The 64,660-nt window shown below is 43.4% G+C and overlaps 1 protein-coding gene and 1 long non-coding RNA gene across 10 annotated transcripts; both read right to left on the reverse strand.

The window, feature by feature from the left end:
- Nucleotides 1-797: 797 nt before the first annotated feature.
- Nucleotides 798-1,445, reverse strand: LOC309353932. Of its 2 annotated transcripts, none has more exons than XR_014162137.1 (2): nucleotides 1,291-1,445; nucleotides 798-1,141 (listed from the first exon to the last, which is right to left on the reverse strand). It is a non-coding gene; the product is annotated as an uncharacterized lncRNA (long non-coding RNA). The 2 variants fall into 2 exon arrangements; XR_014162138.1 differs by having other exon boundaries at nucleotides 1,245-1,445.
- Nucleotides 1,446-21,778: 20,333 nt separating this feature from the next.
- On the reverse strand, nucleotides 21,779-60,514 carry TTLL6 (tubulin tyrosine ligase like 6). 8 transcript variants are annotated; one of them, XM_081883869.1, is made up of 17 exons: nucleotides 60,285-60,514; nucleotides 55,733-55,831; nucleotides 52,160-52,396; nucleotides 49,669-49,706; nucleotides 48,477-48,595; nucleotides 48,226-48,356; nucleotides 45,805-45,961; nucleotides 43,972-44,115; nucleotides 42,590-42,675; nucleotides 40,881-41,106; nucleotides 38,857-39,038; nucleotides 36,782-36,970; nucleotides 33,220-33,376; nucleotides 31,096-31,395; nucleotides 28,172-28,538; nucleotides 25,724-25,925; nucleotides 21,779-24,063 (listed from the first exon to the last, which is right to left on the reverse strand). In XM_081883869.1, exons 1-17 carry the CDS (start codon nucleotides 60,329-60,331, stop codon nucleotides 24,057-24,059), a joined length of 2,688 nt encoding a protein of 895 aa, XP_081739995.1. In that variant the 5' UTR covers nucleotides 60,332-60,514; the 3' UTR covers nucleotides 21,779-24,056. The 8 variants fall into 8 exon arrangements, with proteins under 8 accessions (XP_081739995.1, XP_081739997.1, XP_081739996.1 ...); XM_081883871.1 differs by lacking the exon at nucleotides 60,285-60,514 and adding an exon at nucleotides 59,938-60,201; XM_081883870.1 differs by lacking the exon at nucleotides 60,285-60,514 and adding an exon at nucleotides 59,911-60,201.
- Nucleotides 60,515-64,660: the final 4,146 nt, after the last annotated feature.

Below are 64,660 nucleotides of genomic sequence, written 5' to 3' on the forward strand. Positions count from 1 at the left end.
AATAGGGGCATCCCATTCCATAATGATAATTTTACTATTTATACCCCACACATCTTACTGGGTCACCCCAGCCACTCTGGGCAGCTTCCAACATATATAAAAAACATAATAAAACATTAAACAAACTTCCCTATACAGGATTGCTTTCAGACAGCTTGGGGGTTGGGTAACTCCATACCCTCCAACATTTCTCCAGTGAAAATAGGGACATCCTAGGGAAAAGTGGGAAATTCTGGGGTCAAATCAGAAATAGGGATAGCTTCTCTAAATCAGGAAAATAGGGACACTTGGAGGGTCTGGAATTACATTTTGAGTGCTTGCATATGTAAGAAAACAAAAACAAACAAACTTCCTGCCAAAAAAAAACAACCTGGAACAAAGCAACTTAGTACTTTTGAAGAGAATATTTTAGACCCATCAACTTCCTGCTGCCCTAGTTTTCTACTTGCAGGGAATGTGGCGTGTTTTTTTTTATTTTAGAGGAACATTCAAAATTATGATTCCTCTCTCCACACTATGAAACAGTACAGTCCATTTGACTATCCCCTTTTGTTCATGTGGAGATCAGACTGCCCTCCACCTTCTTTACTGGCGTTCTTTTTCCACCTGATTTTATCCTCACCCTCCATTCAATATAGTTCACAGTTAATTAACCAAACTGCCCCAGTTGCACAAAATGATCATAACTTTGCCTGGATGCCTGAATGCCCTTTATGATGTGTGCACAAATCATGCTATTATAAAAGTGGCTTTATAAAAGTCTTCTTGACGGAGGAGACAGAAGAAGTGAACAGAAATGGTGTCGGCTGTTGTTTTTAATTAGTCACCTTGCAAGCATTTTTATTTTTTTTAAGCAACAGCAGGTAATTTAAACCCCAATGACTTAAACCCCAATGCTCTGAAAGTGCCTTTTCAACAGCTTTAACAAAAGTTTCACCCTCATTGTACTTTGCTTCCTAGGTAAATGGATCCTTAAACCTTGTATGGCAGATGTCATGTGCATTCTAATGAAGGAATCAAAAGGCTAGAGATGTAATCTATCTATTCTCCAGAACAGCATGTCCTTCAGGTGGGTGCAGATGCCCTTGAGCTGTCCACAGTGCCTTGGTGAGAAGCAGAAAATCAGCTAGTAGAGACTCTTCTGGTAGTGAGATAGAACAAAGAGGATTTTTGCTGTTAGATTTGTGTCTAACCTTATATTCTGTGGAGACTGCTCTATTAGGGCAAGTGGGGCAGGGCTCCACCATGTTCCATTGTCAGTCAATCCCACTTGCCTGCCTCCTTACATACAACCAGTCCAGGGGTTGGAACGGCCTGTCAGCTTCCTCCAGCTTAAGTTTCAGTGTTGCCTTTGTAGAACTCAGAAAGGAGAGGGTCAAAACCAGGATTAGTTGGCTCTAATCTCTCATTGGCTCTGGCTCCCCCTACTGTTGGGCTCCCTGCATTCCACCCTACCAGTAACAATGGGCAACAGTCAACAATCCTTAGTCCATCCATGTTAGTATTGTCTCCCTCAGCACCCCCCAGTTTGGTGCCTTCCAGATATTTTGGACCACAATTCCCAATAACCCCAGTCAGCAGGAAAAGATGGGAATGGTATACCTGAAGGAGTGTCTCCATTCCCGTCGTTCAGCCCAGACACTGAGGTCCAGCTCTGAGGGCCTTCTGGCGGTTTCCTCACTGTGAGAAGTGAGGTTATAGGGAACCAGGCAGAGGGCCTTCTTGGTAATGGCCCCGACCTTGTGGAATGCCCTCCCGTCAGATGTCAAGGAGATAAACATCCATCTGACTTTTAGAAAACATCTGAAGGTAGCCCTGTACAGAAAAGTTTTTCATGTTTATCATGTTTTTAATAATTTGTTGGGAGCCGCCTAGAGTGGGTGAGGCAACCCAGTCAGATGGGCGGCATATAAATAATAATAATATATTATTATTAGTCTAAGTAGGAAAAGCTGGTCTACAATGGCTGGCAGCTGCAGGATTTCAGACAGGAGTGCATCCTTGAATTTAGGTCCTTCTGTATGCCTGTAGGCCTGAACCATGGCCTTTCCCCACATACAAGAGTGTAGGAAGGTGCTTTATACTGATTCCGGGCAGTGGTCTCTCTCGCTCAGTATTGGCTACATCACATGTGGGGAACTTTTGACCCTCCAGAGCCTGCTGAACTATATCTCCCATCATCCCTGGCTGGTGGCCATGCTTTCTGGGGCTGATGGGAGTTTTTGTCCAGCAACATCTGGAGGCTGAATGGCTCCTCACACTTGATCTACACAGGCTGGTAGTGACTCTCCAGCACCAGGAGGTCTTTACCAGCCTGGCCAGGAATTGAATCTGCCATTGAACAGAGACCCTGTTAACCCTTACAACACCCTATTTTTATTTCATTATAAGGATCGCTGATTGAGTGCCTCCATACTCCTACCTACTACTACTAATGTTATTTTTTTATATACCACCCATCTGGGTGGGTTACCCCAGCCAGTCTGGGTGGCTTCAACAAATTAAAACACAGTACGGCATCGAACATTTTTCAAAAAATAATAATTTCTACAGTGATACCTTGGATCAGGCTATAAACCAAAACAGGTTGTAACCCAAGGCACGCGTTCGCCAATGGGGTCTCCAAGAAAAAAATGGGTTGTAATCCAAAAAAAAATGGGTTGTAATCCAAAATAAATGGGCTGTAATCCAAAAAAAGGGACACACACTTCAGGGTTTGACGTGGTTGTAATCCAAAACAGTTGCAAACCAAGGTACCACTGTATTCGTTTTCAATTACAATCCAATAATAGCCTCATTATAACAATACCGATTTATAATACAATTATTAATACCAATCGTTCAAATACTGAATTATATAATTTAGATAAACTGCCCGCCTCCCGCACGCTAGAATTGATGATTTGATTTATTTCTGTGTTCCAAAATCCTATTAATTTCCATTACATTCCAGTCATAATATACAACATCTGCAGTATTAATAACTTCTATTTGTGTTGACACGTTAAACAATTTATAAAACTACAAGTGAGAAACTCAAACGATATCCTTGTTCTTCCTGTGTTGGCAATTATTCTGTCTGTGGTGTTTCTTCATGTCCTTGTAAGATGCTATGTCTTTCCCCCTGGTTGTTGCTGTTATCCATCATGCCTTGGGCGGAGCTGATATCTCATTGTTGTCAAACATTAAAAACTTCCCTATACAGGGCTGCCTTCAAATTTCCTCCAAAGGTTGTATAGTTACTTATCTCATTGACATCTGATGGGAAGGTGTTCCACAAGGCGGACACCACTCAGCGGTGGAGCAAGCCGATTGGGCGTCTGGGATGGCGTGTGTGCCTTGCACCCAGGGGCAGGGCCAGCCACCTGTGGGGCGGTGCAAGCCAGGGCAAGACACTCTGTGGGGCCTCAGAGGAGTCTGCCTGCCTCCTCCCACTCAGCCACCCTACAGCTGAGGGGGAGGCAGCGGGTGGACTGTTTGGGGCAGCGTGGAGCCTGCTAGCGCCCAAGCCACCACGTCACTCCCAGGAGAAAGGCGTGGCTCGGATGCACTACAGGCCCTGCAGTGAGTGGTGCCCAGCATTTTGTCATCCCCCCCAGTAGTGACACCCGGGGCGGCCGACACCCACCTTATCCCTCTTCCTCCGCCCCGGCACCACTACTAAGAAGGTCCTCTGCCAGCTTCCCTGTAACCTCAGTGTGCCAGTGTGGTGTAGTGGTTAAATGTGGTAGACGTAATCTGGTGAACCGGGTTCGCGTCTCCGCTTCTCCACATGCAGCTGCTGGGTGACCTTGGGCCAGTCACCCTTCTCTGAAGTCTCTCAGCCTCACTCACCTCACAGAGTGTTTGTTGTGGGGGAGGAAGGGAAAGGAGAACGTTAGCCGCTTTGAGACTCCTTCAGGTAATGATAAAGCGGGATATCAAATCCAAACTCTTCTTCTTCTTCTCCTTGCAATGAGGGAACTGTCAGAAGGCCCTCAGAGCACCTGCTTTTCCTGCTGTAGCCATTGACTTCGCAATAGTCCCTGTTTTCTGGTACCTGTCAATGGTAAACAGCTGTCTCTATTTTTTTCCCTTTTAGGGATGCCTTTACATTTTTTTGCTACAGATACTCCAGGTGTCATTCTCTAGGATGTTTCAGCTGCCTCCCCAGGTTACTTAGAACCGAGTAGGTGGAGTGGACTCATCTGATCTCTAGGGCATAAATAATCTCAAGCAGCTGCACAATTAGGATGCTTCAGGTAGAAGGTTTTTGATATCTATAGAATTGCTGATGCTCATGGTCAAAGATTTTTCACATCGTCCACATGATGTCATCATCAAAATGCCAGATTGCACTTTTTCTTCATTTAATTCCGATTTCCCCATTCATCAGAAAATCCAATAGGCAATAAATACCCATTATGCATCCTGTTGTTGGCACCTTCTGTCATATGTGGCGGAAATGTACGGTAGGAATTTTGGGAAATGAGAGCCAGTGTGGTGTAGTGGCTAAGAGCGGTAGACTTGTAATCTGGGGAACCAGGTTCGTGTCTCCTCTCTTCCGCATGCAGCTGTTGGGTGACCTTGGGCTAGTTACGCTTCTCTGAAGTCTCTCAGCCCCACTCACCTTACAGGGTGTTTGTTGTGGGGGAGGAAGGGAAAGGAGAATGTTAGCCGCTTTGAGACTCCTTCAGGTAGTGATAAAGCGGGATATCAAATCCAAACACTTCTAATGAGTTGAAAAATATGTTTAAAATAAGCTTTTCTAAAAAAAACAAAACCCGAAGCTATCCTTTTAGTAATTCTAGGTGCCAAAATCCCAAGGGAGCAGAAAAGACTATTTATGTATGCAACCACAGCTGTCTGGATGTTATTGGCCCAGAGATGGAAAGAAGATAAAATCCCTATCAGAGAAGAATGGCAGATCAAGTTGATGGATTATGCCAAAATGGCTAAAATAACCAGAAGAATCAGAAATCAGGAAGACCAAAATTTTAATAAGGATTGGGGAAAATTTATAACATATCTTAAAGACAGTTAAAATCATTAGTAGGATTGGACTATCACTTGTAGTTTAATTGTGAATTTTGGACACAGTGGAGAGGTAAAAGATTTGGATTATCATAAAAGATGCAGGAGGAAATGATTAACAACAGAACCCACAAAGGGGAGGAGAGAAGTCCAGGAGATTATTTGGAAACTTATTTTTATGTTGTGTGTTGGATACCTGACTGTATAATTTTAATCTGAAAATCCAAATAAATAAATTTTATAAAAAACATTATGCATCCTGTTGCTACTGGCGAGGAGGCTCATCAGCATGGGGTGGGTTGTTGTTATGTGGCATTTTAGTGGATGACCTCTGTTGCCACACCCCTAGTTCTCTATGCTCCTCACCTGAGCACCACCTACACATTTTGTTTCTGGCAGCCCAAACAATGCAAGCATGTCTATTCCCACCAGTTGCTGGATGCTGAAGGCACACCTGAATCTCAGTAACCTGGCTCAGAGGACCTGCTCTCTCGGCAGACAGTGTGGGATTGCCTTGGGAACTGTGGGGACTTTCAGAGTGTCTCAATATATGGGTGAGATGCAAACACAAACCAGCAAATTCAGGTGGCTCAGTTATGGTTGATTGGAAGGTTACCATTGTTCACCATTGTGCAACGGTTCCACTTCCTCAAAATATCAGATGTTTTGCAATGAAGAAGAAGAGTTTGGATTTGATATCCTGCTTTATCACTACCCTAAGGAGTCTCAAAGCAGCTAACAACATCCTTTACCTTCCTCCCCCACAACAAACACTCTGTGAGGTGAGTGGGGCTGAGAGACTTCAGAGAAGTGTGACTAGCCCAAGGTCACCCAGCAGCTGCATGTGGAGGAGCCGGGAAGCGAACCTGGTTCACCAGATTACGAGTCCACCACTCTGAACCACTACACCACGCTGGCTCACTCAATGAGGTAAATGACCAGGGAAATGCACTGGAAACCATGGGATAAAACTCGCTTTGACACAACAGCATGTAACCTCCCTGCAAACAACTTAGGAGCAATGCTCAATAAACAGGTCCTCTGGATACACCCTCTCCAGACTGCTCTTTCATTGCGGGTATACTCTGCAACCAGTTCTTGACCCAATAATATTGCATTTGTGGTGGCTTTATATTGTTTTAATTAGTTCCGTGATGCTCTCTCAATGCTTGAACCCTACTGCTGCCTGGAGGGGCTGCAGCACAACAAAAGCGGAACAAAATAAACCAGAACATTTGCGGTATTAAAAGTTAAGCAGAATTTTAGCGGGAAGTTATGGAAACGAAGTCATGTGACCACCCTAGAACTTTCGCAGGTACAAATAGTATTGAAAGTGGAATCATGTGTGATCACCGCAATAGCATTGTGAGTACAACTCATCGTGAACACACAATAAAGTATGATGTATGGAGGAGCACCCTGGAGAGAGAGAGAGAGAGAGAGAGAGAGAGAGAGAGAGAGAGAGAGAGAAAGAGAAAGAGAGAAGAGAGATTTTGCGCAAGACCTCTTGATCAAAATTCCAGTATATCATTGCATACCAGTATATCATTGCTGCTGTGTTCTTTAGGGCAGGTGAAGGGAAGCAGCAGACTGGTATAGCTAAATATCACTCTTGTGCAAAACTAGTTTTTAATAAAGAAAGAAATGGCTATCCCCCACCTGCAAAGCACAAGCCTTCATGTTGCCTATTGTGACACGTGATCTAAACAAAGGATGGTAGAACGTGCTATTTGTGCACTTCTGATAGCTCAGTTGGTTAGAGCATAGTGCTTGCAGGTTCGATCGGCCACACATTTCTGCATTGCAGGAGTTGGACTGGGTGACTCTCAGGGTCCCTTCTGACTCTATGATTCTGTGATAGGGGAGGGAAAGTTTTGTGCAGAAATACCTGTGGGCATGTCCTGAACAGAAAAAGGCTGGTGGAAGATGGTGGTGGTACGGGGGAGTGATTGAGGGGCTGTGACAAAACACTGCAGCACCGACACATCATTCCATCAAGCTCTGTCTCCTGGTGTGGATGGCAAATGTCTGCACAGCAATGAATGTGGAATGCATGGAACCTTGTGGGCCAGACTGGCATGCACAAAAAGCAGAACTAAGAGACCCATTTCCATTGCTGTATAAATAGCCCCATCTGGAAGCACCCTAAGGTGCCATGATAACAACAACAACAACAATACCTACAGTACATTGTCTCCCAGTACGTTTCCGAGCACAATTCAAAGTGTTGGTGCTGACTTTTAAAGCCCTAAATAGCCTCGGCCCAGTATACCTGAAGGAGTGTCTCCACTCCCATTGCTGAGCCCGGACACGGAGGTCCAGCACCAAGGGCCTTCTGGCGGTTCCCTCACTGCAAGAAGTGAGGTTACAGGGAACCAGGCAGAGGGCCTTCTCGGTAGTAGCACCCGCCCTGTGGAACGCCCTCCCATCAGATGTCAAGGAAATAAACAACTCTCTGACTTTTAGAAGACATCTGAAGGCAGCCCTGTATAGGGAAGTTCTTAATGTTTGATGTTTTACTGTTTCATTATTATTATTATCATCAATAATTATGCTGGGAGCCACCCAGAGTGGCTGGGGAAACCCAGCCAGATGGGCGGGGTATAAATAATACATTATTAGTAGTAGTAGTAGTAGTAGTAGTAGTAGTAGTAGTATTTGTACTCTGCCCATCTGACTGGGCTGTCCTTGCCACTCTGGGTGGCTTCCAACACACATAAAAACATGGTAGTGACAGCCTGCCCCCCCCCCCCGTCTGCCTGGAGAGCTATGTTTCAGAGGTATACTGCACTCTGCAGAACACACTGAGAGCACGATGGCGCGTCCCCCGCCCCCAGGATCTCTTTAACCCAGAGAGCAAACTCCATCTTGCCTTTTAAACCAGTGGGAAGGGCCACTGCAGAGTCGCTCAGCCCTGGCCCAGCAAGCTGTATTAATAGGAAGGGAGTGGTGCGCGTCTCAGCTGCAGCGATGCTGGTCAGCGAAATCATATGGGTGCCACAAACGCCGCCCCCGCCCCTGTTTTCCCGGGTGAAGTGTGGGCGGACAGGCGATGCCTTTGGCCCGCACAAAGTTTGGGGCTGGCAAGGAGCAGCGATGGGCTTCAGAGCGTTTCCTGTTACTGTAGTTGTCGAAGGCTGACCCTGAAACAAGCTTAGCTTTTTGGACAGCCGTAATCCCCCCAGGACAGCATTCTTTTCACGAATTTATAGAGTTTTCCTAAGATTTTGAAACGGGTTGCTTTTTCCGGAAAGATCATTCTCATTCTCTCTCTCTTCCTCCTCCTTTCCCCCCTGTAGCAAATTTCCCAACCCGTGGAATTTTCTAGGCTGAGAAATAGGTGGCGGGGGGCATATTTTTCAGAGCAGTTCCCAGGAATCTGTGCAAAAGGCACAGGGAAAGAGAGGGGGACGTTCTCCTGCGCAAGCAGTACACGAGCCCTGAGGTTACTGTTTAAAGAGCTCTTGCGCAGTTCCCATCAATTCTGCAATGGGGTTTGCGCAGGAGAATTCCCCTCTAGATTCCGAACACAGCTTGCTAATTATATCGATAAATGAGAAGGGAGAAAACAGTTATTATTTAGGCAAAATGCTGGGGAGGAGGAGAGTAATTAATTTTAATTTTCCCGAACAGAGAAAAGAACCTTCCCACTTACTAGAGCAGAAAATCCCAAAAATAGCTGTTGAAAACATTTATTTTAAATAAAGAGAAAAACCAAAACCACACCTAGGAGCTTCCTCATAGATGCATTTAATTTAACGTCTATTATTTTCTTACGTTGCAACATGGCTCTTCCTCTTCAGGGAGCAGAGGCCGGCTTTTCTTGGTGGAGAAAAAAACCCATTTTAGGGTGTTGGCGTGGTGTTCCACTTAACCCAGCCAGATGACCAAGATAATGTCCCAAAATACTCACCTCTGAAAAATGAATCTGTAAAGTAAACCGTTGGTTGTAAAGAGGTTTAATGTAGGCGAGGGAGATAACCCTGTTATATTTAAAGATGCTGACGTTCTTAGAAATCGTGTCAGTCTCTTATTGCAAGCTGCATATTATATAGCAAATAAATAAAGCTTCGGCCCTTATTTTTTAAACAACAACGACGATCGTTGCTGTCTACTACAACGCATTCCCCTTGCTTCTCTAGACGAGCGTATTAAACAGCTTAGCAACAATTAACTTCATTTTGTCCTAATCGCGACTTCAAATAACAGGAACGGTCAATAAACAAATAAAAATCCACATTTTAAATTGCTGCTAATCTTGCAGTCAATTCCTGCCACGGACGCTTCCAACCCTACGCGAAGGCTCTTTCTTTCTTTCTTTCTTTCTTTCTTTCTTTCTTTCTTTCTTTCTTTCTTTCTTTCTTTCTTTCTTTCTTTCTTTCTTTCTTTCTTTCTTTCTTTCTCTCTCTCTCTTTAAACGAATTGTTAACCAAGAAAGCAAACTTCTTGATCTCCATTTTTGTTTCCTTTTATTAAATGAACGCGAGGTTCTCTTTTAGATGCCTTCCCGTCTCTCTGCGTTTTTACAATGCACAGTTTTCAGCCGGAGGGAGAGAAAAATGAAGACAAGTCGAGCGGAATCTTTCCCTGCGACAGCGTTGCTGACCTTTAAAAAAAGTTCGCATAAGATTTTCCTGATTTATTTTTGTTTAATGTAGCGCAGGTCTGTCCTGGAGGTCCACATTTCCTTCCGGAACACAGCCGGTACCTTTTCCTCCCCTGACATAAGGTGTTTTATTTATTAAAGAAACACCCCCCCAAAAAAAACACCCCTGGTTACAACTATTTCATCGCAACTGAAATGATTGCTACTGAGTTGCAATCATTTAATTCTAACTGGCCTTAATTATGGGCTGCATATCTCCCATAATAATATCCTCTAACATGGTATTCCCCCCAACACATCTTAATTCTCAAGCTTTGAGTTACTGTGTTGTCGGTTTAAACGTCCCTTATGTCGCTTGCTACGCACTAGCGCCTATTACTTATTAAAACTTTTAGCACTCTCTGTTTTCCGTTCTTGGGGCAAGTTATTTTCCTACGTCCCAAAAGATGATGATGATGATAATGATGTTGATAATGATAATAACTATCTCGAAGATCTATTAGGTAAGCCACCTTGAAATGAACCAGAGATGCGCAAGAACCCTCTTGCAAAAGCTTTATATTAAACACGTGATTGCCTCTCTTTTATGTTTAATCCAGTTTTTTTTAATTCCGCTTCCACCTCTCTCTCCCACCAAAACCAAGTATTTTCTTTTACACTTGCCTGTATTGTCTGCAAATTTTTTTCAGGCCGGTACAGAAACAACCCGACCTGGAACTTACTTCAGTAAACTTACTTAACTGCAAGCGATTCTTAGAAATGAATAAGGGAGCTATTTTCTTTCTAATGCCGCCTTATGCAACCGCATCTACCTATAACTAATTTGTATCTATACCCACAGCTACTGTATCATTTTGTTTACAGGCGTTTATTCCTTGTATACTGTGTCACCCGGACCTGCTGTGGGGCCAATCCATCCATTTCCACTGTATCTCCGTGGGGTGTTCAGGATCAGGGCTTAACACTCATAATTATTGACTCAGCCCAGCTTGGCCTCAGTAGAGGTGCATAATTTTTTGAATGGAAAGTCGTGTGTTAATTAAATTGTTGATTTTGAAACGCAGGCATGCAAAACTCGCAATGGGAAGCGACGAGGGGCGTGTTTCATTCAGAAACAACTACGGACTGATTGTGTCCATTGTTTGCACTCCTTTATTTATTCATTCGTTTTTGAAACTGCCGTAAGCCGCCTCGACCGCTGCTTCTAGGGCGGAATACAGTAATCCTCTGAAATAAAGACATAAGTAAAATCGGCGTTGTAAATGGCAGTCGTTCCGCAGCTCTTTCAAAACCTTCGATCATCAAAGGCGACGTGCGAGTTGTGGCCCTTGCAGTCTGGGTCCTTCTCGCTTAAAATATCCCCCAGATATTTTATAACAGGGCAGGCTTCAGAGGGACGCCAACTCTTGCACGCGTTTATTTAACAAAAAACATAGAAGTAAAATACAAATACCTGGGAATTCAGGCTGCTGTTCTGTGCGCACTTACTTGGGACTGAGGAAGCCCAATTGAATTCAGTGGAGCGTCTCCACCCCCATCCTTCTGCCCGGACACTGAGGTCCAGCTCCGAAGGCCTTCTGGCAGTTCCCTTGCTGCGAGAAGCCAAGTTACAGGGAACCAGGCAGAGGGCCTTCTCGGTAGTGGTGCCCGCCCTGTGGAACGCTCTCCCACCAGATTTCAAAGAGAAGAATAACTACCAAACTTTTAGAAGACATCTGAAGGCAGCCCTGTTTAGAGAAGCTTTTAATGTTTAATAGGTTATTGTATTTTAGTGTTTTGTTGGAAGCCGCCCAGAGTGGCTGGGGGGGACCCAGCCAGATGGGCGGGGTATTAATAATAATAATAATAATAATAATAATAATAATAATAATAATAATAATAATCAATGGGCTTCTTTCCAAGGAAACATGGGATCAAAGTGGCCTGCTGTTGCAAGATCTCATCCTCCTTCCTTTATTTGACATTATCCGACCTTGGACTGTGTAAAAACCAGGAACGATCAACAGGAGTCCTATCGAAAAAGAGAGAGATAGGTGCTGGGGCTCAGAGTTGCCATTCCACGCATGGAAAGTGTCCACACACACCCCACCTGATTCCAGATGTGTGAAAAGGAACTAAGTGTATGTAGCTAACTCCGCGGGGAGAGGAAAGCACTCTGCACATGCTTAGAGTCATTTCTTCCTTTTGATAAGAGTTTCTTACATTCTCAGTGGTGCCCTCCTTAGGGGGGCAGAGATCCAGGGTCCCCAACTCGGTAGAATGAACAGGAGGAGCCCCCCCAAAAAACGCACCCTGCAAGGCTAGCTTAATTCATTTTGAAGGAAGTGAGCACATTCCCATCTAAACGGAGCATGTGGGAGAGATCCCTTACCTAACTAAGCCGCTGTACAATCGGGGGCAAAACTTCAGCTCTGAAAGCCGGTTCCGGGGCTAACAGCTGATCTTCTATACAGGTCCCTCCAAGGTCCCGAAATAATATTAAAAGGAGATCCTAGTTTTAATATTTTAAATATTAAAAGGAGATATTCCTTTTTACCTCCTGTGCCGCCTCCACTTCTAACAACAGAATCCACCCTTTTCCATGTAAACTGCTGCCACCAATACAGTACAGTAATTCAAAATAATTTCAAGACTCGGGAAAGAAAGCATCCGGTGGGAGGTTTTTTTTTGGGGGGGGGGGAATTTGGCCGATTTTTTGTTTTGTCTTGGCTGCTTGCTGTAAGCAAACCTGCCTTTCGACGTGTAAACACTTGCACACGTTTTTCAAACGTGTACAAAGCGCGTTGCTCTCTCCCGATGCTGAATTTCTGTTGCTGTTGTGGAGAGATCCAGACACGCCTGGGCCCATAGTGGCCTATCTATCTTCATATTCCTGTTGTACATTTCATTTTCTCTCTCCCGCAATTGCCCTCTTCCGCTTTCGACCAGGGATTAAAGGGGGTGGGGTGATTGACACGCGTCGCTCAAAGGTCTACGTGCGAACTTTCCGGAGATGGAAGAGAAGCCAGTGTACATTGGAGACAAGGTAGGTTTTCAGACTCACATGGTAGGTTTTAGGCTAAACAGACCCAACTCCCAAGTGATGCATTGCAGGGGGTCTTAGGGTGCGGGGAATAAAACAAGAACCTGCTAAGGCGAGCAATAAACATTTGCACCTCTCTTTTCCTTTCTTTCTTTGCTCTACCGAATGCCATAATGAGGATCGCTGTTACAAATTCCTACCAATGGCCTGCTTTCTATAGGAACTAAAAGTGCACCACTGTGCATGTTTACTCAGAAGGAAATCGCGTTGCTTTTAAGGTGCTTGCTCCCATATATGCATGTATTATTATTATTAATAATAATAATAATTTATTTATCTCCCGCCCATCTGGCTGGGTTTCCCCAGCCATGTATGCATGCATTTATCTGGATAATTTAAAAAAACAGCCCTTTCTCAATAGGGACAAGTGGGTATAGGGCTGCAGCCTGTGAAAGACCACGTTATTCATAGGTCACCGAGGGTGGGCTGTGTTCTGCATCGTGGAGCCAGGAGCTCGCCTAAGTCAACTATCGATATTTATGCCAGACTGTATCCTCGCCTGCTGGGGAACCTCTCCCATTTTCTTGCAGTGGAGCTTTCCTCCGGGTAAACAGGCATCCGGGTCGAGTCTTAAGCAGCCCGCATTTGAAAGCATATTCTCCCCTCCCTTTCCTCTCCAAATAATTCTGGGCACTGTGGTTTATGAAGGGTTGCTGTGAACTGTAACTCCGCGAGGAGTAAACTACAATGCCCAGAATTCTTTGAGCGTGAGAATGCGCTTCAAATGTGCTCTATTTCTATTAGTTGAGATTCCAGCATCGCAGGGGGTTGGACTAGATGGGGGGGGGGTGTCCCCTGGGTTTTTGTTGTTGTTAATGGTATAGTGTGTAAGTAAACTAAGTTGGCTTCTTGCAACTGAAAGCAAGTTTCACTAAACTGAATGGGACTGATTTCAAAGTAATTACGTCTGATAATGCAGCCAGAGGAAATATATAAACCGGGTGAGTCGGTCACAACTGGACCTAATGGTCAGGGGTCCCTTTACATTTACCTTTACTGTGGGGCGCAGCAGGACACCTGCTGATACATTGCCCCAGATCTCAACTCCGAGGCAGATTGGGCCAACCTGAGGGCCTTCTCTGTAGTGGCACCCACCCTCCCATCAGATGTCAAATAAATAAACAACTATCTGGCGTTAAGAAGACATCTGAAGGCAGCCCTGTTTAGGGAAGTTTTTATTGTGTGATTTTTTAAATGTATTTTTAATTTCTTGTTGGAAGCCGCCCAGAGTGGCTAGGGAAACCCAGCCAGATGGGTGGGGTATAAGTAATAAATTGTTGTTGTTGTCACTGCAGATTGGCACAGGACTGCACTAAAGGAGTGTTAAATGCAAACCCCAAAGTCTGATATACCCTCAGAACCCCACCCAAAGGTATTTTTCCCTACAATAAATTGTTAATCATTTTATTTAACAAAAAACAATAAGTTGCAATCAAAGAAAGGATAATGCAAACCTATTGATCATATATCACAAAAGAGGGGGGGAAACCTAACTCACAAACTTAAAGAGTAGTCTATCTTCTTTGTTAAATTACTTGTATCAGGAGGAGATAAAAACCACCCATTTTTCTATACATTTGTTTTTGAAAAGAAAAGCACATTTTCTCTTAGCTGGACATAATATGTAAGTGTCTCTACTGTGGATACATCCTATATTCCATAAAGCAACTCAGAGAAGGAATCTTCTCCGATAGGCCAAAGTTTAGGGCTAGTTTTGAATTGCTTTGTGCAATAAATTATGAGTCTTGTGCTCCCATCGAAAAAAGTATGCCCCCCATGACCAGTCCCAAGCCCCCACCTTGCTGAAACAAGTCTGGGTCAGGACAGTGTCTGGTTGGGCAACTACCTAGGAACCACATGGATCCTGCCTTGGAGTCTATGATGGAAGAAAGTTGGAATACAAATGTAGGGAAATTAAAAAAATAAAACCTCGGTCAAAGTTTTGTGCTGCTTTGTGCCTCAAACCTTGAGGTCTGTGTTGCCATCCACACATGAGTTTCTGAGGTATCCAGTCAACAGTCTTATGCAATACCTCAAAGCAACATGGGCTATGTACACATTAGCCAGTGCCGGATTTATGTATAAGCTAAACAAGCTACAGCTTAGGGCCCCACTCTCTTGGGGGCCCCCAAAAAAATTAAAGGAAAAAACAACCTGGATGTACATTTCCAAAATATAAAATAAGAAACAAATAAAATAAAACCTACATACAGCAACAGTGTTCTGTGTTGTGTAGGCTCCTATGATGTAAGTAATGGGCCCCACCTGCTCCCTAAAATATCACTGGTTTGCTCCTTTCTGTATATAGGGTGCCTACATTCTGCATGGACTGGTTGAATGGCAACATGTGCAAATGGCTTTAGATACCTATTAGGTTCATAAATTACCATATAGCATATATTCAACACCAAAAAACAGCGACAATATGTTGTTGGCAAAAGGACAGCTGGACGTATAAAGGGCCCCATTACCTTCAGTAGCTTAGGGCTTCATCAAACCTAAATCGGGACCTGACATTAGCAGCTTAAAATAGAGCAAGGCTGTTCCTCACCTGCTGTGTTTCCACTCACATCCTTATGTTGCTGTACACCCCAGAGAAGGGTGGGTGGGTTTATCTTCACCCGATGCTCATTAACTGATTTGTTTTCCCACACCAAACCCCAAATTCACTAAAGCTGTTTGTCCACACATGTGCAATGGCTGGCTGAACTGTACACACACCAGCTTAGCTGTGGCTTCTGTTTTCTAATCAGCTGGTAACTGATTTGCAGGAAAGTGCATCAAGCAGAAGTCTATCTCAAGAAACTACAGGAGAGGTGTGGATTGTGGTTCATGCCATGTATACACATCTTCAGACTCCAGCTGTGCAAATGACAATGCGTACACAGCCTGACTGTGTGGAGACTTTGATGGAATAGCTTCTCTGAATCAGGATGCTGAAGTTCAGGCATGCCTTCAGCATGTAGCAAATGGCAGAAGTTGGTGTTGTTCTTCTCGTATTGGGATCCGCTGGAAGCAGAATGAATAGGCTGTGCTCAGAGGAGGAGCAAATTGAAGGAAGGGTGTGGCGATAGAGATCACCCACCCAAAAATCACTACACACGATAAACCACCCATTTAAAAAATGCACCAATGAGCTTCCACTCCAACAGTGAATGTATGTGGATGTGTTTTTACTTACTGAAATTTTCTGGGAAAGGGGAAATTCAGATCAAACATAAAATTAAAAAGAAAAAGAAGAGCTGGCTGGCATTTTGATTAAAACAACGTCATGTGGATGCTGTGAAAATTTGTGTGCATGAGCTCTGATGCCACAATAAACTCCTGCCTGGAAGCATCCCAGGGTAGTAAACTATCCCAAAACAAATCCATGTGTATCCTGTCAAAAGAAGGCCATTCATGTCTCCTCTGCATGATCAATTTTTGTTTGAAAAATCCCATAAGACTTTTTTATTTTTTATTTTTACCCTATTCCTTCCATTGGCTGAAATATAAAAATGTCATGTTCGATTTGGCCTCAGTGGCATGTGCCTCAGTTGCATCCAGTTTGGATTACTGTAACACGCACTACGTGGGGCTGGCTTTGGAAAGTGCTCAGAAACTTCGGCTGGCTCAAAAGGTAAAGATAAAGGGACCCCTGACCATTAGGTCCAGTCGTGGCCGACTCTGGGGTTGCAGCGCTCATCTCACTTTATTGGCCAAGGAAGCCGGCGTACAGCTTCCAGTCATGTGGCCAGCATGACTAAGCCGCTTCTGGCGAACCAGAGCAGCGCACGGAAACGCTGTTTACCTTCCCGCTGGAGCGGTACCTATTTATCTACTTGCACTTTGATGTGCTTTCAAACTGCTAGGTTGGCAGGATCAGGGACCGAGCAATGGGAGCTCAACCCATTGCGGGGATTCGAACTGCCTACCTTCTGATCGGCAAGTCCTAGGCTCTGTAGTTTAACCCACAGCGCCACAAGAGCTGCAGCCAAATTGCTGACCGGGATTGCTTCTAGGGAGCATACAACTCCCTTGCTAGAACATCTCCACTGGCTGTTTCTGGGCACAATTCAAAGTGTTGATTATGACCTACAAAGTGCTACACGGCTTAGCTTCAAGATATCCGATTGTATTCCCTTATATGAACCTTTCCGGGTTCTGGTATCTTGTGGGGAGTCTCCCTTCTCTCATGCCTGCCACCCTCACAGGTACACAGGAGAGAGCGTTCTTGGTGCCTTCTCCCAGACTCTGGAACTTCCTCCCTACAGAAGCTACTGTAGACTGGCTCCCTCTGGCAGGTGATGACCTTCTTGTTGCAAAAGGCTTAGGGAACCGACTGCTTTTTATCAAAGGGCTAGTGCTGTGCTGTTTATATTGTAATTATTTGCATGTTTTAAACAGTTTTTATATATGTACAGTGGTACCTCGGGTTAAGTACTTAATTCGTTCCGGAGGTCCGTTCTTAACCTGAAACTGTTCTTAACCTGAAGCACCACTTTAGCTAATGGGGCCTCCTGCTGCTGCTGCGCCGCTGGAGCATGATTTCTGTTCTCATCATGAAGCAAAGTTCTTAACCCGAGGTACTATTTCTGGGTTAGCAGAGTCTGTAACCTGAAGCGTATGTAACCTGAGGCGTATGTAACCCAAGGTACCACCGTATACCGTTTTAATGCTATCACTGTTTATTTTTAATTAACGTTTTCCCTATGTTTTTAGCAATTCTTTTTATCCATAAGCCACCTTGGGTCCTGTCAGGGGGAGAAGGCAGGGTATAAAGAAACAACAACAACAACAACACACCAAAGGCACCCCCCCCAAATATATTTCTTGGAATATATTATGTTCCAGGCTTTTTTGGATCTGCTTTTGTCTGAAAAATGTCATGTTACATCCCCTTGCCCTCATAGCCACTGGACAATTTTTTTCCATTGGCTAGGGGGAAAAACCTGCTGGAGAGCTCATTGTGGTGGTGGTGGTGTTGTTATATTTTATTTGTACCCCGCCCATTTACTGGGGTGCCTCAGCCACTCTGGGCAGCTGACAACATATATAAAAGTGCAATAAAACATTACAAATTAAAAGGCACCCCTATACAGGGCTGCCTTCAGACAGTGGCGGAGCTTCATTGCTCCGGCACTGGGGGTGGGGGGCGGAGAGCAGGTGGGGGCGGGGCTGGTGTGCTTCCTGGGGGCGGGGCATGTCGCCTGCAGGGGCGTGGCACCCAGTGTGGCCAGGGAGCAGCCGCACCCAACTGGGATTGTGCTGCCGGGGGCAGTACACTCCTCCCGCACTCCTCTTCCTTCACCAGTGCCTTCAGATATCTTCTAAAGATTATATAGTTACTCATCTCCTTCGCATCTGGTGGGAGGGCGTTCCACAAGGCGGGTGCCACTACTGAGAAGGCCCTGTGCCTGGTTCCCTGTAGCTTCACTTCTCACAGTGAGGGTACTGCCAGAAGGCTCTCAGAGCTGGATCTCATCCCATTGATCCTTTTCAGGGAGTGGCTTCATTCTTGGCCGAGATGGGGAACTTCAGGCCCTTAGGAGTTGTTGGACTTCAACTTCCATCAGCCCCAACTGGCATGGCCAATGAACAGAGACGATGGAAGCTGTACTCCCAACATCTGAAATGCCACAAGTTTCCCAACCTTGCTCTGAGTTAGGCTCATAAAACAGACACACGAAGTCTAACTTTTGTGATTTGACCACCATTATGCAATTTATAATTTGTGTGCAAAGAGGATTCAGGCGCCACATGGTTTGTGAGGCTCTTCAGGGAAAGTGTGTGTAAGGTTGAACAAGGAAAGACCTGCAGAGGTTTCTATAAAAAGCACACCGATCAATCCATTCGCTCTTCATAGCACCACACCCTCTGGATTGCTGTTCCTTCTCTCAGAACACCCACCACCTTGGTTGCAGCAACGCAGAAGGATAAAAAGAGACAGTTCGGATTGTGTTGCACCACAGTCTTTGGTTGTGTACACACTGCCAGCTTAAAAAACAGCTGAGGTTGTGTAAGCACTATACCTTTAAAGTACACTCCAAGCACATTTCCCCCGCAAAGAATTCTGGGCACTGCAGTTTGTTAAGGGTTGCCGGCAATTGTAATTCTGTGAGGGGTAAACTACGGCACCCAGAATTCTTGCAGGGAAAGAATGTGCCTTAAATGTATAGTGTGTACAAAGCCTAGTACATTATTTTCTTCCATTCAGATTGAAGCTGGTTGTGGGTGTGGGGGGGGAGAACAGCAAAATGCGGCATTTCCTAAGAAATGACAGGATACAGTACAGTGGTACCTTGGGTTACATACGCTTCAGGTTACAGACTCCACTAACCCAGAAATAGTACCTCAGGTTAAGAACTTTGCTTCAGGATAAGAACAGAAATCGTGCTCCGGCAGCGCAGCAGCAGCAGGAGGCCCCATTAGCTAAAGTGGTGCTTCAGGTTAAGAACAGTTACAGGTTAAGAACGGACCTCTGGAATGAATTAAGTACTTAACCCGAAGTACCACTGTATAGATACAGATTGTGGCTAACACAGAATGTGTATGTTTGCTTCCTAAATCAGCAGTGGAAGGGCACTGGGTGCAAAGAAAACAGGTGTGTAGAGAGATAATATCCAGCCAGTTGTTACTGTAGCAACTAAACCAGGTAGGAGTGTTGGTTTGGAAGGTTCTCTGGCTGGAGAAGAAGCATCCAAGGCCTACAGTTCTGTGATGGATTGCAGGGAGAAACATTCAGATGGCTCTATTCCCTCCTTCGGCATACAGCTGATTTGCCCCAGGTAAAAAAATATCCTACCAATGTGTTTGAAACAACGCCGAGCCCAAACGGCAAAAATAATGGGAATAAAGCCCAATAAAACCTTTATCTATAGGCAGGATGAGGCTGTGGTCATATGAGGTAAGCCTTCAGGGCAGAGAACTTTATAGGAAAGGTTTCTAAAATACACACATCAAAGACGGACGGACAATGGTTGTTCGGTTTATCTCAGCAGGGAGTCTCTTAAACAAGGAGGAGGAGGAGAAGAGCCCAAGACAATAATAATGCCTTCACAACATGGGAAGGTAGGCCCACCCTGGCCATTCAGCGCTGCCTCCATCTTGTGGCTCAGCGGCGCCAGAGGAAGAACACAGAAGTCGCTGGCCTTTAAAAGATGCAACAGCAGCCTTCTTTTTCCTGGAACACACTCTTCCTCGGCGCGTCGCTTGTTATTGGTCTCCCAGCCCCCACCATCTTTGCTGACTCAGAGCTTGCTGGAGATTATTCAGACTGGAAGTCGCATCATTTTTCTCCCGGCTCCGTCATTAAACGTTAATCACTGGAAAGGGGAATTAACTCTTTTGTTCGCCCTTGGGGATGCATAGGAAGCAAGTGGCCCGACAGTCTGGCCCTCAAACAGGGTTGCTGTTGCAGCAGCCGATAAAACTGATGAAAATAGGGACATCCTATTCCACATTAGGAAACTTCTCCTGCACTGTGTCTCCTGCACACACAGACGTCATATAAACATCTACATGGTCACACTGAACCAATTGCAGCCTCTCCGCCTAACCTACCTCACAGGATCGTTGTAAAGAAAAAAATGTGCAAGGGAAGGGATTGTGTACAACAGCTTTCACAGACAAATGGAATGAAATAGAATTTTAGCTGTAAGCTGCTTTGAGTCCCTGTCAGGGGAAAAGGTCGAAAAATAATAATAATAATAGAAACTGTGAGAAAGATCAGGAACATACTAGAGAGTAAATCCTATTGAACTCAGTGGGGCTTAATTCTGAATAAAACTGTTTAGGATTGCAATGTAAGGCTGCCCAGTCTTTACCCGGTTTCCTGGGAGTAAGCGCCATTGAATACAGTGCAACTTACTTTTGAAAACACAGTGTAAGGCTCCATTTACAATAAAGGAATTGACGCTCCACACATTTCCTTAAAAATTGCTGGCTGCTGATGCATTGCAATTAAATAATTTAAAGTAGATTGGTGACATTTTCCTTCAAAATTATAGGAAGGGCTTTGTATGTCAGATTCATCATTTCCTTTATTTAGTGCAGGTATTTTATTTTCAGTAGAAACAGGACTCTATTTTTGCACCTACACTTACCTACACACACCTAATTGTTCTCTGAGACGTTAAGGAGAGGAAAAAAGGAAAACCCGGGACATTCCGGGATCAAATCAGAAACTGTGACAGCTTCTTTAATTCCAGGACTGTCCCTGGACACTTGGAGGGTATGCCATTTATACAACATGTTACCCTAACTGCTCTTGTCGAACTCATTCCAGTCTCTTAACTAGAGGGCATTAAAAGACAGAGCCACAATTTCCTACACCTTTGGATATGGCCACCTCACCCTGTCTTCACTCTGGGATTGGGGATTAAGTAAATGACAGTGGTGGACATCTCTGCTACGCAAAGTAACATTCCCTAGCATGTTGCACGACTTGTGATTCCACAGAGCCAAGTGCAGCCCACGTATTGTGGCTTGCCAGCTGCTTGAAAATCCCCTCCTTCCATTTTGCAATCCCAGACAGGTAGCAGGAACAGCAGTGCTATTTTTCTAGAAAAAGAGGTGCCAGAACTCACCGTGAACTTCCCCTTCCTTGTTCTCTTACAATGGCAATGGCACCTACCTGAGATCCTGATCTTTTACTGTATCAGGATCAACTAAAATGTCACAACCGTTGCAGTACAGTCAAACCTTGGAAGTCGAACTGAATCCGTTCCGGAAGTCCGTTCAACTTCCAAAGCATTTGACTTCCAAATCACGGCTTCCAACAGGCTGCAGGAGCTTCCAAAAGAACTTGTTGGACATTCGGCTTCCAAAGAACATTCAGAAACTGGAACAGTCACTTCTGGGTTTTGATCATTCAGGAGCCAAAACGTCTGAGTTCCAGAGCGTTCAACAATCAAGGTACGTATGTAGTCCTTTCAACAATCTATAGAGCAATGGAGGCAAATTCTGCCCTTGACATTGGGTGGGTGACCTTGACTAAGGAAGATTTGCTCTGCCTGTAGGAACACCTTTTTAGTCACACATCACCCCATCAAGGTCACGATGATGGGTATTTTGCTAGTTAATAATAACGGAGGAGAAAGGGGACAAAGTCTTTTTATTTGCAAACACGGGGGTACAAACTTGCTTTTAAGATGAGGTTTTCAGGGTGCTACATCCAACAAGGATGTTCTGCATTTGGGTAGCTACCTCACAGATTGCTTGGTGAACTTGCAGCAGCACAGATATGGCCTAATGGAAAATATGGTCTGCCTCATTATGATTGCCAGGCTGGTAATTTCAGTGCCCCCTATTCTGTCTGCTGTTGGTAGAGCACCCGTACGATTTATGATATACTTTATTTTACCATATTCTGCCGAAGCAAATGCCAATGTATGATCCACAGAAGCCCAGAAGGCTAATTCTGCAACCAGAATAAACAATGTCTATCAAGCAGAAAGTGCAAATTTTGTTCCCGTTCTGGTACTGGATTAATTATTATTATTTATTAGGTAGGGCCTGGTCTGATAGACAGAGTGAGCATTATGGGGCACAGGACAAGTGCTAATAATCATCATCATACAGATGGTGGTTAGAGGTCAAATACTGTGGAACTGAACAGAATGCAGAAATCTCACATTCTGCATACAGAAATTAGTTGTCACTTTCTCCTGAGAATACACACATTCAACAGGTGATATTTGGCTTACATTTTTGTAAGCTTCACTGTAAGTGAAGCGGTTGCTACACTTGACGTGCAGTAGATATAGGCCGTCATTATTATATTATAAATACATTAGTATATTCAAAGTGCCCCGTCGACTTTGATATGGTTGGCAGCAGCGCCCACAAGATAAAGAGGTGGAATGTCCTGATTACTTCATGGAAAAGCACACATTCATTATTGCCATGTTTTCTTCTGCTCTGGGTGTTAATAGGTTTTATCACACTTTCTGCCACTACCAGGAAGTCTCAGTCCTGCCAGGAAGCCCCAGCCCCTCGCCTCCCAGTAATCATGACTATAAACTTTCATTTAAAGTAAGATAAACATGCAACTGCAGGGACTTTGTCCCAAAGAACGAAGTCTATGCTGTGCAGTCATCGCACTTCTTTCCGAGCAGGCCCATATTTCATGCCAAGAAGATGGCAGCCCAATTTGTGCCTTGCAAGTCATTTGGGGCCTGTGGAGACTTTAAGTGCAACTTCACTGTCCCTTCCTCCCGTCAAACAGTGCTGAGAGCATGGCTATGCAGCAGGGAAGCGAGGAAAGTAAATGAAATTGGGAGCAAAGATATACGACCCACAGCAAGGAAAACTGTGAGAAAAGCACAGGAGCCCTAGCAAATAATTTACAACTACAGACGTTGCAGACACCATCCACAGGTGTACAGGACTCAGTTTTATTCCAATGGGGGAAGCCAAACCCCTTTGAATGCAAATCTTTGCCATTTTTAAGCCTTTATTGAGATTGGTGAACAGTCTGTTCTTTGCAACTTTTCTCTAGGTTTACTAATGTAACACTGCTTTGGAAAATGCGAGGAATTTAGAGTTAAACTAGACAGGACATGTATATCTCCCTGAATTAATTTTTTAAAAATAATACGTCTTTGGGAGCTGCAATAGGGAACAGATGAAAGCAGGGGGGAGGACTGCTTAGACCTATTCCCCTCTGCTGTTTTTCTACTCAAAACTGTCCTTTCCAAGCAGCCTTTTCCCCATAAGGATAAAACATAGGATTTTGCAGATGCAAAATCAGCTGAAAGAAGATTTTTTTAAAGTGGGGGAAACGACTGGAATGAGAAGAATTAGGTATCTACTTTCCTCCCGTGTTTCTGCTTCCAGTTGTAGCCTCTGAAGCAGTTGCTCATTACAAAAAAAACCCCACAAAACATCAAGGGAAACAGACACAACGCCATGTGCCACCTCAAGCTCAGTCCTTAAGATTCAATCTGCAAAATGCACTGCAGGAGATACCATCCTTCTCTGTAGGACTCCACACACCTCTGTAGATCAAGATGAGGGTATGATTGGGAGCCATGCTAACCCTGTAGACACTTAACATAGCTCTCGTTTTAAAAGAAATTTTTGGAAGAGAATTTTCCAGTTGGCAAACAACCATCCACATACTTCCACAGGGAGCAGAAAGTCAGGAGCTTCCGCTATCTCAGAGCCACTTTTTTTTTTTTAAAAAAAAGACCCAATTATCTTTACAAGTCAAACTTCACAGGCTGCATGAAAGCTCTTGGAAAGGCTGGCTGCATAGGAATTCACTTGGAAAGGATATAGCTGAACAGTTTAAATGGTTCCGTATGCCCCTCAATAGAAAATAGCATCTTTTGGGCTCCAGGAACTATCCCATGTTCTCTGTGAAAGATCCACTCAGACCCTGGAATGAAGAATACAATGCTATGCTGAGGAAACAGAACTGGAAGATAAAGACAACAGCACCAAGTATTTTGCCCCAAAGACCACCAACAGCCTATTATAACAACTAATAATAATAATAATAATTGGATTTGATATCCCGCCTTTCACTCCCCTTAAGGAGTCTCCAAGTGGCTAACATTCTCCTTTCCCTTCCTCTCCCACAACAAACACTCTGTGAGGTGAGTGAGGCTGAGAGACTTCAGAGAAGTGTGACCCAGCAGCTCATGCGGAGGAGCGGGGAAGCGAACCCGGTTCACCAGATTACGAGTCCACCGCTCCTAACCACTACAGCACACTGGCTCTCCACAGTTGCAAATGCCCACTTATTGGACATTTTAATTAGTTACTTCCTGAAATGGTCCTGAAAGAGTCTATTTGGGGAGCTTTAGATTGCTGCCATCTTTTTCTTGTTGTTGTTGGGGGAAAAAAATGCTCATTGTTATTATTTTCATTCTAGAGAAAAATAAAAGAAACCAATATATGAGCAACAGAACAAAAATGGACTGATAAAGGCTCATTTCAGGATTGAATATTAAAGTGGCAGAATTTGAGAAGCTTATTTTTTAAAAGAAAGGGGCAAGGCAGAAAATTAAGGGGAGGATTTCTCTGGGTACTTTCAATAGCCCTTTGCCCACAGTCATTGAATGGCATTGAATGGCACATTGAATTTCTGCACCCAGGTCCAAATCTTGCACTTCAGGGGAAGTATAAAGTCCATCAGAACTTTGTATAAGCCAGGGGTGTAAATGTTGAAAACTGTTACTATAGTAGCTATTTCATACAAAATGCACATAATTCATAATGCAAAATGCACATAATTCAAATGCACATAAATGCATTTTAATTCAAAAATATCACCATAGATCAGGTCTCAGAAAAAAATGGGAGGAAAATATGGAAACTACTGCAATGCAACAGGCTGGCAGAAATGTCTGGATTACCTGTAAAATTGCACATATGAATTATGTGCATTTTGTATGCATTAGCTACCATAGTAACAGTTTTCAACATTTACACCCCTGGCTTATACAAGGTTCTGATGGACTTTATACTTCCCCTGAAGTGCAAGATTTGGACCTGGGTGCAGAAATTTAAACATTATGAGAACTTCAATGTCATTTTCAAAAAACAGTATGTTTTGAGCCCTAAAAATGCAAAAGCTTAGAATCGCAAAGGCCTGTTGAAACCCCTGAAACGAAAATTCAGAGCTGAGCAGAATTTTCAGGAAGAGGTTGGCCAAAACCCAATCCTTGCCTCTCTCCAAAGAAAGCAGAAACAAACGAAGAAGTGTACATACATTTGCCTAATGTGCATAGTTTTCAAATAGTTTACATATGAGAAAGCAGTTTTTCTTGTATTAGTGTAGAAGCTTGAATTCTACCCCCACCCCACACTCCAAGTACAGTATATGCACAGTCTTGGAAGATGATTGGAGTGCATTGACTGCATGGATCATTCATTCATTCATTCATTGAATTTATATACCGCCCTATACCCGGAGGTCTCAGGGCGGTTCAAAAAAATGAGCCACTTGCCTTAAAAGTTATGGTTCTCCCCAGCACCTTCAGAAATGTTAAACTTCTGCTAACCAAAACTTGGCAGCCACACTTGCTGGTTACCTGTTTATAGAACTCTCTTCCAGCACTGGGTCGCTGTTTTTTGGGGACTGGTTGTTCATCCGCGAGATCACCAGCAGGTCTTGCAAGCTGTGCTGCTGAACCATCGGCCTTTGCGTGACGAGGTGTGGGTTGTAGTATTTTGTTGGCTTCTTGTACGAAGCGCTCCTGCAGCTCAGGATTTCCCTTGGGAGTGAGGCACTTTCTGTGTAGCACAAAAACCAAGATTTATGTCCTGTGATTGAATATGCACAGCAGTATCACCAGACCATATTTTTTTGTTTTCTTTTACTGGATCTGACAGCAGGTAAGAAAATAAGATGAAAGGTGTAAGCACAATGGGGCTCCTAACCTGGGTGTTTCCTCAGTCAGCATCAGGCATATTCTCCAGCAAGTACAGGCAAAACCACATAAACTACCTGGCATCTGCCTATTACTTTTGTCTCACAATCATCTACCAGGTTTGTTCAGAGCTGGCACCCATTTTGTGGGTCACAGGTAAGAGATCACCTGTACTCACTCCCACCCATCTCATCATCACTACAAAGAAAAAGAGGGTATCTATCCAGTGGCGTAGCGTGGGTTGTCAGCACCCGGGGCAAGGCAAGTAATTTGCACCCCCTAACCCGTGGATTTGCGCCCCCTAACCCTAATCCCTAGATGTTGCGCCTGGTGCGGCGAGCCCCCCTGCACCCCCCACGCTACGCCACTGTATCTATCTGCACAGACAGCAGACCTAATACCGTATGAGTCTCCATAAGAGCAAAGATTCAGAGTCAGAATTGATCATATAGCCTCAATCGCCAGTTGCAGGCGGAGAGAAAAGTTACACAGATATTGCAGTGCTACTGAACTCCTTCTATTTCTGGGAGAAGAATGATGTAAGAAGGCATCCATTTTCTGTGCTGCCCTGTATCTGTCACAAGCAGCGTCCGGGCTGAATTTCTGAAAATCGTTTAAAATGTCTGGGCAACCCAGGTTAGGAATATGGCAATCCTAAATTATAGAACTTACACAAAATACATAATGAATTATGTAAATTGTGTTGTCATTATGTTATTCCACCCCATTCATGCAAAGGGATCAATGCAAAATATATAAGCAATTATGTATCATTCATGGACCGAAAGCAACAACAGTGAATTGCCGAACAGGTTTGCCCATTGCTATTTTCCTAGAAAAAGAGGTGCTGGAATTCACCACAATCGCCTCCTCTTATAATGGTGATGGTGCCCACCTGAGAGGTGCTGGAACTGAGTTCCAGTAAGTTCTGGCTGAAAAAAGCCATGGATTTGCCGGCCTGATTTCCATTCCAGACATGGGACAAATAAGCAAACACTGTCAATTTCTGTTTCCGTTTCTGTTTCCATTGGAATTCTCTCACATCCCTAGCTCCTGCGGCCAAGACCTGATTGCTCAATGCACTAGCTGTGTATGAACCACAGCTTGGCATTACAAAGAATGAGCTGCGGTGAGACTTGGGTTTGTCCTCCCCATCTGCCACAACCTACGCAGATCTTGTACCAGCTCTTCTCTGACATGTGGCCAGGGGGATAACACTATGGACACTGCGGTCCAGCTCCGAGGGCCTTCTGGCAGTTCCCTCACTGCAAGAAGTGAAGTTACAGGGAACCAGGCAGAGGGCCTTCTCAGTAGTGGCGCCCACCCTGTGGAACGCCCTCCCATCAGATGTCAAGGCAATAAGCAACTCTTACTTTTAAAAGACATCTGAATGCAGCCCTGTTTAGGGAAGTTTATAATGTTTGATGGTGTATTGTGTTTTTATTATTTGGTTGGGAGCTTCCCAGAGTGGCTGGGGAAACCCAGCCAGATGGGTGGGGTATAAATAATAAATTATTATAATATTATTATTACTGAACCACTCTACACACCTGGATGATGTGAACTGGAAGTAGTGAATAAGCAGCACCTATCCCCTCCCCCCATGCAAAACTTATTGGATGCACCCCAAACCCAAGAAATCAAAATCCTGAACATTTTAAAACAACCAGGCACTTCTGTACAACATCTCACATTCTGTTGGATGAATATATCTATGCATGTTCTGCAGACGGGGCTGGCTCGAGACATACTGCTGCTGTAGGCAAATCACCCCAATGCCACCAACTCCCCAACTGCGACACTCCCACCATTGTGCCCACTCTGCTGCCAGCCCTGCCCCTGCCTGTGGCTGTAGCTGAGCTTGCTGCTATGAACACAGTGGCAGTGGTAAGGGCACAGAGGCAGCAGTGAAGGCAATGGCGCCATGATGATGGCGCAGGGACTGGCAGCAGTGCAATGGTGGTGGAGGGGGGGGTGTGGAGGGCTGGGAGGGGCAAATCTGCTGCCTGAGGGCAAATGGTTTCGCCTGGAGCCCCATGGATGGGCTGCCCCTTATGTCAGAGGTACAATGCACTCAAAGTGACAGCGTGCCAAGAAAATGGCTCTCACGTGCTCGGCTGACCAAGTGCTGAGAGTGCTGCTGCAAGGGAAGTCTGATTTTTCTTTCCTTTGGTGCAAAAGTCAGCTTGCTGAAGAATTCGGAGGTCAAGAGGGTTCCTTTTTCATTGTTGTTCCCATAGAACGTTCTCATCCTCGGGGTGACTGAGTTTGGGGAGGCTGTGTTTTCTCTGACATGAAACCGGAAGGAGTGTTCTTCAAACGGACGGAAGTTCTTAATAGGCGGACTTCTGCAGCAAGGCATTTTGGTCACTGTCGAACTCTTCGCACGAGGAAGGGCCATTGCTGGAAAATATTTGGAAGCACATGGGCTCTCCTTACCACACGACGCTTTTGCAAACTCATCTGTTGGCTGGACCTGGCAAGGGAAAGAAGGAAGGGCTATTACAGAGTCCCAGTTGCACATGCCTGACAGACCTAAGGTGCTTTGGGATTCATCTGAATGGAAAGTAGCATAGAAACACAACCAAAGCATCAGATCAACCTCGCTGATAACACAGCTGTTAGAGACCCAGGAAATAATACAGTTGCCACCCATTGGCCTAGACTTTTCGCACTTAAGAGTGAGTAACCAAGTTTCTTGTTGGTGGCTAGGTAAAGGTAAAGGAACCCCTGACCATTAGGTCCAGTCGTGGCTGACTCTGGGGTTGCGGCGCTCATCTCGCTTTATTGACCGAGGGAGCCAGCATACAGCTTCCGGGTCATGTGGCCAGCATGACTAACCCGCTTCTGGCGAACCAGAGCAGCGCACGGAAACGCCATTTACCTTCCTGCTGGAGCGGTACCTATTTATCTACTTGCACTTTGATGTACTTTTGAACTGCTAGGTTGGCAGGAGCAGGGACCGAGCAACAGGAGCTCGCCCCGTCACAGGGATTCAAACTGCCAACCTTCTAATCGGCAAGTCCTAGGCTCTGTGGTTTAACCCACAGTGCCACCCATGTCCCTATTAAATGTGGTTGAACTAGATGATCCCCAGGCTCCTTTACAACTCTACAATTCTATGGATCTACGATAAGATAACTTGGGAGGATCTGACATATTCCTGGAGGGCAAGGCTATCAGCAGCTACTAGGCATGATGCCTATGTTCTACAGCAGGCATCCCCAAACTCTGCCCTCCAGATGTTTTGGGACTACAACTCCCATCATCCCAGTGGTCAGGGCTGATGGGAACTGTAGTCCCAAAACATCTGGAGGGCCGAGTTTGGGGATGCCTGTTCTACAGCCACTGTTGGACACAGTGTGTCTCATTATAGCATTCATTGGGAATTGCGATAAATTGTCAGGAAGATGTCAGCGGCTCCCGGATGGTTGCCCAGGAAAGTACAAAGACAAGGGAAAGTTTCTTGCCGTCCTTTTTTATTTCAATATTTACACAGAGAGTCAATAGAACCCAGCCTCTTGGATAATGGCATTGTCCCAAGTGAATCTCCACCCCCCCATCTCTTCCATTTCCTCATTCGTCCCCTCTACGGGTGGTGCAACATACCCTCTGTCTTTGAGCTCTTTGCTCTCCTACTTTTAAGGCTTGTCGGGTTCTTGGAGATGTAGGGTCTGGAAGGCTTTCTCATGACAACATGTCAGCTGGGTGTTGTTCCGGCTCTCTATGATTTCCCTGTTTTCCCCTTCATCTGCCTCTGAGGTGCTACGTCCATCAAACCCCTGTTGTAAATCTATACTGAATTCCTCCTCCCAGTCCCTGGAAGGGTCCACCATTCCTCCTCTGCCCCCAGTACTTGACAGAAATGAGGAGAGTGCTACTGCCAGGGTGGATAAAATTCAATGATTAAAAAAATAATAATCAGATTTTTAAATTTTAAATTGGATTTTTAAAAATAAAATGCTTTTGGAGGATTTTCCCCCCCCCCCAAAGATAGTTTTCTATTTAAGATACATTATAGTCCAAAGGGTATTCAGAAGGAAATAAGGATTTGTTTAAGTTTTTCATGTGTGCTAAAACTCAGTCTAAGTTTTTTATTTATATTGTTTAACCACATCAGTTAAAAAGCATGGATACATATGCTATAATGTTATTGTTTGAGTTAAATAAATTGTTTAAATTGTTGTTAAGGAAATTATTGTTTTTCTCCTTCCAATAAAGCACAGCAGAAAAGTTGTCCAAATATAAACAGTTAGCTTATTAAACCTCCCAATAATTCCATAATTATCGGTCTATGTATTTCTAATAGTATAAACAAATCAGTAATTTTTTATATAACTGTAAAAACTACTCTGAAAATTGATTATTCCAAAAATGAAACCTTCATCTGGTTGTAAAGACTGTTTTAAGTTTATACCAGGAAGAATGAGTCTTTCTGTAAAAATAATAATGATTTAAATCAAGGCTTACTGACTAGTGATTTAAATTGTGATTTAAATCAATTTGATTTAAATCAAATCCACCCTGGCTGCTGCACTCAGGTCTTTCTTGCAGGCTTCACAAAAGCACTTGGTCAGCCACTGTAAGAATAGGATATTGGACTAGATTAGCTTTTGGGCTGGATTCAGCAGGACTCCTTCTTACGCTCTTAACAAGAAGTCTATAGACCCCTATCATATTGGATCAAGAGTTTTTTCCAGACGGATTGCCCCTCTTTTAGAGATGTTTTTCTTTCTCTTTATATTATCAATAATATAAAAATACACCAAATAATTCATTAGCTGCTTACACACCCACTTAACAGTAAAAAAACCCCAAAACATATAGCATCTAGAAATGCATCATTTCAAAATGCAACAAAGAAAAGCCATTTTGTTCAGATATATTATATTAAAGTTGCCCAGTAATCATCTGAGAAAGCCCGGTGGAAGGGAAAATCAGGGCAAAAGGCCTGTTCTGCGTTTGTTGTGTGCTGAGGCACGAGATCCAATTCAGCAGTAATTTTACAACAGAAACACAACTTTATTACTTACTCCAGATGTAAAGTTCACATCTGTTGCAGAATGGTGGCTGTTAATAGTATTCCTCAATTCTGGATTGGAATTATACTGCTCTCGGATGCGGGGTGCAGTCTGTCTGGTAAGGTCAGGCACAGAACTGTAAGGTCTCACGGGTCGGTTTTCAGAGGTCTTTGGGCTGCTGTCTGTCTCATGGTTCTGAAGCTGAGAGGTGCTCGAAGAATCACAAGTCACTTCTTTCTTGGGTTCTTTCTCATCTGCAAAATGTTCAAGCAGGAGGGTAGTCCCAGGCCCAGCCTCTGAACAATCCTCAGGCTGAATAAGAGGAAAAATAAAGAGCAAGCAAGGTCAAATTCAGGCATGAAATGAAATGTGTCCGTGTGTGTGTGTATGCGCCACAAACTCTAAATTAGTTCAGAATTTATTAGTTGCTAGGATTAAATATCATCAGTTTAGACACTCAAGTACATATTTCTTTTTTTTTAAATCATATGATGGTTTGGGAAGCAATGAATACAGAGAAAGAAATATAGAAGCAGAGAGATTGGAAGGTGAAAGCAAACCACTGGCTTTGGGGAAGTCATAGAATCATAGAATTCTAGAGGATCTCTAGGCAGGGATATGCAGCTGTCCCATAAAGGGATCAAACCTGCAATCTTGGCATTATCAGCATTGTGCTCTAACCAACTGAGCCAGCATCCCATCTTATTCTAAACTAGGGTTAGAGGAGAGAGTTTGCATTTGAATGTGAACCTACTAATTTTCAGTTTCCAAAAAAAAAAAAAGTGAACTGAAACACAGCCATTCTTCAAAATGCAAACTTATCTGAATTTTGGAATGCAGTTCTCCAACCAAATGATATTTACAAAAAATAATTATGTTTGGGGGAAGTGTGCAAAAAAATGAATTTATTCATGAAAATAACAGAAAAATGCATCCTCTTAGGGGAAATTGCTTACCAAAACGTGCACATTAATTAAAACTGCATATAGACATGTGGTTATTCAGAGTTCACACTAATGAACGAATTTTCATTTGAGGTTTTGTTTTAAATCAAATTTATGCAGAAATGTAGAAAACTGAATATAACTTAGAAACTGAGAAATTGAGAAAATGAAAACTGAGAGATCCATTTATCCCTAGCCTGAACTACCTCACAAAGCTGAGAGAATAAAATGATATATCTCCATGCACAACATCCTGTGAATTTTATAAACATCATCTGGAACCCCTTGTAGGAGAAGTGGAATGGCGATATAGTAAGTAAATAAAACAGACTGGAAGCACAGCAATAAGCTACTCAGGACACAATATGATAATAGCGGAAGAAGGATAGAAAGTCAAATTTAGCAGGGAATTTCCAATTGGCCAGACAGAAAAGATGCAATGGAAGGGGAGGCCTGCAAGGGAGAAGCTACAACAGGAGACTAGAGCTCTGGGAAGGGTCTTTAGCAGCAGGTAGAGAGAGAGGAAAGGGTAGATTCTGCAGATGTTGAAAAAGTGACAATGCGAGAGCTACCCCAAAACCACCAACATGAAAAGCAAGTTGGTTATCATCTGGGCCATTTGAACTACGTAAGGGCAAATCTTAAGTTCCATGGAATTCCATCTGGCTTAAGATGAATTTCCTGCAGGATACTAATCTAATTACAGATAGGTAGCCGTGTTGGTCTGCCATAGTCAAAACAAAACAAAAAAATTCCTTCCAGTAGCACCTTAAAGACCAACTAAGTCAGTTCTTGGTATGAGCTTTCGTGTGCATGCACACTTCTTCAGATACACAGTGTGTATCTGAAGAAGTGTGCATGCACACGAAAGCTCATACCAAGATACTAATCTAAGTTAGTCTGAATATGGCATTTGGTGGCGGGGAGTCGTTAAAATTAGTTTACAGAAGCAGAGAATTGAGAGGGCATTTCAATTTACTTTTCCAAGTTAGTCTGAATATGGCATTTGGTGGCAGGGAGTTGTTAAATTAGTTTACAGAAGCAGAGAATTGAGAAGGCATTTCAATTTACTTTTCCAGAGATAGTAGTAGTAGTAGTAGTAGTAGTAGTAGTAGTAGTAGTAGTATGTGTGTGTGTGTGTGTGTGTGTGTGTAATAATTCATTAGCTAATACGTTTCTGTGTTAGTCCTACCTGGGCAGAGACTGGCACCACACTTGATCTGTTCACCATCTTTTGCCTGGGAAGCTTTATCTTTTCTCCACCCGACTCTCCCTGCAGCTCGGCCTTTTTCTCTCTCAGCAGAGCTGCTTTCTGTTCCTTCTTGAGACGCAGCCCTTGGAGCTGTTGCCTGTTGATGACATTGCAGAGAAGCGTTCGTAACAGACTCAAGACGGGGAGAAGGCTGCCTACCAGGCGCTGCTTACTGTCGAGATTGCTACACCGGGTTTGCAAACCCTTCAAGCCTCCCAAAAAAATTCCCCCCGAAAGTGCATGGGATCAATGCCAGGCAGAGTGGCCTTGCCTCTTAAGCCAAGCCCAAATGGTTGCCCTATTGTACGAGGGCAGCATAGCAAGACATGGGGCATGTGTTTCCCCAAATTAATTGAGACAAGTGGAGGCAATGAGTGTGGCCAGACAATATGGGCCAATTTAGCAGTCCCAGCCATCAGCAGGGGAAGGTAGGTAAAAAGGGAGCCCAAGGCCTAACTATAGGGCCAGAATGTGATGCAATCATAAAGAAGAGCAGAGCAGGGCCAGCTAAAGTGATGACCGCCAAGTGTTGCTGGACTGCAACTGCCATGATCCGTAACCATTTGCGATGCTGGCTGAGGCGGATGGGAGTTGGACTTATAATGCTACAACATTTCCAGGCATATTGCAAAAGATAAAAATGATAGGTGCATGCAGTCATGTCACCCTGTGGCTGTGTACTGATCTTTGTGAAATGTCTACACCGGAACTCTTTGATCTTTGAAAAAGTTTGCGCATTCAAACACCTGTTGGAATTTTATTTTTTTATAAGAAGCATAAGGGTGAGTGGTAAGATTGCACTGTTTTTTGGTTTCCGAAGGAATGTTTTGCTCGTCCAAGGTTCTGACCATCAAGATTTGTACAGTATTTATCACTGGACACTAAAGACAATAGAACATTGAAATACATCGGGCATTATGCCTTATGGAGCACTCATTTTTAATTGGCAGTGGCCTATAAGTGAGATAAAGAAGGGCTTTCCTTCTATCTGTATTCATTATACTGTGCATTTTATCGTAAGGAATACCAAATATGTATGTCTATGGCTAGGCAGTATATCAATACATTGTCCAAAACCAGTTTGAAGTCCATATCAAGATATCAGTTTCATAATTTTTGACCTGGCAATATATCGCAAATCACGATGTGTGTGTGTGCTATGCAAAAATCACAATGTGGGAAAAACTGTGAAGTTAGTCAATGCCTCAACATAGCTCCATCCTTATTTCAGGCATTGTGATATATCGCTATATCACAATGTTTGTATGGTGATATATCGTGATGTTGAAAACCAGATATTGCCCAGCCCTACTGTTCATCTCTACATATTTCCATCCTTATTCCAGACATCGTGATATAGCGATACATCACAATGTTTTGCTTGTGATATATTGCAATGTTGAAAACCAGGTATTGCTCAGCCCTAATGTCTATACAGGGACGCAGGTGGCGCTGTGGGTTAAAGCCTCAGCGCCTAGGACTTGCCGATTGAAAGGTCGGCGGTTCGAATCCCTGCGGCGGGGTGCGCTCCCGCTGCTCGGTCCCAGCGCCTGCCAACCTAGCAGTTCGAAAGCACCTCCGGGTGCAAGTAGATAAATAGGGACCGCTTACCAGCGGGAAGGTAAACGGCGTTTCCGTGTGCGGCTCTGGCTCGCCAGAGCAGCAATGTCACGCTGGCCACGTGACCCGGAAGTGTCTTCGGACAGCGCTGGCCCCTGGCCTCTTGAGTGAGATGGGCGCACAACCCCAGAGTCTGTCAAGACTGGCCCGTACGGGCAGGGGTACCTTTACCTTTACCTTTAATGTCTATACAGTCTATAACTGAATAATTGACCTTAACTCTATCCTTTTTCAATTGCCTTTTTTTAAGGGCAGTGAAACTCCTTTCCTTTGGGAGCTGGAGTCTAGCAACACGTTGGGGGTACTAAGTTGCCCACTCTGAAGCAAAGTATGCTTCCTTTCACAACCAGGGCCACGCAATCTGGTGGTGGGAACTTCGAGGACACGGAATGTCAGCATCTGAAGGGTATAGTTTATTTCATCTCTTTTATTATATTTCCATGCTTCTTTTCACCCTCATGAGTCACAAAGTGGCTTACATGCAATAAATAATAACACAGTTGAACATCGCAACTGCAACATAAGTAATATAAAATAATCATCAGTAAAACAAGCACCTTCTATAAAACACCATTAACAGAACAACTTTTTAAAATAGGGTAATCCACACAACCAATTTAGCAAGAGGGTTCTGGAGCTAATTCGTCAGGACCAAGCGGTGTTTGGGCATATGTAGTTTGGCATCCTCTAACACACCCGTTTTCAAATTTACGGCTCTCAGAGAAGCACTGAAAATAGAGAGTTTCGGGGAGATTCAATGAAGTTAACTGGCACCAAGTAAAGCACTGAAAGCTCACTTTCACACAGCACCCAATTCGCTCCTGGCATTCATTACCCCAAGATATGGCTTATTATACTATTGGTTGCTTGCATGGGTTGTGCCTGCTCCCGAGCTCAGCTTGATATGAGTGCTCTTCCTTCCCTCTCCAGAGTTGTGGGGAGGAAAAAGAGGGTTTCTAGGGTTTTAATGAGCAAAAAACTGGGAGCACTTACCCTGCCAAGTGAATTTGGGGAAGCCTGATCCACCACAATATCAGTACTCCTGGGGATCACTTGGTGTGGCACCAAGAACGGGATATTTCAAGTGCAGTTAAACCAATAATTCATGTTCTGCTAGATAGGCACATGATAGGAATACAAAAAGCTCCTCAGAGGGAGCCTTGGATACGATAGAGCCAAGGACTGTTGAAGGCTTTGCCTTCCCTTCTCCTACCTGGCTGGGGAAGATTGTCTTGGTGCGTATCTTATGGGTATTATCTATTATCTAATATTTAGTCCATTAGATAAGTGGTGGACATTATTGGCATTATAGAACCTCCTAGTTTCTGATGAGACAATGGCACTTGATCAATGTGAGTACAGATGTCCGTTGCGTAATTTGCAACAAGACCATCTGAATGTGTGTGGATGGCACTTCACCTGGAAGTTACATAAACATAAAAACACAAGACACAAAAGCCTTTGTCAGGAAAAACAACAACACATTAGGGATTACCATGAAGAAAATTGGGGGGGGGGGGGGGAGAGAGACTAGAACTACTAAATTCAGGGCTGGATGACAATTTAGCAGGTTGCGCTGTGAGACAAGAACATCTGCTGTACTCTTCAAATAGTTGATCAACCTATACATTTAGTAAAAAAGAAGAAAAGATAGCTCCAAAGTTTTAAGCCCTGCCTTAAAAAGTAAACAGAAAGAAGGCTATCCGGAAATGAAGAAATGGAAAGATTTAATTGTTACCTAGCTCTATACTAATGGCCCATGGATAAGACAAAAAACTGATCCTAGCAGTTTCTCCCCCCTCCCCCAAAAAACCCCCAGCAACCTCAAGTCCTACAGCTCCCTTTTATTTAAGACAAAACAAAGAAAAATGACATTTCTTACCTGGCAAACTCTTCACGTGCTCTGGAAGCTACTGTTTCCTGGTAGATTGAATTATTGTGTTGGAAAAACTTGTCGTATTTGTCTGAATCTGAACTGGGGTAAATTCGGCGATAGCCTCCTATGTTTTTTTCCTCATACATCTCCGCTTGCTGGAGCCAAGCGGCCTGGGAGTTCTTGTATTCCTCAGCCCTGATAAAATCACCCAAGAAAAACGGTTAACAGACAAAACGTCCACAGTGGGAGACCTCTCCATTTAGTGTTCATGTTGCCATTTCAGCTTTTAAATTATATCTGTTTAACTCAACCCACTAGGACAAAGCTTGTTTATACAGCTTTTAAACAAAGTGCAGAGATATACACCATTCACAATTGTTTCATATCCCCTTTTTTATTAAAAAAATGCTAATTAACTAGGTGCAAAGAGCTCTGAAGGAAACCAGTGTGTGTGCAGTTTTGGCTGGCCCCCTTCTGTCTCCCTTCCTAGCCCAATACACTAGTATAATAATGACTTTTGTGTGGTTTTCTAGGCAATGTTGCATTCTCCAGACTGGGAAGGAAGAAAGGCCCATCCTTGCAGTCTTTCTGCAACATAAGAACTCAGTTTTATCGCTCCTTATTTTCTTCACAGGAAAAGATAAGGAGGGTAAAGAAACAGGACGCTGCCCAAAACCCTGGCGGGATCTTGCAATCCAGCTCTATTTTTGTTCAGTCGAAGCCCTATCCATATATGAGAGGGGACCTAGGCACACTAATGGCATTTAGAAAACTGTAAGAGTGGGAGCCACCGCTGGGCTCACTTACACTTTGCTTACTCTTTCTTGAACTACTTATATACAGACTGCAGATGAAACTCAGTTTGAATGACGGCTGAAAGAAGAGGCACACTTCAAAAATAAATAAAGTTCTGTTCTTTTAAAATTTACGTCGTGGTATGAGGATTCACAAGTTACACTTTTCTGCACCAACTAGTTCTGCTCTGGGCACATAATGCTTACAGAAATAGTGAGTTTCCTCTTGCTTTGCGCCCTATCTTTGCTGAAGGCTGTGAGGCTCTTCTAATATTTCTTAGAAAATTTGCATAGCAGAGACAATAAGGATGATCTAGCCCTGAAGTTATGCCCCAAGTGTAAATGAGCCCTACAGCACAAATATTCACACTGTTATCTAACACACTCTGGACTGTTGGTTAATTTTCCAGCACTAAACACTTTCTGCTGTACGGTAATATGCAATTTGTTTTATCAGAAGCAAAACCTCAATATTTTACCACCTCATCTCAAACCTACACACACACACAAACACTTTCCCAGCATATTCCATCCAATTTATCAGGATGGCAGGAATGATGTGGCACAATTGCACAAATTTAGCTTTATTTTAGGAGTGAATAAAATAATACTACAAAACTTGGGTCTTGCTTTCCTGTGATGAGACGGCATATATTCACGAAACCTGGCCTTATCACAGCCAAAGCCTGTGAGCTGTAGACTCTCCCCAATAGATATATGGATTCATTTTTATGTGTTCCCCTTTGAGAAATGTTCTTAGTTGTTTTGAGTGAGGTGCCGTGTGCTTGCTTATAGGTTAGCTACGTTGTTATACAGGCAAAAACTAGATGCTAAAATACTAGATGCTAAAATACAGATGCATCTAAAATCAACAGCCAACAAGCAGAGAAATGCACAATGTTGTGACATCACCAGGATATGGGTAAGTTGTATCAGACATTAGGAGCGGCGGGTGAAACTAGGCACACGGCTCCATTTTCAGCTGTAGCAATGCATATATTTTAGTTGCAGCCTAAGTTGCCGGATAATGTGTTGGCTTCATCAACACTTTGCTAATTTTGCTCTGTAAATTTCTATTTTAATACATCTGAGTAATCCTGATTTAAAGAGGACTACTAAATGGACTGAAAGTTATATTAAATATATGCTTATTTGTTTGTTTTTCATACAGCTCATGGAAGAGCCAAAAGATTAAAATCCATTGCATTTAAACGCGTTTTGCAGATGATTTACAAATTCCTATCTGCGTAATCCCAAGAAGCAGAAGAATAACTGAAAAGGTCCCACCTGGATTCCCGGTTGGGGCACTGCTTAAGGCGCCTCTGCTTTCCTCGCCGTTTCTCTTCCTCCAATACTTTCCGTTTATCGCATGCACCCAAATTGATAAGAACCAGAGTATCATACAGGAGTTGATCTTTTACTTCTTTGTCCAGCCACGAATCAGTACTGAAGCTTGGAGAGTGATTCACCTAGACAGGAATTAAACCTATATTTGAATTTGCTACAATTTGAAATATATAACACAAAAATTACTGGGAGAAAAAATAACGTTGGAAGATCAAAGACCTATTTACTGGGGAAGTATGCTGAAACCAACATTTAAAACTTTCAGCGTTGAAGACTGTGTACTGCAATAGCCTTGGGGGCACATCTGAGTTATCTAATTATTAATCACATGCAATTAGCTACCTTGAGAGAGACCCTTGGTGACTGCTCCTTAATTATGGCACTCTTAGAGATTTATCAGAATTCTTGTTTCAGCATCTCTCTACAACTTTGAATTTGCTTACTTACCACATTTTCACCCCCATTCCCCCTCCTAGTTGCTTAGGAAAGGCTGCAGAATCTTCTTATTTGGTTTCTGGCTTTTTAAGGTTGGGAATAAGTAGATTTTGAAGGGCAAAGCTAGGGAGGAGTGAGACAGTTCAGTACAGAAGACTGGGGCCTAGAACTGTATTTGGATAAAATACTCATCAGGGGCATACCCTCCAACACGCCAAGGTGAAAAACCGGGACGCAGAGGCAGACTATTACAACATTAGGCTTATACAGAAAATAAATTGTATAACAAGTCGTCATTTCTGAATGCTTGATGGCTTAGCATGCCATATAAATTTAATCACACTGGAAACCATAAATGCTAGTTATGGATTTCTTCTTAATTTACTGAGAGGAGATGTGGTTGTTTCCAAAGGTAACCGAAACAAACTTTTAGTCATCTAAAGAAAAAGGAGAAGTACTGTACATTGAATGATACACTGTACTGAACAACTGCTACTCAATGATAACAAATCAGAAGATTCTTCTCAGGAATAAGAAATTTGTAATCACAGTTAGAAGAGCAGGAGGTGTTTTGCAACTCCTTTTTGTTTAAATATTGGAGCGTGTATAATCGTATAGACATAAATGGAACATATAACTGTACAGATTATTTTATGGTTACATTTGAATTTGTATTTCTAATGGAAGTATTTTTCATTTTTCTTTTATGTAGACCAATGTACATTTAAATACATTAAGGTCATTAATAAATTCGGTTTACGATGATATATTTTAATGGATGTCTTGCTTTGTTGGCTTTCTTTCTAAAATTAAGAAGACCATGAGTCCTTAAAATGGGATGTTTAGAAATCTAAATAAACAAGGCAACAAAAAAATGTAAAACAGAGGCTTGTGCTACAATAGACAGACAAATGGCTTAAGATAAAGATAGGGTAATACTATGGAGTGCAATGTGTAACTACTAGACTATGAAACTGACCATCACGGGACATCTAGCTTAAGCAGCTTGAGTTTAGTATAAAGCCTAAATCCATTATTGACTATTAGATATGTGACAGCGAAAAGTACAACCTGCTTGCCTTTTTCTGGTGAACTTCTCTGTGGAAGTTGGCTGGCTGATGCCAGAAGACAGAAAAATTAGCTGGATAACCTTTTGCTATGACCCAATTTGGCAGATCCAATTTGTTTTGGATCCTCTTAGAGGATTTGTTTATGAAACCAACTGACTGTCTTCCCAGTTGGGAACGCCAACGTGCAAGGGCAAGTGTGGTTTTTTTAAAAAAACAACTCCAAATACATTTCCTGTAGCCGAACGCCCTCTGCTGGGCAACCTGATGCTTGGAAGAATTGCCACGGGGCACACGAGCAACTGAGGGAAGGTGGGGGAAAGATCAAAGTGGGTTTTACCAATGCATTTTGGGAATAATAGCAGCTTCTTTAACCCCCCAAAGTAGGAGAGAGAGAGAGAGAAAGAGAGCTCAGACGTTTCTGAATCTAAGCTCAGGGCCATTTGCTTTGTTGGGACATACCTCAAGCAACCACGGTTTGAGTTTTCGATCCAGCAAAATGTCAAATCCCAGGATCTCAAAGCAGGCACTCCACATGGTGTGGTTGGGGAAGCAAGTGAGATAGTTATGCTTGATGATAGGATGGGCTGATATCAGTGTTTTAATGACAACATCTTCAATGTCCTTCCATATCTGTTCCGTTTCATAGCCATTCTGCTCCATGTGCTCATTAAAGGTGGACAACTTCCTTGAAAAAATTGGGGAGGGGGGCAGAGAGAGAAAGAACATACCTGAAGGACTTGCATTCTGTTTTACATCCGCTGCAAGTTGGGCTGCTGCAGCCGTAAGCTATGACCATTTGCACAACTTTCCCCTTCACATTAATTAATCTGGATAGCTACCAGTTAATACTTCTAAAACAAAGGGAAAGGCGAGAAAGCCCATCCTTCTGACAGTTTTGACCCATCCAGACTGAAGACTGGGTGATTATACTGGGAGAGGGGCTCTCCCAAAGGGTACTGAGAACTCATATACATTGCTCATAGAATAACATAATTGTAGAGTTGAAAGGGACTTTAGGGGTCATTTAGTCCAACCCCCTGCAATGTTGGATTACCTAAGGAAAACATTTCATGTTGTTAGTCAGACCAACAGAGAGATAAATAAAAGCCAGGCCCAAAGCCTGAAGATAGGCTGGATAGAGCTGCAGGGGACACTCTGGAGGATGCTTAATCCACAGGGGAAATTGGGACCACCATAGGGTCATCTAGGCCATAGAACCACTTCCCATCTTTCACTAACCATGGCACAGGGGAATGGCGAGAGCCATTGGGAATGAACTCCTGTTTCTAAGACCACATCTTAAAGCACCATGGAACTCTTACGCCTACCTCAGAAATAGATTACTGTAAATGCTTTCCCCGGCTTGGACACGAGTTTCCTAAAAGCTTTGAAAAGTTGAGTTTCAAAGCTATCTTTCTGCCAGGTTAGGAGCCGCTAGCCAAACATTTGAAAACTAGAAGGACAGAGTGTGAGCAGATATGATGGAAAAACAAATCAGGGCACTGACAGTGATCCCTTGGCACTGGAGTTATAGGGACATCTGTTCTAGTAACTCCTCCCACTTGTCTCTCGATCTGCCACATTGCAGACCCCGTTTTTTGGACAGCAGCCACAGCGTAACACTGCAGAAGTCAGGCTGCACTGCTGATATTTCGGCCGCTTACCGGGAAAGCACAATTAATACTCAGGAAAAATACCAAAAGCATATCAAGCCTTTGCCGCAGTGGGCAGAGCACTGCAGAAGAGCCTCAGCCAGCAGACTAACACAGCGCTAGTGATCAACAGAAAAGCCAAGAAATTCTAGAGGGGGAAATATCGAGGCAACAATAATTAGATCGAACTGACCGTTCTGCGCAAGATTTAGAGGGGAGGCTAATTACACCCACCGAAAACAATAAAACAGAGGGCGGCAATCCAGCAATTCCATTTGCAACAAATTCATTTGTATTTCCTTTAGGGGGGGATAAATCCAGGCTCCTCTCGCCTGCTCCAGGCACCCTGCTGTTACTCATCTGAGCTTTTTAAATGATTTATTTCACCTAATGATGGAGAACGCGCCACGTTGCAGCTGAATTTGGAGAAATGTTTCCTAAACACGTATGAAATGGCCATAAAGATTCATGAGAGCAGGCCCCCCAGCTGTGATTATTTTAGAAAACATTCTGTACCTCTTGCTACCAGAGTCTGCGTCTCGTACAAAATTAGCGCTGTGCTTGTTAATTGAATAATTAGTCAGGTGCATACAGACGTCGTCCTGTAAATAATTAAACAAACAAGCAGGTTATGAGGCTAGAGAGATTTCTGCTTCCCTTATGCTGTTTCTTCAGGATGTGGAGGGGGGCAGAGAGGAAGCACCTTTACCTTTACCAGGCTGTGTACAGTATACTGAATGGCCTTTACATCCCTTTTGGACCTACGAAGCTGACATCACTTTCCTTAATTCCAGTTGGAATTTTGAGCGCATACCTCTTAGGTGGTGGTTGGGGAGGGGGGGTAGTTTCAATATTTCTGGACTCCAAACTCCTCAGTCAGAATAGATCACATAAGGAAAGTGATGTCATGTTCACAGAATCATAAAAATGAAATAGATATGTACACAGACGTTCTTCATAAAACACAGGAGTTCAGAATGAAATCAAGGCAAATGTCAAAATTATTACCCCCTCCTGCGTCTCAGTAAGGTGGCTGTTGTTCTATTCGGACAATAAAGAGAGCAGACTATTTTAAACAAACCACAGACAACCAGGCTCTGCCTGAGAATTGGCTGTAGCCTCAGACTTCCTTATTGCCTTTAGGGCATGACTTATCTTTTCCAAGGCAAACCTATGTAACAGAACACAGGCAAACATGTATTTTTGGAACTCTGCAGGCTGGAGGGATGATTTAGAGTGGAGAAGTAGTGGGCATTAAAAGGCTTAATCAACATCTTCTTTCTATTACTTCTCTATTCCAAATTGCTCCTTCCCCCTTGCCCCCTCCCAAGCTGTTTAGTTGCTGTTTTTTTTTAAAGGCCCCTTCTAAACCAACATTAACAAATAACTTCGGGGTTAGCTCTGTAGACAAAGGTTGCTGTGCAGGCTTCAGAAGGATAGAAGGTAAAAATATGTTAAAAACCCAACTTAAATCGGTGCAGGAGTTCTGAGCTTCAGAAAATGCATCCCTTAGTGCCCCCTGGCCCCATGCATTTCCTCATAGTGATGCTTATTTCACAGGACAAAGAAACAAACAGTGGGATCTGCAAAGCAGCTCCATCATTCCAGCTGGAGGAATGCTGCAAAGAACTCTTCTTCTTGCAGGTACCGGCGTTTCCCATATTTTTGATTTCATCAAACCAGCTGCGTGAGATGCTTCCTTATGAATGCACACCCTTCAATGATTTATGGCTGTTATTTATGACATTGCTGCATTCCTTTCGATGCCACAAGGCTGGGGTATTAATTCTTGGAAAATACAGAGGAAGCACCTGATGAATTATGTGGTTTGAACCAAAAGCCGTCAATCTTTCTTACAAGCGTGCTTGGTCACGTCAACAGGAGCCTCCCTTGCTTACCAAGTTGCTGTGTGATGGGTCCGAGTAGGCAGACGTCGCAAAGCGCGCAAGGCCCTCTTTATAAAGAAAAACCCGTAGTGGTTCACATGATGTTACCAGCACATAAATCCGAAGGTCAAATTTGAAGCCATCAATGATGAAAGGCTGTGGCAGGGTGGGGGAAGGGAGAGAGATAAAATTCTTAAATCGGATATCTAAAGGGGCAGGAGTAGTTTGATAAATCTGGAGAATGCAACATTGCCTAGAAAACCACACAAAAGCCACTATTATACTAATATATTGGGCTGGGGGGGTGTAGGTTCACTGGTATTAGTTCACATGTTGCATTTAACCCGTGGAGGCCAACATGGCTTGAGTTTCTCTCTTTCACAGAGATTCCAACTGTGTGCATTGACTGATTCAACCCCACCCTTGTTCCATGTTCACACCAGAATGTTACAAATAGAGGCACAGCTTTGGCGAACTCTAGAACTCCCTTCTCTGGAGGTTCACATCTGACCTTTTTCTGGGAACCATTAGGAAATGTTTGTGCTAATAAGCAGAGTTGGAGGGGGCCTTGTAGCCAATCTAGTCCAACCCCCTACTTCTTGATGAAGAAAACCTACAATAACCTCAGCTGATGGCTGTCCAGCCTCTGCTTGAAGAGACGAATTACCCCCAGGTAACTGGCTCCATTATTAAACTGCTTTGACTGTTTTAAAGGTCTAACACAGGCTTCCTCAACCTCAGCCCTCCAGATGTTTTTGGCCTACAACTCCCATGATCCCTAGCTAGCAGGACCAGTGGTCAAGGATGATGGGAATTGCAGTCTCAAAACATCTGGAGGGCCGAGGTTGAGGAAGCCTGGGCTAACATCCTGTATTTCCACACTTTACTTTGCTGCATATTTTAAACCTCTGCTGGGGTTCTCTCACCAAAGAGTACTTGTCCCAAATCTGGATCTTGCCATCCATAAAATTCTCTTTTTAGTTACCTCTTTTCTCCCCAAACCAAAACTAACCCCCAATGGTTAACCCCAATGATCATGCCCCCTGCAACTTCAGCCCATTAGACCTAATCCTGCTATCGGGAGCCCTAGAGAAAAGGAATCATGCTCTGGCTGAATGAAAAAGGAGATAGTGATTGCGATCTTGCTATATATGCACCCACAACATCATTGGGCAGGTGTGGATGCACCCACCATTGCTGGGACCACTTACATCCATTTTCAATTGGACACACTTCTGGGTAATGCAGAACCAATCTACAATAAGCACTTTTCAAGGGCGAAAATATGCAATAGATCTGGATAGCGTGGGGACTATATAGAAAAATCAAGTATTCCATGGATTCTAGAATAAAAAGTCATCCCATCACAGTCTCTTTGCCTTATCCCACTTTCGCCAAGACTCCTGCTTTTAAGTGTGTTGCTTATGTATTCCCCTTTCTTCAGCCCCCCCTCCTTCTTGAGCACTCCCATTGCCAAATCTCCCCCCAGTCTCAGTCCCCCTCTTAGCATCTTTCACCCTGATAGCATGCAGCTGCTCTCTCTAGGGGCTGGATGTTAGGACCCTTTCAAAACAACAACTTCTCTCAGAGTTGGTTCACTGATCAACATTATTTTCGATGGATTGGAACTTCCCTGAAATTGTACACTACAAACATCTTCAGTATTGCAGCAACCAATGACTAGAGCAGGGATGAGGAACCTGTTTCCTTCCAATGTTGCTGGACTGCCATCACTCCCATCAGCCAGCATGCTGAATGGTCAGGGATGATGAGAATTGTGCCTGATCTAAAGGGACACACAAGCAACACAGGCAGCCCATTTCGAAGACTAATAAAAGGGGTTACCTTTGAGATATAGAGCTGGCAGATCATATCCTCTCCAGGTTTGATATCTTTCACAGATCTTGTGATAAAAATGCCTCTGCCTTGACAACCAGAGTCTGGCTTACAGATGTAGGTTTTGTGTTTTTTTGACCTGCCAAATGCTTGCAGTTCTCCATAGCTGAGAGCAGTGAGGAGGAAAACAAAATATACATTCTCATTTGATGTAGTACCAGACAGTGGCATAATAATAGTTCAAGCTAAAGTAGTGATAGTAATGGGAAATAGGCCTGATACCATCACAAACCACCCCAGAACTAAGGTTGTTTGTTTTCTCTCCCAAGACATTCTGAAGAAACTTTTGCTGCCTTTCACACTACCACTTCCCTCATCCTTCCATTCCTCACCAACCCCAGTGATGACCAGATAGTTAAAGGGAAAACAAGATGGAGTCAATAGCTCCAGCAATATCTTGCAGCAACCACATTTAATGAGTGAGCTATGGGAAAGTTCACACTTCTCACATACACTGTCAGTTTAGAGATACTCATGCAGGCTAAAGCTAAAGGGCATCCTTTCAGCAGGTCAAACCAAGGATCTTGACTCAGAGGAGACTTTTAAATAATCATTCACCTGCTCATCTATAGCAAGAGATACTCTTCCAGTGAAAAAGAAACCTTTGACAAAATTTGGACCTCTTTTACTTTTGCAATATAGATATTGATGTGGGGAAGAGGAAGAGAGTCGCGAACAAATTGCTGTGGACTAGGCACTTGTTTTAATTGTTTTTGCAAGGCTGCATTAAAGGATTGGGGTGGACTTTGGTAATATGGCCCCCTGAGCAAGGATTAAATTTACTCCCCCGCCCATCTTTATTAGTTTCACAATGATTCATTTTGGTACTATTGCTTTTTTATGGATCTACTCAGTAGGTACCTCTATGAATATAAGCAGTAGTAGCATAGCTGTCAACTTTCAGATTTGAAAATAAGGGATCAGCAGCCTCGAAAATAAGGGATCAGCAGCCTCACCTGTCCCGGGGACAGTCTACGGGATATCTAATAATCCGGGATAGCAGCGGAAAGCGGCGGGAAATGGCACTGGAATAAGGGAATTCCCCACAAAAAAGGGGAGGTTGACAGCTATGAGTAGTAGTAGGGATTATAGAACTGCAAAGTTGGGAAGGACCCTGAGGATCATCTGGTCCAACTCTCTGCAATGCGGGAATATGCAGCTGTCCCTTTCGGGGATCGAACCTGCAACCTTGTTATTATCAGCACCATGCTTTAGATGTAGTAGTAGTAACTGTTGGTGTTGTTTTTATAATAATAATAACCCTGCTAAATATGGCACTGAAAGGATGCTGCATTTTTCAGAACTGAGTCTGGCAACTAGGCTTTCTCTCCAGATCCTGAGTTGACGAGGACTGAAAAAAATGTTGGTAACACTGGGCAGCAGTTAAAATAAGGGGTTTAAGTCCCATCTTTTGGTATCCCTCTTTCTGAAGGGCATTTGCCCTCTCCTGCTGCCTCATTCTTTCATTACAACCCTTTAATTGTATTGGTTCCCAGGCCTAAGTCCACATAGATAATGATGCCTGCATCTGAAAATCGATAATGTAGAGATGAAAAAAGATGCAGAAAAGACCAATCAAAATGGCTAGGGACTGCGGCACCTCTCCTTATAAGCAGTGCTATTTTTCTAGGATTTTTCTAGTGCTGGAGTTCACTATGAACGCCTCCCTCGCTCTCTTATAATGCCAATGGTGCCCACCTGAGAGCTGCCAGAACTGAGTTCCGGTAAGTTCCAGCTGAAAAAAGCCCTGCCTGTAGGAAAAGGTTACAACCCTACGAGAGTGTCTGTATGGAGGCTTGAGGAACGCTCAGATGCATTCATTTGGTACATTCCACCCCTACAAGTTACAGAGAAGATGTGCCATTTTTCTCACCAGTTGAGATAGTGGCCCATGGACAAGACACACAGCCCACTCAGGAAAGTGTCCAGAAGAGCTTTTCCACAAGACATAATCATTTCTGATACGCTACATAGGGCTTATCTGCACTTCCTCTTGTTCCACTGCTTCCCTGCCACCCAGGGGAATCGGCTCTTTGGCGCTCAGTCAGAGCAAATGGCAATTTAGGTTTTCTTCAGATTTCCATTTCTTCCGATCAATAGCTAAAGAGCGGATTTTCCCTTGGAATGGAGTGAGGTAAGGGGAAAACCACTTTCTAGGCATGGCACAAGCGGAAATGTGCTCTTAGTGTGCTGGTGGCATTTTACCAGACAAGACCTGATAAAACGGTTTTTAAAAACCATTTGTGCAAAGGTTCCGCCCCCCCCCCCTTCCGACTTTGCTTCTCCACTCTGTGTCCACCCGGATTCCTCAGTCTCTGTGATGATGAGGGGAAGCGAGCCAAGATGGAAAATGATTTAGGAAAGACTCACTCAGCAGGAAGACACCAGGTCCTGGGAAAGAAGTTAAATTCCTTCGGAAAAAGCTTTAGCATCCTGCCCATGTTCCTGGCCAGAAGATCCTTCCTACAGATTTCCAACATCCCAGGGAAATGGTTTATTTTCTAGAAAAGGAGTCCAAGACAAAAGTCTGATTGTTGTCTAGGCCTTCGGATCTTTCTCATGAATGAAAAAAATGAAGGTGGACGTTTTAGCTCCACCACTTCAGAAGGAACACCAAGTACCTGGTAAGTTTTCATTTCTAGCACCCGTTCTAGTGAGACAGAAAAATCTGTCCAATACAGAGTCCAATCATCAACTTCAGTTGCCTCCCGGAGGCCACACATCATAGCAGCCCGTCGCACTGCATCATAGAAGAGAGAATGGTGTCATCAGCATTTAATAGATACATCTGCAAGAGGAAACATCGGGTGGGGAGGCTTGTTCAACTCAGAGGGTCACATCAAATACACATCTAAATCTAAAATGCTGCCGCTAAGTTGTACATATTTTAATTCCATGGAATGAATGTAAGAGAAGATAATTTGCTTGAGCCTGGGAGATGCCAAGATACAGTTGGTAGATACGTAATATTTATTCTGTATCATAACATTTCCCCCTGCAAATTCCTACCCTAGCCTTCATTTATTTAGACAATATATATTCCACTTCATAAGGGATGCGGGTGGCGCTGTGGGTTAAACCACAGAGCCTAGGACTTGCCAATCAGAAGGTTGGTGGTTCGAATCCCCGCAACGGGGTGAGCTCCCGTTGTTCAGTCCCTGCTCCTGCCAACCTAGCAGTTCAAAAGCACGTCAAAGTGCAAGTAGATAAATAGGTACTGCTCCAGTGGGAAGGTAAACGGCATTTCCGTGCACTGCTCTGGTTCGCCAGAAGCAGCTTAGTCATGCTGGCCACATGACCCGGAAGCTGTACGCCGGCTCCCTCAGCCAATAAAGCGAGATGAGTGCCGCAACCCCAGAATTGGTCACGACTGGACCTAATGCTCAGGGGTCCCTTTACCTTTACCTCATTGCACTTCATATGCCAAATAAAAGCTCTTTTGACAAACATTAGGCTGCCCTTGAAAAAATATCAATATTTTTTAGAAGTAATGATAATTTTTAAAAATGCAATGTATGTGGCTGTGTTTTAACATATGTTTGTTATTAAAGTATATTTTCAACTGCAGTTGTGACTCTCTCTCTCTCTCTTTATATATATATATATATATATATATATATATATATATATACTGTATACATATATATATATATTGGTAAAAAGATCTGGTCTTAACAAAATTCCAATTTAAGTCAAGAGACACTTAAAAGTTGCTCCCTAGTGCAAATGGTGCTTTTCTCACTGTTTAGAACGGTGACTGAGAAATAAAGCCAATCTATTATTTCACAACTGGGGACAAAGAAGGGCACTCACCACTCTCGTACTTGCAGTTGGTCAGATTTATCACTGGTCATCTGGAAAACAGAAGAAGAAGAAGAAAGACAGAGGCAGACAGGCAAAACCAATTCATGGTCTTATTGCAAAGCACCTGAGTACCTTCTGGGACCTCTTTTAAGCCTTTACCTCCAGGTGTAGATGGTTCAAGTACCACATTGCCTATGAACTCACGGAACGCCACAGGGGGTGCCATAACTATGATGTAGACTGGAAGGTGAGAGGCGGTGAGGGGGGGGCATTGAAGTTTGGCATTGCACAGGGTGCTGCTGAAATTTGAGACCCTGAGGTCAGCCACTAGGGTTGTGGGTGTGTTGCTGCGAGTCTAATGAGTTTAATAAATAAAAAATATACAAAATAATTAGCAGCCTGAGTAAGTCACCAAATGTCATGTCTGCAAGAAATATGCTGCCAGATCAAGACAATTGCTGCTATAGAGAAATTTTCACCTTCTCCTGCATATGACCCCAGGAATGGCTGCACAAAGCTGTGACCCTTTCCTTCAGAAGCCTGTCAGTATATCCATAACAATATGAATTTGACAATTTTTTAAAAAGTCTTGCAAATAAGCTGCAAAGCTTTATTATTATTATTATTATTATTATTATTATTATTATTATTATGTCTGCTGAGCTCCATTTCTCCTGTAGCAACCCACTACATTTCAATACTGGGCACAGAGGAACAATGGAGTGCTCCATCGTTCCCCCACAAGCCCCCTTTCTCATCTAAATGCAATTCCTTACATCTTACGGCTATCAGGAAAACGCTTAACTACAGGGCTGTTTTAGAATTAAAACCAGAAACGAGCTAAATCTTTTCAGACAATGACAGATGCTGGTGGAAGTTTAGTAAAGTGTACAAGCTTCCTGCTCTCAGATGGGGTGCAGAGCTTTCCCCCTTGGCCCTGCATGATTGCACCAGGGTATAGCACCATAACTGGAGACTAAAAACGATGCAGTGATCAAGATTTACTTCGAATGTGCTTGCTTGCCGATCTCTGCAGTCTCAGAGTAAGTGAATACATGACTCCCAGGACCTTGGCTTGAAGTATCAGATGAACCACAAACAGTACGGTTCGTTTGGCAGAGAAGCTGCCTTGCTCTAAGGCCAATCGGGCATGCAGCTAGATTGCCAACAGCCAAACCTCAAACAGATTGCTATAGAGAGCAGAATGTTTTTTGTTTTGTATATAAAAAAGTGAGGAAAGCCTCATTTGAATGATACACCTGCATTCAGCTCATCCATAGGCGCCGACTCCATGGGGCCTGAGGGGGCCCGAGCCCCCTCAAGAATTCGTTTGGGGGCGCTCTGCCCCCCAATAATTTAAGAAAATTATTAGTTATTAAGAAAATTATTAGTTATATTATGCTTTGTAAAATCACAAAATTATGTTGGTATTTTTTATTTTCCTTGTTTGACGATAGTTACCTTTTAAAATACTGTACATTCAGTAATGAGTTAAAACAAAGCCACTCCCGATCTAGAGAGGGGGTGGGGTTGCGGGCTCTCGACCCATCAACAATCTTGCGGGGCTGGCGTCAGCCCCGTGAGAAGCGGGGATTCCCCCTAGCTCATTAATATTCACCGCCCATGGCGGCAGCCAATCGGCTGCCGCAAAGGGCAGGCCCTCACAGGTACACTTAAGGTAGGGGCAGCCCGGGGCTCGCCCCTTTCGTTCCCCCAGCAGCAGCGGTTTGGAGGTCTTGGGCCCCCCCAATATTTTTTATAAGTCGGTATGGGCCCCCGCCCCCCAATATTTTTTATAAGTCGGCGCCCCTGAGCTCATCACTCACAGGAAGGCCCCAGACAAGTCCCTGTTATTCAGCCTAGTCTACCTCAGAGGATAAATACGTAAATGAAAAACTAAGTTAAGGATATATCAATATGCATGCTGAGCATTCGGAATGGACTGGCGTGATTGATTAGGAGGCAGTGGCGAGCCTACATTTTGGGGGCTTGAACTGTTATGGGGCCCCCTTTGCAACCAGCAACAAGGTCTGGGTAACCACTGTTATCTTTTTCAATGGGGCTGTTTACAGCAACCTTTACAACACCTGTGCTATTGACTTTCAAACTCCGAAATATATACACACACAAAATTAATCAATTTGAGTATGCGACTCATTTGGGTCTACTAGACCCAATTCTTTTAAGCAATGTGGACTAAAGTAAGTTCTGGGACCCCTCCAGGTTTAGAGACCCTGAAACTTAAATTTCAATAGTTTCATAGAAGATTCGTCCCTGGTGTGAGGTATATTAATATATGCTCTTTCATTCACTAATTTCCTCTTAGCACACCTGGTTTTCTCCCACTGCATTTATATTGCACCCCTCCCCTTTGTCATTATTACCACAAAAGTTTGCAATGCCTCCTTGGTTAGGGCCTCGTATATTTTTATGACTTTCAGAATTACATTTCCTTGTCCCCACCCAGATGCCCCAAGTGCTTTCAGTACTTATTTCTAACCTCCTTTTCTTCTTTCTCTTCTTCACAGCGGTGTTGGACCCGGAGCACAAAATTTTTCTGCCCTCTTCTTCACACACCGCTGTTTCCTGATCCGTGGCGTCCAATGCACTTTCCTCTCTTTCCAGGCCACTTGAAAGGAACTCTAAGTCGGACACATCCTTCTCACCCAGCTCTTCCAGCTCTTGCCTCTCTGTGTGAAATGAACCATACCTTCGTGCTGAATCCGATACCCTCATCCTGTTAGTAAAAAGAAAAAAGGCAAAGAAGTAAATTGGATCCACATTCCTATCCACTTTGTCTGCAGGTCCAAGGAGTTCCTTGTTAAGCAAATAAAAAGACATATTAATACGTCTTTGTTTATCTCTCCTTAATTGCCTGGACCTACAGTATATGAATTTCTCTGTATTTTGATAAGATCGCCTCCATCAGAAGGCAACTCATGCAACATCTCTCTTTCCATTAATAACGATATCCATGTGAATGGACAAAGAAATGTACTATGACTCTCAGTCCTTTTACTGTCATGTTCACCATAAAGTGAATTCACCCTAACACAGGCATTAGAGCTATAAGTATCCTCCTTATGACAGCCAGTGCTTTTTAAATAGCTTACCCCTGCTCATCTCTATGGGGTCAGTCCTCCTTAGAGTCTAGAGTGCAATGTTATAGGCCAAAAGAACATGCACTTCACTTGAATGCCACCTCAGTACTGACATCTGATAAGTTGAATGAGAGAACCCTGGGTCTATCGAATCTACAGGATGAAACTTGAATCTAACAGTTCAAGTTCTCCTGCGAGCAAGCAGTTCAAAGGGAAGTTAAGATACAGTAAATGTTTTATCTGGGATCTGTGCATTTCATGGGTGGGGTTGATATTAATCGTACCCCATCAAACATGCTTTTCTCCTAGGAAACTAGACCCTGTATGATAGAAAAGTTAGTCTAGCTTGTTCATCCACATGAACTTTGTAGCAGGACCCTCGAAATGCCTGGATAAACAGGAGTGACACACTGACATGTAGCTATTCACACAGCTATTCCTTGGACAGAGAGACCTTGTGGAGAAAAAAATGGAGTTCTACTTTAAGTCAGAAAGCAATCAACTCGTAACAAATTTTTAAAATCCCCACTCTTCAAAAACATTCCTAAAATATTTGGATGATCAGAAGTTTAAAGAAAGGGAAGAACAGAATGCTGATTAGGAGGCAAATTACTGAATTTGTAAAACAAGGCGTTTCAGAGATCTTGTGTAAATGAGATCCTCTGTGTTGCAAGGCTTGGTCTGGCAAATAAAACCCAACTGTTTTGCCTAAAGCAGAGGTTATGCTAACATGTGATGGTGTGAAGGATTTCACAGAGCATATTAAGGGCACATTAATTTTAATAAGCAGAAAGCCCTGAAACATCGAAGTGAAGTGTAAATATTTTAGCTCACCCCCACCCCGCCCCCTCAGCAGAAGGGGAAAAAACTCAGGCCTCCTACTCCTGCTCCACACAGAAAAAGACAAATCCTGCACAGGCCAAAGCAAGGTTGGAGTTCTGCCTCCTTCCAGTTTCTTTCAAAGAAGCATAGGACAGGGAGGTCACTTCTGGACAATCTGTTTATTTAGCATTCATCCTGCATGGAGATTAGGCTGCTGGCCATTTAATAAGCATTCCTTCTCATTTATTTGTGGGGAGGTCAGATGGTGCAGCATAAAAGCAAGGATTTTCCTACACTTTCCAATGCACCTTCCTGCCATTTTCCTTATCACAAAAGTCCAATCCTTGGGGGGGAAAGCAGGTTTGTTGCACAACATCCCACAAGCAGCTATAACTGTGCAATCTGAATCTGCTGAGGCGTGACTGAACCCGACCCGAAAACAGTGATAGTCTGGGAGTGCCTGGAGTGAGAAAGCTAGATTTCTGCCCAAGTCCCCCAAATGACTGTGCATCCTGGTTCTGATTCATTCATTCATTTAGAACAGAGGTTTTCAACCTTTTTGAGCCCACGGCTCCCTTGACCAACAACATTCCTTCTGCGGCACCCCTGTGGGGCTCAGAAGCCCAGTTATGTCACCCCTCTCCTGCAAAGCTGGCAGCCTCTCACCCTTTTTTGAACACTTTCCCTTGTGGAGGGTTCCCTCAGCCTCCTCTCCCCTCTCCTTGGGAGTCCTCTGGGCAGCCGCTGCAGCCGCCCCTGGTCTCTGAGCTGCCGCCCACCGCCCCAAAGAGAGGTGCCTCCTCACACTGCCCCACAGGGGCCTGGGACTTGTCTGTCTGTTCCCAACAGCAAGGGCTGGTGGACAGGCTGTCTGGGCTCCCTCGCCCGCTTGTTTGCTTACTGGCAAACCCCTTGGCCAGCCCCAGAGGCACCATTCACTTGCAGAGCTTGTAGCCAGGGCTGCTGCAACATAGAGTCACACAAGCCCTTGGGAGGCAGAGACATGAGAAGGCATCAGAGGAGGGAAGGAAAGAGGGACAGAGGCCAGTGTTGCCCACGGCACCCCCGAACCACTATTCAAGGCACCCCAGGATGCCACGGCATACTGGTTCGAAACCACTGATTTACAACATTCCTATAACACCCCTCATTAAAAATTTCAGTGCAATCCACAACAATATCAATACATTCTTAATAAACACCTGTAGTAAGCCAAACAATTACTACAAGCTTGGTAATAAAAACCAGCAAATTGGTTTGCCCCAATTCCTATTCATTCATGGTCAGAGGTTTGTGCTCACAAACACTGTCTGCAAAGCTCTAAATTGCAATTAGAACATGTTAAAAGCTCACTGACACTTATTGAGCAGATTGTTCCTTATCTTTGTGTGATGGTTTAGTAGGACAGTAGTATTTCATTTTGAACAAGGAGATTTTGAAATATTAAAAAATAATAATTAGGGAACCGATCCTTTAAATAATATCATCGTGCTGCACTACGTAGACATCCAATACAAAGGTTATAAAGTATAGATATTGGCCTGAGTTGCAATAATCTATGCCAGAATTATTAATTATTAATTTCTCTAGGGAATTTCTTATAGTAAGTATATTAAATAGTGAAGTTGCAAAGAGTTGAAAAGGCATAGTTCTTTCATTCTTAAAAGTTGTCGCAACTACTCTCAAACTTGACACAGCTTTGAATACCAAACAAACACTCTGAATAAATGCAATTGACATTTTATTTCATGCAACTATAGCACTGCAGAGCAAAAACAATAATAAACAGAAGCAAGCACCATTGCTTTCAACAGGACTTCTGACATGTACATATAAGACTGCACCGTTAGGCTGCAATCCTGAACATAGTTACTTGGAAGTAACTGCTACTTAAATAAACAGGAATTATATCTGATTAAACGCTGTTAGGATTAGAGGACATGGGGGGGTGGAATGGTAACATCTGGCAAAGGAGTCTATTTTTAGTACCGTATATGACTTTGGACTCCCAATATGTTGAAAAACCATCAGAAAATAAACACACAGCATGTTAGACAAGTGAGCAAATAGATGTTAATCTAAACATAATGCTGTTTACAACTGTGAGGCTCTCTCTCATATGCATAACTCTCACATTTGCTAAAACGAACCTGATCCTCTGCCTCCATTCCTCACCATGGTCTTTAGGGTCTTCCCAGATCTGTTCATAAGGCAAAGAATATCTTGTTGCAGTTGCCATCTTGAGGTCTCTAAGCAAGATAAAAAAACAAAACACAAGTACAAGTCTCAGCCAATGAGATAACAAACAACAGCTCTGAATACAGGACTGGAGTAGTGACAGACTCTGGCACAAATCAGGAGTCATTACAAAATAATAGTGGACACACTAAGAAGGAAAGCCAGCAGAATCTGTCACACTGTCACCAGGGAAATGTTTGTTTGTTTCATTAATGGTTGTCTGGACTTGTCTTTCCATTATTGACCATTGTTGATATTAGACTGCCAACAGAGTATCACGTGTTCACAATTTTCAAATGATAAAAGTTTGGTTTTTTTTTTTAAAAAGACTGAAAGTTTATCTTACCAATATTACTTTCGGAAACTCAGTAAAACATGCTTTTAAAAAACATTTTAACTGCTCGGATGAAGAAAGATTTTCCTGGTGTACGATCTGCAAATCCTGCAGCTTTATATTAGAATAAACAAGCTGAACAGTTAAATTGATAACAAAGTATTACTTCACCACTAATAGCTAAGCAAGCAAATGCGTAAAAAACTACACACATCATACAAATCCAATAGTATTACTGCATGACAATGTAAAAATTAAATACAAATTGAGTGTACTATCCAGCCCATAATTTTCTGAGCTCTGCATGCACGCACGCACACTCAAATTTTGACTAAGCAGATTGTTTATGTTCGGTTTCCCATGTTCTTAGCTTCGTGCTTTAGCACAGAACCATACGTGATGCATACCCTCCAACATTTCTCCTATGAAAATAGGGACATCCCATTCCATAATGATAATTTTACTGTTTATGCCCCACACGTATTTTGGAGGGTATGAAGTTATTCAATTCTGAGGCCGTCTGAAGGCAATCCTGTATAGAAGTGGTTTTCAACCAGTGTGCCATGGCACCCTCTTTCCTTCCCTCCCTCCTCTGATGTCCTTTGGTGTCTGTGCCTCCCAAGGGCTTGCGTGACTGTTTGTTGCAGCAGCCCTGGTTACAAGCTCTGCAGGCGAATGGTACCTCTGGGGCGGGCCAAGGGGTTTGCCAGTAAGCAAACAAGCGGGCGAGGGAGCCTAGACAGCCTGTCCACCAGCCCTTGCTGTTGGGAATGGACAGACAAGTCCCAGGCCCCTGTGGGGCAGTGTGAGGAGACGCCTCTCTTTGGAGCAGTGGGGGGCAGCTCAGAGACCAGGGGTGGCAGCAGCGGCTGCCCAGAGGAGTCCCAAGGAGAGGGGAGAAGGAGAGGAGGCTGAGGGAAACCTCCACAGGGGAAAGTGTTCAAAAATGGGTGAGAGGCTGCCAGCTCTGCAAGCGACAGGTGACATAACTGGGCTCCTGAGCCCTGCCGGAGTGCCACAGAAAGAATGTAGTGGTACCTCAGGTTACATACGCTTCAGGTTACATACGCTTCAGGTTACAGACTCTGCTAACCCAGAAATAGTACCTCGGGTTAAGAACTTTGCTTCAGGATGAGAATAGAAATCGTGCAGCAGCGACGCAGTGGCAGCAGGAGGCCCCATTAGCTAAAGAGGTGCTTCAGGTTAAGAACAGTTTCAGGTTAGGAACAGACCTCCAGAACGAATTAAGTTCTTAACCCAAGGTACCACTGTAGTTGGTCAAGGAAACCATGGACTCAAAAGAGTTGAAAACCTCCGCTGTATAGGAGTTTTTTTTAAAAAAAGTGTTTAATGTTTTTATATATGTTGGAAGCTGCCCAGAGTGGCTGGTGCAACCCCCTTGCTTCTTGTGCTCCATTCTATTTTATTTATTTATACTTTTCAAGTTTATACATTTCACTAATTGGACAACAATTTACAATCGTTTTGACATTTCAAAGCTTGACTTCCTTCCCCCTCTTTCTGTGGTTCCTTAAATTTACTTTTAATATCTTCTGCATATCCAAATTAACTTAGTTTACTCATTTATTCATCTTCTTTAAAATATAAACTCTTATGAAACTGCAGGTTGTTGCAACAATCCTGCCAGTGTTCTTATCTGTTTACAATTTATCTGTAAATATTCAATAAACCATTTCCATTCTAAATCATAGTTGCGGTGCCCAGTTCGCGCCCAAACCAGTCGAGCTCCCCTAAATCCACCTCTGCTAAGTTATATTGTGTCACACTGAGATGGGAGGGGAAATACCGTACCAATATTAGCTGTGATGTCTGTAGTGCTTTTAAACGTTGGGAGGCTTGCGAAATATATAATGGGATCTGTAAGGGCTTGCTGTTATGACTTCCTCTGGTGAAAGTGGGGCTGGAGACAAGAGTTAGGGGACATAAATTAGCAGGCGCTATCAGATCTGAGTTACTAAGGGCCGGGTAAGGCAATAACTGGGAAACTGTCATGGCTCCACTCTGGTTAAAAGAAGGAAATATATGAAGGGGAGCAATAAAAACATAGTGAGTATATATTAAGAGGGAAGCAATTGCTTTGGGAAAGGCTGTCAACTTGCTAAGTGTAAGGGTGGGAGGCAGGGACAGATCTAGGTTTGATGAGGCTCTAAGCTACTGAAACGGGGCGCGGGTGGCGCTGTGAGTTAAACCACAGAGCCTAGGACTTGCCGATTAGAAGGTCGGCAGTTCGAATCCCCACAACGGGGTGAGCTCCCGTTGCTCGGTCCCTGCTCCTGCCAACCTAGCAGTTAGAAAGCACATCAAAGGGTATATAAATAGGTACTGCTCCGGCAGGAAGGTAAACGGTGTTTCCGTGCGCTGCTCTAGTTCTCCAGAAGCGGCTTAGTCATGCTGGCCACATGACCCGGAAGCTGTACACCGGCTCCCACGGCCAGTAAAGCGAGATGAGCGCTGCAACCCTAGAGTCGGTCAGGACTGGACCTAATGGTCAGGGGTCCCTTTACCTTTTAAGCTACTGAAGGTAATGGGGCCCTTTATATGTTAGCTGTCCTTTGTCAACAACAAATTGTCGCTGTTTTTTGTGTAGAATTTATGGACCTAATAGGTATCTAAAGCCATTTGCTCATAACAATATGTATATTCAAAGTAATTTTTGAACTGAAATACAATTAAGAAGTATATTAATAGTGAAATTTGGGGGTGAGGCAAGAGAGTGGGACCCTAAACTATAGCTTGTTTAGCTTATACAGTAAGTAAATCCAGTCACTGGGAGGGAACAAAGGCTGCATACACACCACAGATTTAAAGCAGTCACACAGAGATACAAAAAAAAATCCTTCCAGTAGCACCTTAAAGACCAACTAAGTTAGTTCTTGGTATGAGCTTTCGTGTGCATGCACACTTCTTCAGATACCACTTCTTCTTGCATGCACACGAAAGCTCATACCAAGAACTAACTTAGTTGGTCTTTAAGGTGCTACTGGAAGGATTTATTTTTGTTTTGACTATGGCAGACCAACACGGCTACCTATCTGTACACAGAGATACGACACAGAATCCTGGGAATTATAGTCGGCCCCCAAAGCGACATTTCCCACCACCCTTAACAAACTATAATTCCCTTGATTATTTGAGCTGGGGGCGGGGGATATGTGCTTTTAAACGGTCGGTGTGCACGAAGCAAAATATAAAGGGGGGGGGGGGGAGAGCCTAAGAGCCAACACTGCATTTTCATGTTTTAACAACTATTGCAATCTGCTCACGATCAGGCAGGCTAGAAGACTTGGAGAGTCGTGACAAGGCAGCAAACTGTTGCGTGGTTTTATTTTTGCCGTTGTAATTTTGCTACCAAGAAGTGGGGAAGGCGGGATGGGTGCTTGTGGGATTCTCTGCCCTCAGGAGCCAGAGTTAACTGTATATGCCTTTGGTGCTAATGCGCCTCAACTGGTGAGAGAAAGGGCGCCATTTGCTGCTCCGCCAGAGGCAGTAAAATGTCTTTCAGTCAGCCATAGCTGAGGAGGTTTTCTTACAGAGCACAGGACAGCCACACGAGCAAAGAAACTACTGCAGCCACCATTACAGAAACCAAGCGCCTCTCGCTCTTTCGCCATGGAGAAGGCGGGGCTTGGTTTTGGTGGGGGCGTGGCCTCCAGCCCTATTGCTACCTTTGCTCTTCATTCCCCCGCCCAACCGCCCTTCGCCCTCCCTTTCCCCCTCGCTTTGCTCTCAACCAACCTGCGCTGACCCCGCCTACAGACAAACCTCGCTCTTCCTTTGCTCCGCCTCATCGTGCGTAATTGGCTGGAACTGGATCCGAAACTGGATTCCATTTGGCCACACACAAAAAAGCCCACCCCACCCCCAATGCGTGCTGCTTTTCCATTGGCCTAAACTACATCCTTGTGGGGTGACAACAAATCGGAAATGGCGATGTGGGATGGGAAAAAAACCAGGGCGGAAACGTAGTTGTCATGGGGACGGCTTGGCGGCTGCGGCCTAGGCGCCCTCCCTAGCGCAAGGGCGCCTGCGCGCGGGATTCCATCGTCCCCTCCCCTCCCGGCCAGGCGTCCTCTTTAATGCAGCGATTCCCCAATCGTGCACATGCGTACTTTCGGTTCCAACGGAATACGCTCCGAGAACTTTTCCTACGGTTCATCCCCGCTGCATAAACATTAGCTTCGAGGACGAACTGCCGCTGCCTCTCTCTCTCCCCTTCGCTTCCCTCGCTGGTCACAGTTGGAAGGCGTAGCCAATCAGAGATCCTGAAGGACCGGCTAATTTGAATAGAGATGAATTCTTTGCATTTCCTCCTTGAATGGATCGCAGATAGAAAGGAAGAGAGATTAGGGGAGAGAGGTGTAGTTTTGCTAGAGAATTGCCTCTCTTTTCCCACTCCCAAACCCCACCTGCAAATGCTGAATCGAGGGTTTAGCCCCGTTGCTGATAATTTCCTGGCAGCAGTACAGTACAGTGGTGCCTTGGTTCTCAAACTTAATCCGTTCTGGAAGTCCGTTCCAAAACCAAAGCGTTCCAAAACCAAGGTGCGCTTTCCCATAGAAAGTAATGCAAAACGGATTAATCGGTTCCAGTCTTTTAAAAACAACCCCTAAAAAACAGCAATTTTACATTAATTTTACTAACGAGGCCGTTGATCCATAAAATGAAAGCAATAATCAATGTACTGCAGTATAAAATAAATAAGACAGTACTGTTGATGATAAAAATTAAAAAAATTCTTACCTGCACTGATAGTCATTGTTTGGATGAGGGGCTTTTATCCATTTCCACAGTCACACAATCAATCAATCAATCAATCAATCAGTAACTGAACTGAGTTCCACACAGTCACAAGAACAAATTGACCAAAAAAGCCTCAAAAACAAAAATGCAAAATAAATCGTAAAAACAGAAATGCCAAACTTAATCCGTTCTGGAAGTCCGTTTGACTTCCAAAATGTTCGAAAACTAAGGCGCAGCTTCTGATTGGTGCAGGCACCCCAGAGACATTAGCTGACAACCGCATTGAACTTTCGGCTTCTGAAAAACATTCAAAAACCAGAACACTTCCGGGTTTTCAGTGTTTGAGAACAAAAGCATTTGAGTACCAAGGCATTTGATTACCAAGGTACCACTGTACAGTGGTACCTCTGGTTATGTACTTAATTTGTTCCGGAGATCTGTTCTTAACCTGAAACTGTTCTTAACCTGAAGCACCACTTTAGCTAATGGGGCCTCCCGCTGCTGCTGCGCCACCGCTGAGCGATTTCTGTTCTCATCCTGAAGCAAAGTTCTTAACCCGAGGTATTATTTCTGGGTTAGTGGAGTCTGTAACCTGAAGCGTATGTAACCCAAGGTACTGCTGTACTGAAGAAAAGTGGCGCCTTTATTAAACACCTGACCATTTTATCACGACATAAGCTTCTTGTGGACTAATGAAATCTGGCCAGCTCAGGGGTCCCAGGCTGGTCTAGGGGCCACCAAGGAATCTGTGGGTTTCATTCAGGGTGGGGTGTCTGTAAAAGAAAATACAGCTAAAAATCAAACAGCAACCAGCTAGCACATAACTATTCTTGCTTGATACAAAATGTCATTTCACAGCTTTCTGAACACACTCAATCTCTTCACTTCCTATTTGTATAGCAAATGTTGGCTGAATGTCCAGGTGCAGGACAAGCTCTTAAGCAGAAAGTACAGAAGTTGAGTAGAGAACAGCCTTCACCAAAAGCCAATGTGAGAACAGAGATTATGTGTGACCCTACACACACACACACATATTCCTGCGTTGGAGTGTAATAGACACTTTCCAAGCTGGTCATCACAATTAAATTTATAGTCTGTACTGGTGATGCTGGTTTGGACATAGAATATAGATCCATTAAGTTAGTTTAAAAATAATGATTTTTTATCAGACAGCACAGTCCTAACCATGTCCACTTAGAAATGAGTTCCATTGAATTCAATTGGACTTACGCACAGGTAAGTGAGGTTAGGATTGCAACCTTAGTCTGGATCCAACCTCTTCTGGTGACCGTAATTGTAATCTTTTATTTTGAAATCTTTAAGATAGTTTTTTAGTTTTCTGTTATGTTGCTTTGACTGTATAATCTGTATTTGACTTTCTTCAGATTGTTTTATTTATTTAATATGCTGTAAACTGCTTTGAGATTTTTCTTAAAAATATAAAGCGGTATAGAAATTTTTAAACTAAATTGTGAGCCCGTTCTCTGCCCTTTTGAGAATAAAAACAGCTTACAGCTAAATATATAAAAGCTATAACTTTTAGAGGGAAAGGCTATCGCTAATATTTTTTTCCCATTTCATATTACAGGGTTAAACTAGAACCAGAACAAATATATAACAGCAATTGCATGGGATGCACCTTTTGCAAATTGAGACAAGAATACCACCACATTTAATCAAGAGTACTTTATATCAGTCACTCCTGTGAACTGGTTAAAGTTTTTATAGTTTTGTGAATTTGATGCCAGACTTCCATTGAGTGATAATCAGACAACCACCACCAGGCTGAAACCAATGGGATTAAAAATAAGTAAATTACTAATTCTACTCTTTACTTGTATGAATGCTAATTTCTATGACTGACAGCAGAAAAGAAATAAACTATAGAAATGTAGGTTTTGACTTTGGTCTTTTGCTTTTGCTGCTATATTTCATATGCCTTATTACTAGGCTCTGCAGGCTCTTAAGCATTTTATTTTTTAAAAAAATATTAAAACAGCCTGGTAAAACTGAAGTGAAACTGGTTCCACTTTCCCAAAGAGGCTCTGAGGATCTTAAAGAGTGGTCTTCTTTGTGGTATGGCAAACCTCTTTCTAAACTGAGGAGCATTTTACAAGCAATTTGTGTTGTTGGGGAGTTTCTTGTTCAGGGCGGTGGCGGTTTAAACAGCAAAGGATGCCCAAGCCCATGTAAACTGTGAACACTTAAAAGTAGCTCATTGGATGGTCTTGATCATTAAATCTCTGCCCCATCCTTTGGCCTTCAAAAAGACATATTGAAAAGCAACTTTATACAGCAGGAAGTAAAATAAAGAAGGGGGAAGCATCAATTTTATCCATAAAGCTCTGTGGTTGCCCAAGATTTACAAGCATGCAGAGTGCGATTGTGTAAACTGTGATACATTTTGCCTTTATCCCCCTTCAACCTTCCCAGTGATGTTCTCCTGCCATTTCCTACTATGAAATCCCCCACCCCCTCTGAAGTATGAAAGGAGTCAGGTGACTCTAACCCTCCACACAACAGCTGCTTTCCCATTACCAACTGTTCAGATTTCCTAGCTCCTGCTCAGGGTCTTCCTCCCCTGTGTGCTACCAATCTATGTTGCTTGATACATGCTGCAGACTTGCGGTCCCCAAGGAGTGATGGAGTGATGGAAATGAGGGAGAGCATGCAAGGCAGAACTGCACAGATTTACAGTGCTCACAGGGTTTCCATTAAAACCCTTGACAACTTGTAATTGATGAGAGAGCCCTCCTGCTTCACTAATAGCCCAGATCCTACTCCTATGATGCTGTCTTTGGAAGGAAAAAGGCTGGGCTAGACCATAGCAGTTAGCTCTGCTAGCAAAGTGTTAGAAATCTGGCCTGGCTTTCCAAGCCAATTGAGTGTTTGCGAGCCATATTCTTTGATTGAGAAGAGGTTTTGCATTTCATCATGCAGACCCCTCCTTTTGGAACAAGAAATCTACAAGTCCATTGATGAAATAAGGCACAGGTTGATACAGAGTTCTTGCAAAGCAAATCTCTCTCAACAGATTTGTCCTAGTCTAGTGAACCCAGCTTTTTAAGTTTTCCCCATAGTTCTCTGATTCATGCTCTGATATCCATGGTATAAAACTAGAATTCTGCCAGTGTGCTGCAACACTGTGGAATAATTGAAAACTGTTCAAAGTAATTGGTCTCTGACAATCCAAATGCCATACAGTCACAGAGTACAGATACACAGTCTATTGGGTCCTTAGAGACCTATAAAAGAACAAGTTCTTGTTTATGAGGTGTTCCTTGTAACTTTCTATTAGAATTTTTATCTAATAATAAATTAGTATTGTGCTGATAAAGAACATAATTATTCAGAGGGCAGAAATAAACAGTGTACCTAATTAGCAATCTTATTATTTTCCCTTTCTCTCACACTTTTCCTAACACCCAGTTACAGCCTAACATACACAACCTGCGTACTAAATACAGAGTATTTGTGACAAATGAAAGTTAGCAGCTGAAAATTTATTGCCTGGTGGCTGAAACATTTACTGAAAACAGACATGTACTATGGCCTGGGGATAAATGTCAAAATCAAGCTTCATGTCTTATCATTTCTGTCATTTACTAGTATATCTGGAGAACCAACAAATACAGTACCCTCGTTAAATGTCCCCATTTCCCCCCTCTTTCCCTTCAAGTATATATGCAGCTAAATGTTTGAAAAGCAGTTCCTTTCTTTATAATTCTGAACATTTGACTATCCT

Source organism: Podarcis melisellensis, assembly GCF_964234715.1.
Source record: "Podarcis melisellensis genome assembly, chromosome: 13".
Lineage (NCBI taxonomy): Eukaryota > Metazoa > Chordata > Lepidosauria > Squamata > Lacertidae > Podarcis > Podarcis melisellensis.

Coding starts and splice junctions, on each gene's coding strand:
- TTLL6 (XM_081883870.1), bottom strand. CDS start 60,005: ATGGAATCCAGTTTCGGATCCAGTTCCAGCCAATTACGCACGATGAGG. Junction 49,707..52,159: donor AAGAGAAAGAAGAAAAGGAG/GTTAGAAATAAG, acceptor GTTTTCCAGATG/ACCAGTGATAAATCTGACCA. Junction 33,377..36,781: donor GCACGTGAAGAGTTTGCCAG/GTAAGAAATGTC, acceptor TGTCATCAACAG/GCAACAGCTCCAAGGGCTGC.